The sequence below is a fragment of the Cibotium barometz genome, chromosome 9, assembly GCF_041138505.1.
Source record: "Cibotium barometz isolate CiBa-2024 chromosome 9, ASM4113850v1, whole genome shotgun sequence".
In the NCBI taxonomy this organism is placed as follows: Eukaryota; Viridiplantae; Streptophyta; class Polypodiopsida; order Cyatheales; family Cibotiaceae; genus Cibotium; species Cibotium barometz.
In genome coordinates this window covers 18,047,599-18,119,687 of record NC_141054.1, presented here as the reverse complement: position 1 = coordinate 18,119,687, position 72,089 = coordinate 18,047,599, and positions in this window count along the sequence as shown.

Here is a 72,089-nt window from a genome sequence, read left to right as displayed (position 1 = left end):
ATTCTAGCTCCTTGGTTCTTGTCACGTGCGATGAGCTAGAACCCATTGAAGTCAAGCTCTACCATGTGGTAGACCTAGAACCTATGGAAGTCTACTGGCTCCACCCATAAAGAAGCTATCTTGATCCCCAACTCAACCACATGGTAAAGCAAGACTTATAAATTATAGCTCTACCATATGGAAAGTCTAAAATTTTAGCTTTGCCATATAGTTGAGTGGTTCTGTGTTTCTCACCTCCACCTACTCTTGGAGCTCAAGGGTGGATCTAAAGGCCTACTTCCAACAAGAGCTCCCTTGCAAACTGGCTCTACCAAATGGTAGAGCTAGAATAATGGGTGTATTTGGAAATCCATTTTAAACCCTCCAATTCTAGAGTGAGCAAGTAGAATTGATAATTGGTATCCAAACATGATTTCCTTTTAGATTACACCAATAAACATGTGTTAAGAGTGAGTGTTACAATTGTAAATTCTTGTAGTTTGAAAGATTGTTGAGTCAATGTTACTTTTTTTTCTTTTAGATCCCGAAATTGAGATAGTAGCACCAAGTGAAGTAGCTACGGAATGCCACAATCAAACTGTGGAGATGAGAGCTTCTCCCACACATTCAGTGATGTCCATCCAGAAGGTTTAAAGACAAATGCTGACAATGAAATTGGGGTACCTAAATATCCAACAAATGAAGCAATGGGTGAGAGTTTCCAGGCCAAAGAAGAAGTACCAAGAAGTACCGACAATGCTATCTCCAAGAAATCAGTGTTGACAATTGTGTTGGACCTGAATGGTCTACTACTGAAACGTTGTCAACAACAACCATCTTCAATATATGAATCTATTCAAATGGATTCAAAATGATATATTGTACTAAGGCCAGGATGTATCCAATTCTTGAAGATTTTATTAAAAAATATTAATGTTGAGATCTGGTCAACAGCGACAGAGAGTAATGTTCTTCAAATATTGAGAATATTACAAGGACAGAGCAGGAGAGATATTGCCTTTTTTTGTAGTTTGGGCTCAAGAGGCTTGCGAGAAGGATAAAAGTGGTAAAATAGCTAGACCTCATAATCCAACAGTTCAGGCAATGTTCAAGCCATTGTCAAAAATCTCTTCATGTTTTGATTGTGATGCTCGTAGAATCTTTCTTATTGATGAATCCATACAAGGGATGTGCTTCTGATACTAATTGTATATATCCTGCAAAGTTTGATGAAGAAAAGATGGTCGACAATATTCTCATTGATGAGCTGCTCCCTTACTTATTGCAGCTGGATGAGAGTGAAGATGTGCATGAGATCATTGGCTCTAATCGCTATGGACAACCTCCAGTATCCAATGAAAATGAATACAGAGGCGTGGTAGATTTTTGGAAAAAGCGTAATTTAAATTGGTCATAGAAGACAATCTACAAAGATAGGCTACCACTATCAGAGATTATACAAAAGTTTGTCGATGATCAAGAGGTATTAGCAAGACAATATGAAAACAAAAGAGAAGAGATAAAGAAAATTATGGCAAAAGAAGGAGTCAGTATTGCTAGCATGAGGGGACCACAAATGATTTCTCTAGCTAGAAAATTGGGTTCTACCACAACGCAGTTGAAGGCGGCCAATGCAAGGGCTTTCATAAATAAGGTGTTAAATGAGTACAATCTTCTCCAATGGGATAGAAATAACTAAGGTACTACCCACCATAAATGATAATTATAACCAAATACATGATTTTATACAACAATTTTGTATTCACAATGAAGAAACTTAATTTACAATGGTTTCTTGCAGATTTATTTCAAGGATATTGTTCCAAGGAGTATTCACTTAAAGAAGCCATTTGTCACAAGGATTTTTTTAAAAAAAAGGAATTTTATCTTTTTGTAATCATGAATTGACAAGAAATTTTGTCCTGTTTTTAAAGTAGTGGCAAATGTATTACTCTTCAGATAATTTTATAAATGTTGGAGTGCACTCTACTATAAGGGGGCTCCTAATTTGAAAATGTATGGAAGCTTGATCTTTGTCTTATGATTTTAATTCCTACATATTTGGACTATGGTAGAGCTAGATCAATGCCTTCTAGCTCCACCACATGGTAGAGCTAGACTTCAAAGCATTCTAGCTCCACAACATGGTAGAGCTAGACTTGAAAGCGTTCTAGCTCTACCATATGGTAGAGCTAGATCAATGCATTCTAGCTCTTCCATGTCACCACATGGTTGAGTTGGACTTCAAACCATTCTAGTTCTACCATGGGGTTTAGCTAAAATATTTTGATACAGCTCTACCACCTGCTAGAGCTGGACTTTGAATATTTCTAATTTTGCCATGGGATCGAGCTAGAATACTTTGATATAGCTCTATCACATGGTAGAACTAGATTTAAAAATATTCTAACCCTACCAGATGGTAGAGCTAGAACAGTGTATTCTAGCTCTACCACGTGGTTGATCTAGATCAATGAATTCTAATTTCACCACATTCTGATACCTGCTAGCACATTTTGTCACGTCTTTTTAGAATCAAATGGAAAGAGTCTTTGCATCTTGGGTCATTTTGTAATGCAACTAAAGTCAACATTTTGGAACAGTATATAGTTTAATGTTAGCGTGCATAGTCACATTTGTTTTGTAATTGTTTAAAACCCATCTTTGCATAAGAGTAGTTGTAACATGCCTTCCTCCCACATGCCCACCTTTATCATTAAGCATGCTCATTTTTTTCCAGGTCATGTGATTGATTCTAATTGGCAGAAGCGACTTCTTCGTCTCACAAAGCATTAGTATGTCACATGTCCAAGAAAATCCAGAGTGTACGAAGACAGTTGGTTCAGCGCCGTCTTGACCGTCTACGGGAAATTGATGCAAGGTTGCGCTTTGTGCATCCCTCCGAGGGGGTTATCATACTGACATGGTATTTGTCAGACCCAATATGTGTACCCCTATGCAAAGAGGATGATAGGAGGGCTATTATTCTAAACCTCAATGGTTTGTTGTGCCATGTTGTCGAAACCCAATATGATGAGAAGGATCCTCCTTATAGCAACGAGTTGGTAAAATACCCAATTAACCAACATCATTGTGTCCTATGTCACAAGTCCTATGTCACAAGGATGCACATGAGTTCTTAGATTGGTGTATTCAATTCTTTTATGTTTTTATTTGGAGCGCATGTGGGAGAACTAAGCTCTCTCGAATAATTGACATAGTATTTCCACAACAAAAGCCCAAATTTGCAGGTGTTCTCTCACAAGAGCATTGTTCAACAGGGCCACATGGGTTGTGTAGAATAGACAAGTTTTCTTTAAAGAACTTGAGACCTTTTGGGGTCTCCATCCTTTGTACAACAAGAAAAATACATTGATAATTGATGATAGCTACTATAAGGTGTTTAAGAATGAGCGAGGAACCTGGTTAATAGTCCCAGAATTGTACCATCAACCTTCCAAGGAAAGGTAATATAGTTTTTTGACAGAAGATTTAAGAAATTGGTTGTTTTTATGGCTACAGAATGAAGATCGACAAGAGTATACATGGGATAATGCCTTTGAAGAGAAACCTAACCAATTCTCAGATGATGTGATGAAGAAATGGCTTGAAGAAGAGAAATTGGAAGTAGAGAATAGGAAAAAGGCAGAGGTGTGGAAGCGACATAGTAGGAGGCTGATGCTGAGGCACAGAGGCACGAACAACTTGAAATTCAAAGAAAGCAATGAGAGGAGGCTGAAGCTAAGGCTAAGAGGCAAGCAGAGAGTGAAAATCAAGCAAAGCAACAAGAGGAGGCATCATGAAAGTAATACACCACCATGAAGCTCATTTTGTTTGTCCCTATTATAATCAAATGTAGAGGATGCAAGTAATTTGGCCTTTTTTTAATGTAATAAAAGTCCATATATTGAAATATGATATTGTAATTAGGCCTCTTATGGAGCATATTGTTCAAATGTTTGCCTTTGCAAAGCATTGAACAAATTCTAGCACAAGTAATAAACTCATGTTCATTTACAATGTCTTATTATAATTGAGTCATAAATGGAGTGCATCCTTCTCTAAGGGGACTCCTTTTATCCTTTTATCTTTTGGTCAAACTTTGCAAATTAATTTTTTTTTAGTAGAGTAGGTGAAGGCTTTTAACTATCATTTCGACAAAGGGCATCCTACTGCAAGGAGACTCTTTCTATCTTTAATAATGTTAATTTGTAGTAGTTGTGTATATAAGGATACTTTCACCATGTCAAATTATAAATTCTTGTTTATTTAGTCTTTGTTCATCATTACAATGCAGTCTTAAAATTGGAGAGTGCATCCTACTCTAAGGGGACTCTCAATATACAATCTCTTAAATCAATGTTTTTACTTGGGGGTCTAGATTGAACAAATGGTAGATCTTGGTTCTTTCAATGCGTTCTTGCTCCACGTGGTAGAGCTAGCTTAGAATTCTAGCTCTACCATGTGGTAGAGCTAGAATCCCTTAAAATCAAGCTCCACCATATGGGATGGTAGAGCTAGAATTCTATGTCTATATCTACCATGTGGTGGAGCTACCATCCATTGAAGTCTAGCTGTATAATTTCATGGAGCTAGCTAGCTCCACCATGTGGTATCTTATTGAGCTCTAGTTCCACCATGTGGTGGAGGTAGCAGCCATGGTCTCTTCATGGAATTTTGGCCTTACCACATGGTGGCACTAGTATCCATGTGTGGTAGACCTAAACCTATGGAAGGCATACAATACGACTAGAATTTTGAGTCTAGATCTCTTCTGATAGCCTGGAAGAATTTTAGAAAAGAGATCATTAAAAATCAAACCATTGGACTTGCAATTTTGACTAACCACCACATTCTACCAATGTCTCACTATCTACCACTCTTTTGATCTACAAGATTATGCATTTTTAAGTGGTAGTTATTGTGGGTGCAAAAAGTGGCATATATTATAACACTTTAAGGACTTTGAAATATTTAAAGAAAATAGACAAATAGCTTAAAATTTTCTCAAAAAATCAAGTTAAGCTCTCCCAAATTTGGGACATGGTGTATACATTGAGCTTGTACCTAAGGAAATGAGGACTTTTAACTATCTAGTGCTTAATTAGATTATGCAACTATATTCCCAACTTTGCATGTGACGTTCCAACAAAAGAACTTGAAAGGAAATTCCTTCATTAGCTAGGAGAGATTGGCCACCAAATGTAAATAAATGCCTGTTTTTTTACTATTTACAGGGTGCCTGAGTGGACAAAACTGGGCACCCTGATCCTGCAACCACCCTTTAGTCCATGCCAATTGAGTGTGCCATTGATTTTTCTCGACTACGGTCCACTGGCATCTCATTATCTTATGGCAATATTTGATGTTTCAATAAGCTTTTACATAAAATAGTGAGGCTAAGAAAATGCATATAAAGCTACATAACTCACTAATTGCATATGATATCATCACTTATGCAAAAAGTTTTGATACGCTCGTATTAGACCATCCAAAAATCGATTGCAAGTTCAATATGGATAGGCAAGCGCATAAAACAGACACATGTGCTCCATGATATAGTGGAAGATAAAAAAGCCTGCGTAGCTATTTCTCTTCTTGGGAAGCATATTCCACACATCATGTGTTTTCTTCTATCCCTTCGTGTTCTGATCTTTAGTTCCATCGTGTAAGGAATTTATCATGTCATCCATGTCATGTTCTAGTATTTTCTCCGAATCTGCCTCAAGTTTCTCCTCGGGTTGTTGGATCACCTCATTTGTGGCTACTCTTGTTGTTGGTCTCCATCGTTCAGGCCAGATATCCACTGATTCATCATTGTTGAAGCGAGCATTGCCACTAATTAGATATTCCAATTGCTCCACCAAAAATATTCCCCATTTTTCTGTATGATTGTTGCAAATTCGTTGACGTTTAGCCAATACATGGGCAAAGTGTCTTCTCCTCTAAATTAACAAAATTTGAGGGTGTGGCGTCGTCCATGGTTTCCATATTGATTTGTAATGGGAACGAATGGGGAATCCTCCCTTAAGTATTTGTGGAGGGTGGTAGTCAGTGATAGTAGGTAATTTGAAATGTTGGGGATGCGCAAGATCTGGAAAGATTTTGAATTTTAATGAAAAGTAGCGATCGTTGAAATAAGCGTCGAAAAGGTCGACGAAAGAGCGTCGAAATATCCGTCTCAAAAAGAGCATGGGAAATTTATTTTTTTGATGCCATTTTCCACTGGCTTTTTGATGCTTTTTTTCACCTTGATTTCGATGCTTTTTTCCACGGTTATTTTGATGTATATATCGATGGCGTAGGTTTTAATAGTAAAATAGAATCTCACTTTTTTCTGCGTTTTTGTTTACGCGCGTGTATTTTCTTCCTCACTAGGTATGCCTCCTTTGCCCTCACTCTCCTCTCATCTTGGTTACATGTACATGTGTTGTAAAATGTGTGTGTGTGTAATTAGGGGTAATTTTCTTATTTTTTTGCTTTCTTCTTTATTTTGCAGGTTCTTTCTCTCTCCCAAGCTCTTCTCCACCTCCTTACCTTTCCAGCAAATTTTCCTCCTTCTTTGACTTCCCTCCCCTCCCCTCCCCTCTCCTTCCCTCCCCTCTCCTGTTGGTTGTGAGATGTGTGTGTTGAAGGATAATGAATGTTTTTGTTTTTTTTTAAATTCTTTGTTTTGCAGGTTCTCTCTCTCTCCCAAGTTCTTCTCCACCTCCTTCCCTTCCAAGAAGGTATGCCTCCTTCTTTGCCCTCCCTCCCCTCTCCTCTTGGTTGTGAGATGTGTGTGTATGCTGAGGGGGGATAATGAATGTTTTTTTTTTGTTCTTTGTTTTGCAGGTTCTCTCTCTCTCCTAAGCTCTTCTCCACCTCCTTACAAATCAAGAGCAGGTTCGCCTCCTTCTTTACCCTCCCTCCCCTCTCCTCTTGGTTGCATATGCATGTGTTCTATGTTGTGAGATGTGTGCTCTTATTCATATGTATGCTTTTATTAAAGTGTCCATGTGGGCTTTGTTATGTGTGTGTAGAAACATGTCTCGCACTCGAGATGAGACACCGGCTTACTCTCCATCCTTCTCTCCATATGCCATGTTGCCTGACCAGTTTATGGGTTTTTTAGCACAAGCCATGCCCAAGCAAAGAGCGATGGCACAATAATAATTTTGGAGAGGGACGAGTACTTCGGCCGCTTCGGCCGCACCATCGGGCACCACCACACCGCTAACCTTAGTTCACCTGAAACCCCACAAAGAGCCGCTAGAACCCCTCCCTCAGGTCGCTCATCCACTCGCAGAGCACAATGCTCGAGTAGTGGAGGTGGAGGTGGAGGTGGAGGTGGTTGTTGTCCAAGTGGGGCCACGGATGGGTCTACGCCCCCATGTGAGCATCCTTCCCCATCTAGCGCCAGAAGCACTCCACGCTCGCAATCATCGCATGAGGTTTCGACACACAGTCCAAACCCGTCACCCCGATGGAAAAAAATATTACACGATTGTCAATGGTGATGTGGTTTTGGATAATGTCGGGCAAGAGAGATGAAGAGCCGCATCCACGAGCTTTGCCACATTGTCTTTGCAAATGACTTTATGACTTTAAGGAAAAATTAGTTGGATAAAGATAAGAAGATAGAGTCATAAATCAAATCAAGGATGAGTATAAGCCGGTCGTCATCGCGGTAGTGATGTCGTCTCCATAAGGTGGATAAAGGACCACATGGTGGACATCATGAAACATTGGCGGGGATATGTGACTAGGAGAGTGAAGGCAAGGGGTGAGAAGCCTTGGTACATTAGCATCGAGGATAAGAATGAGGAGAAGCAAAAGCATGCACAAAATCCCCAACGCTACAAGCAATAGAGGATGCGGCGAAAGCACGAATGGAGAGCGTAGGAAGCTCTCACCTTGGAAGTGACGGTTGGGATGCATTCCATGTCTACTTTGTAGGTATCAATGCTAATCTTGTATGTTTCATTTGATGTTATGTCTACTTTGTAAGTATCAACGCTTATCTTGTTGTTTTGGTACTTTTAGAATCAAGTGGTTGGTCCGTCGGCAATGGGAGAAGAGGAGGACATTGCCTGCCGCCCCATAACACGTACTTTCTTTTGGAGAAGCTTGAGCAAGAAGGTGCCAACCTCAATTGGCAACGCATTGCAGATATGGTAAGTGTGGCAAGCCTTAACCTTATGATTTGTATACTTGCTTTGCCATGTCATGTTAGATCGTTGTTTTGTATACAAAAAAAAAACATCTTGTATGGTTTTCGCAGGGACCAATGCCTGACCCTGAGTGAGGCCTCTGCATAGATTGGCCTTGCCCATGTCTTTCCTCTTATACATACATATTATGGTCAGCTCACATCTTTGTTTGAGCTTGTATAGCTTGTATGCAACTACTGTATGCAATTTTAGTCATCAAGTATAGCTTGTATACAATTTTATACAACTACTTTATGCAATTTTGGCTTATCTCGTCAGAGCTTGATATGTAAATTTCACATCTTGCAATATAATTTGGCCATTGTTTGCACTTATGTGAATTGTGTACCTACTTTGTAATGTCGAAAACGTTATGGCACTCCAGTGTTTTCAACAAATTTGCTTCGTTCTTCACATTAGAGTACAGTTGCCTTTGGTACTCTATAAGTTTGATATAATGGTGCATCCAGCTACAAGCTGCAGCTCAATGCACTATTATGCCAAAAAAAAATTAATATCTGCACGCGTCGAAATAACTGTCGAAAAAAGCGTCAAAAGTTTCTTGCATCTGTCTTAAAAATAGCGTCAAAAAGTTTAACATAATGGTGCATCCAGCTACTACAAGACTTCAACTAGATGCACTATTATGCCAAAAAAAATTTGATTACCTGCACGCATTGAAATAACTGTCAAAAAAAGCATCGAAAGTTTCCTGCATCTGTCTCGAAAAGCGTTGAAAGTTTCTTGCATTCATCGAAAAAAGCGTCAGAAGTTTCCTGCATCTGTCGAAATAGTAGTCAAAATGTCAGTCAAAATAAGCGTAAAAAAGGACATTGAAAAAAGCGTAGAAAATATATTTATTTTGACGCATATATCGGTGCGTATTTCAAAGTTTCCATTTCAACGCGTATTTCGACGTTTTGGGGATTTTAAGCTTGGTTCTAAAGCGTTGAAAATAGCATGGATAATGTCCCCACCTCTTGTAGTGTACATCACTCACATCATATTGTTATGATTTTTTATTTTTTTTTAAAATAGTGGATTTTGCATGATTGGAATGATAAGCAATGTATGAAAATCTTGGAGAATTGTTACAAAGTACTTCCAAGCTAAGGGAAAGTTATAATGGTGGATATTGTCCTACCAACTACATTAGAAATTGTGCTAAGGGCTTGTGTTGGGTACCAATTTGACCTCGTGATGTTTGCTTATAGTCACTACAATAGAATAAGGTTCTAGCAGGGAAAATAGCAGTGTTTTTTATAACTAGAATGGTAGCTAGGTGTCAGGCCATTTTTGCTGCTAGAAACACTGCTATTTTCTCTGCACAACGGGTTCGCTGCTCAGCAGCGAAAATAGCAAGAAAATTATCATTGCTCACCAATGACATTTTGTTGTTGCGAAACAATGAAATATCGTTGCTGATCAGCGATATTTCGCTGCTAAGCAGCGACTTATATTTTTCCTCTACTGAGCAGCGAACACTTTGCACAGCAAAAAAAGAGATGGGGTAGATTGGGGAGTCTAAAGAGGACTCCCCAGTCTGCCCTAGTTTTTTTTTAATTAAAATAGAGTCAATTTCAGATTCGTAAAACAAACACAAATATAAGAAACACAATGTAATTGAGCGAGAATTGAGCCCAAAAAGTTATTATATTTTAGAAATTGTTGGGCCTTTGGCCAAATATACATAAAGTTTTTACAATAAAGAGGCATGAAGAGGTGTCTAACTAGCTTGGACATGGATAGCGTTAATGCATTTGGCTTTAAGTCCACATCATGGTCTACTTGGCCTATTGTATATTAGTGGATTACAACCTCCCTCCATGGGTGGCAATCAAGAAAGGTCATATCATGCTTGCTCTCCTTGTACCAAGGCAAGTATAAGGTGGCAAACATGGATGTGTACCTCAAGGCTTTGATTGAGGATGTTGAGACACTATGGCAAGGTATCAAAAGTACATGATGTTTCAAGGCCAATAAATAGGCGTGAGGCGGAGGTGAAAGGAGTTTTTCTTTGGATGATACATGACTATCCCGGGTTCTCGGAGTGCTCAGTACCTACTTGAACCTTATATGCATAAGAGTTTAGCCTTTAAACTTTAAGTTTATATCTCTATCTCAATCATCTCAATTTTAAAATAGGTTTGGCAACCTCCGCACATCATGCATGTTTGATTTGTGGACCATCACTTATTTTAGAAAGACCCTCTACACTTAAGAAGATGGTGTACGACAAACATCATCAATTTCTCTCTCCTTCACATCCCAAGTATGTGCCACATGATGTCTCACCACTTGTGATGAGAGGTAGAGATTGGTTGGAGACATGGAGAAGCACTCCCAATCCACCACCAAATGGGATTTCTAGACACTCAATCTTCTTTCGACTTCCATATTGGTGTGACTTGAAGATCAATCATCTCTTAGATCTCATGCGTATCTTCAAGAATGTGGCAACAAATATTTAGGACCATTTAATTGGTAAAAGATATATAAAGGGTGTAAGGGATGACTTACAAAACATTGGACGCCTTCAAAGTGCATGGCCAATTGAAAGTGAGAGTGGCGAGATAGTCCTACCAAGGCACCATGGGTATTAACCAAGAGGGATCACAATAAGGTGAAACATGTGATTGCCTCTTTTCGTACACCAATGGGAGTAATGCATTCATTGAAGGGTGCCTTCACAAAGACCAAAAAGAAAGGAGAGGAAAAATTATATGGCCTCAAGACACATGATTGGTACCAGATATTATAGGTATATAAATATTTGCTTTTCCATTTTCTCTGTGGTACATAATTTGTAAGCTCATATACTAACTTCAATTTTTTTTGTATGCATAGTTTATTCTTCCAATTGCTATAGTTGGTTATGGAGACAAGAAGGTGACAGAGGCTATTTATAAAATGGGAAGCTTGGTGAGGTATGAATCTTTTCTTCAATTCACAAAGTTATATTTCTTAATTGGAAATCTCATGCACTCACAAGTTATGTATTGGTAAATAGTATACATAATTTCTATGTATGTAGGTACATATCCTTAAAGGAGATAGATCCTACATCCATTGAGATGGCTCATCTCAATGCTATTGAGGTAGTGTATATGATCATTAGGACGTCAATGGAAGGCTTCTTGGGCCCTTTTATTTGGCAGTTTAAGGAGTCAAACCTTTTCTCTTAAGAAGAAACGTTTTCTAACTAGAAGCTTCAAAACGGCTACTTTATTTGAATTTGAATTTTGGAGGGAAAATGGAATTTAAAATCTAGCGGACAAAACCATATCATGTAACATATCTATGGAAAGCTCTTGATGCGTAGATCACGGATCTATAATCTCCGCTCAAATCGGAGCTTGTATGTAGAAGTTATGGAGGTCCGAAAATTGTAAAATTGCCTCCCCCCCTTTTTGGGGGAAAAAGTGCACCCTTTGACCACTCTTACACCTCTCTTACAAACCCAACATTTCAGTCCACATGGCAACCCCCCATTTGGCTATTCCTTAATCACCTTCATTAGGCTTAGGCAAATTAAAGGGCCCAAGAAGACCCCATTCACTTCCTAATGTTGAGGACAACTTTCCTAGAACAATTCTCACTAGCCAATTGCATCTTGTGGTGCATTTGGTTGATAAAGTGGCATTGTGTGGCGTTGTTCATGTTGGATGGATGTTTTTTTCTTGAAAGGTTCATGAAAACCTTAAAGGACTTTGTGAGACAAAGAGCAAGGTGAGAAGCAAGCATGGAAGAGGGATGGTGGATGCAAGAGTCTCTTGTGTATATCTCAAATCATCTATCTCGCATAGATCCTTACATAACATGATTGTGCAGAAATGAGGAGGATGATCGACTAATCACTAATGTGCCTCAGGAAAAAGGAAGACAACAAAGACTGGATGAAGCATTACGCCACACAAGGTGAATACATTCTGCATTCTAAATAGTCTCATCATGGAGAGGTGGATTGGGATATAAAGGATGCAATCAATAGATGAAAGGATGAGAGAAGAGCTTTTCAAATCTTGAGCAAATAGATGCTTGCCATTCCTGCCTAGCTTGGAACCTCTACTAAATTTGATCAATATAGAATGGCTTCGTATGACAATATCGATGGCATCACAAAATGGAGAGATGATCAAAAGAGAAGAGCATGAGTATGCAAGAGGATGTGACCCTCAATTAAGTACATTCTTCCTCTCGATCTCACGTATATACCTTGTTTAATGCATTGTACTAAACGTCATGATTTTATTTAATGTTAGTTCAAACTCTTTAATGCAATATGGTCAGAGGGAAGGTACTTTCGCATGGAGCATGTGGATTCTAAAAGAAACACATTTGATTGTGGTGTGATGGCAACTTTTGAGCAAGAAAGTCAAGCCAGTAAACATGATACCAATTTCATAGAGGACAATCTTGAGTATTGTGGAACTATTCAAGATATTCTTGAGGTTGGATTTAGAGTATTTAGTCTTTTTATCTTTGATGTCAAATGGTTTAAGGTGATATATAGAGGTGCTCAAACAACCATGAAGAAAAATTGAAAATGGGTTCTTCCAAATTGATTCCACCAAGTTTTGGAATGATGAGAAAGATACCTCCGTAGTACTTCAACACTATCAACAAGTTAGTAACCCAACCTAAATTAAATCTTGATGTAGTATAATTAAAGTGTAACCCCTTTGCTTTGTGATATTAGGTTATGTTTCATGCCAATCTGTGGTACCCTTTCCCCCTCTGCGCATCAAACTGTGGAGTGCTGGCAGGGGAAGTCTCAACCTTGCGCACAGAGCAAAGCTTCCCACTCGAGGCCTCGCCCACAACGAATGTCCAGAAAAGAGACTAATTCGACGGTTCTTCCAAAACCAAACCTCGAAAAAAAAACTTCCCTTGCCCAGAAAGTATAGGTGATTCCTCCAGGAAAATCTTCTAGCATAGTCAAGGGCCTTATCTATCCTTTGGATTCTGACCGAACCCATGGGTCACATGGCCGAGTCAAGGAGGAACTTGCACTTGGTTCATAAAAATCATCGCTTTTTTCCCCTTAAGCGAGGCACAACCATTGATTCTTTCCCATAGAACAAGAATCTTCCTAGGACTTACTCTAACTACTGTAACTTAATCTTAACTGAACTTAGTTGTAGGAATCCACCAATGCAGCGGCCCATGGGTTAGCCAACCACTGTATTGGTGGGAATTTTTTTTATAAAAAATAGGTTGTGTTTTGTCCCGAGTACCAGGGAAATGAGTTCCCAGGCCCCCTAGCCGGCACTCATGCAAAATACAAAATAGACACACCACTTATGCACTCAATATGAAATTGCTTTTTCTCATATTCAACTATATTCAAATAGAATTGGAATGAAACCACAGTGTTTCCATCATAATCCTCAAATTTCTAGTTCCATTATTTTACAATCAAATTGTCATTCGGACCCTCCGTTGAAGACCAGCTAGTCAACCAACGAGATCCAATTTCAAGTTTCCAATTCACTTAGATAATTTCTCACCAATCCATGAATATATTTCTCGACATACACATGGGTGTCCTAGCAGCACGAGCCCGTGCTTTGCCTGGTTAGATCCCTCTAGGATCCTCCTTAGGTATCCTAGTACTTCACTCAGGGACTGCTTCGTCGGCCCTCGCCCATCATACCATTTTCAACCATACCAAGGTTGGTCAAGACCTTGACAGGCTTTGCCAGGGCGGGATACGTCCTTTGATGACTCCCCGCCAGCTGTTGCAACATAACTCTCCTTAGATTAAACCATAAGCCAAATGCTTCCTCCATCATTTTTGCATAAGATAGTCCTAAAAAAAAAAGTTTCTATGCAAGTAAGAATTTCCCATTGAGTTTGGTTTCACGAGATGAGACTCCCTTATTTTCAACCTAGGCTTTCTCAATGAAAATCACGAATCACGTATCTCGGTGATGCATCCATCAATTACACAACGAATTTCTAACTTGTTTCTAGACGATTTCAGGTCTTCGGGAAAACTTATCTAGATCAGGTGGTTATCCATTGTTCGTACTAAAAAATTGGGGTTGGTCATAAGTCTTGAGTCAGGCAACTGACCCAGCTTTCTGTCGTGGACATGGTCTAGCACACCGAATTACTCGAATTTATTCCTAAAGATATTTTCTAAAGATAATTCTTCATTTTTCTGATAAATTAATTGTGATTTCTAATAGTAAGGGTAAATATCCAAAATTATGAAAATTCATTCTTCCTTAGACATAATAGAACTATAAATAATTCTATTCGTAAATAATGGAATTTAACAAGGACATTTCTTTTTCACACGATCCTTTTTGCGAATATGCATACATCATTTATTTAAAATATTCACATAGAATTATACTAAAATATTTTTTTCTCCATTTGGACCTAGGCATCAACATGCCCTAAGTTATCTACGTAGAATTATGATGAAACTTTCTCTTTTGATAATGAAATCAATTTATGCATTTTCCTAATTAAAGGTAATATGAAAATTCTACTTTTTGATCTATAAAAATACCCATGTATATACCATGAATATACCTATTTTGAAATATGACAAAAATTCCTCTTTTAATATTTAAAATGTTTGTTCATAGAATATCGTGAAAATTCCTCTTTTTGCATCTAGATTTTTATGCATGCACATATATAAAAAATATAACAAAAAATCCTCTTTTCTCCATTTAAATATTTATTAATTAATACAATAAAAAATTTTCAAAAGATGTAACAAAAATCCTTCTTTTGGCAATAAAATTTTTATGCATAGAATATGATGAGAATTCCTCTTTTTGTATTATCAATTTTATGCATAGAATTAAATTCATTTTGTTATTTTTAAAAATATCCCATTATCATTCCCATATGAAAATAGTTAGCATAAACTCTCTTTCAACTTAAGATGAATAATTATGAATTTTCGAATCATAAAACAAGCTTGAATGAAATAATTCTCATTTTAATTAGAATCATAAAAATGATTAATCTCTATCTCTAGCTTGTTAAGCCTAGAGTTTTGGTTAAGAAAATGAGATTAATACTAAGATCCATTCCTCCAAAAAGGATTCAACCATAAAGATGAGTAATCTTTTCAAAGAGATATTTACTAATCAAAAATATTATATTTAAGCATAAAAGATTAGCATTAAGCCATTTAAACAATATGAATAACTAGAAGCTTGTTTTTAAGAAAAAAACCATTGATTAAAATGCTTCCCAAGCATTGGAGAGGTTGGGAAGAAGATTACCATTGAAAAGATAGAAAAACACCATTGATTTAGGCTTACCTTTGGTTTTTTGGCTTGATTATGTAGAAAGAAGTGAAGCCCATAAGAGAAATCTTGTCCACCAAGATGAAGAGGGTAATCTCCAAGAGAGGATGAAGATTAGTGAAGCTCCAAAGCTTCCCAAGAAGAGGCAAAATAGAGAGATAATAAAATTACACTAATTTGAAGATTATAATGGCATGTAAATACACAAAGATGAAAATACAAAGGAATGAGGGTCTAATTATAGGTGAGGGAGGCCACCAACCAAGCCCCATTGGGATCTAGAGGCTTCCAACTTCAGTTTGATCAATTTTGGACAAGTTTTGGACCAGTTTGGTTCATTTTTTGATCTAGTTTGAAAGAGGAGAGATGAAAATATCTCATTTTTTTTAATAAAAAATGTGAAGTAATGATGTGAATTAGGCGCTTCCTCCCATGAGCCCCCTCCCTGCTTTACTGAGGTGTCAAAATTTTGTTTTTTTATAATAAACCTCATTTTTTAACTAATAAACCTAGTACTTAGTCAACTCTTCATCTTATGTGAGAATTTACTCATTTTTGGAGGATTTTATTTTATTCTTTGCATATTTATTATTGAAACACTTGGATTAATAAACCTCATTTTTTAACTAATAAATCTAGTACTTAGTCAACTCTTCATCTTATGTGAGAATTTACTCATTTTTGGAGGATTTTATTTTATTCTTTGCATATTTATTATTGAAACACTTGGATTAATCCTATTGGCCCTTTAGAACACTCTTTGGACCTTAATCAAAAATTTTTGAAAATGTGGACCCTTAGACTAAGGTCTCTAATACACATATTCAATTAATTTCTAATGTACATTGTAAAATTCTTTTTGAACTTCCATTTTAGGGGAATTCATATTAAATATAACGAGAAACTTTGTATCTAAAAATATCTCAATTTTGAATTATCTCTCTCTATAATATTTTCTCTCTCTATGCCAAAAATAAGAAAAAACAATGTTTTCTTGCATTCTGAAATAGGGGATGATTAGAGGGGACTGAGAGGAGCGCTTATAAATCTTTTAGGGCTGAGGAGGTAGCTTACATCCTCTCCCACTTGAAAAATGGGAGATGTCCTAATCTCAGGGATAGTCCTTTACCAGTTCTTCTTCTTTCTCCCAAGTGGCGTCCTCTAAAGGATAGAACTTACACTTGACCAAAAACTCTCTAAGGACTGAGAGCCTTCTCCTGAACATCAGGGATTTCTTTTGGTTGGAGTTCCTTCTAGCCTTGAGTCTTAGAAGTCAACTGTTCATCCAACACATGACTCTAGCTGGGTACATACTTTTTAAGTAAGCTGACATGGAATAAATTATGCACCTTGAGATGGGGAGGTAAAAGAATCTTATAAGCTAGATCTCCTACTTTCTTAGTAATGGCATACGGCCTGCAGTATCTTGGAGATAACTTTTTGTACTTCCCTATAGATAAAGAACTTTTGTTGGGTCGTACATGAATAAAGACCATATCTAATTCTTCAAACACTCTCTCCGTTCTTTTCTTGTCTGCATATTACTTTTGTCTATCCTAGCCAGCCTTAATATATTTGCAAATTGGCTGCATTTACTGCTCCATATCATCAAGCATCTGTTTGGATATCTAACAATCGGGCTATCATGGCCTTCTCTCAGAATTTGTCTCTTTATTTCATGATCATTAGGAATGCATAGCTGATTATTATAATACATGCGTCCTTCATCCAATTTGTATCCAAAAGCTCGACTCATTTCCTGAGGAGTCTTGCTTTCTTGCATCAGTAGGGTAGCAATAGGGGCAAAAATCTGTCGTGCATGATCTTCTCTCTTGCTTCACTGATTGATGGATTTTACACTAATGTTATTGTAAGCAAGAAGACTTTCCTACTGAGCACACCGGCTATCACATTTTCTTTTCTTGGTTGCTACTTTATCTCAAAGTCAAATTCCTGCAAGGTCTGCATCCACCTTCTTTGACATATGTTGAGATCCCTTTGGGTGAAAATCCACTTCAGACCTTGATGATCTATCATCAAGGTGAATCTATATCCCAGGAGATAACGTCTCCACAACTTTAGAGCATAAACTATTGAGAGTAACTCCAAATCATGGACATCATAATTTCTCTCATACGTTTTGAGCTTTCTGGATTCATAGGCTACTGCATGACCTTCCTGCATAAGTGCACCTCCTAAGACAAAACCACTGGCATCTATCACTACCTCAAAGGGTAAGGAAAAACATGGCAATATTAGGGCAGGGTTGGTTACTAAAGCTGTCTTTAGCTTATCAAAAGCACTCTGACACATAGCGGTCCAATGAAATAGGGTGCTCTTCTTGAGAAGGTTAGTCAAAGGGGATACTATTTGAGCATACTTGGGTATAAAGATTCTATACCACCCGGCTAATCCTAGGAATCCTCTGACTTCTTTCACTGTCTGCAGGCTGAGCTATCACTCTTCTAGGGTGGCCCTATTTTTGGCGAGACGGACCCTGACTAGGTTGATACGAAGGAGTTGGTCTCAGCATTCTAGGACCTTGGCCTTCCTGTCCCATTGTCATAGAAGGAGTTGGGTAATCCTTGAGCTGGTGTCCAAAACCTTGACATCCAAAACACCTGTTCTCACTTTGAAGCTCAGCCTTCTGCATCCTAGAAAGAGCCGGAGTTCCAGAAAATGTGCTCTGCAAGAGGAAAAGGCCTTCCTTCCATTCTGGAACTTCTCATCTTCTGGTTCTAATTGGGACCTTGATGTCCCTTAGGAGATGGAAAGTTGGAAGTGCTCCCTGGAGTTTGGAATCTTTTGAAGGGCGACCTTGACAACAAAGGCCTCCTTCGCCATCTGCACTACCTCGGCCATTGAAACTGGTTTAATAGCATTCTTTACCAAGGTATCCAAAGGTTCATTCATTCCCTGAATGAACCTAGCCATCAACTGTTCTTCATCCAGCGGATGGCGAGTATTGAAAAGATGTAAGGGGGAAGAGAGCTTGAGCTCTTGCAAGCACACACACACTCACAAAACCCTAATAGAGAACACACAAGGTGAGAGGCAAAAAATCTTCTTCATCTTCACTCAACACTCAACACACCATATACAAGATAAGAGTACTCATAATATGAAAGGTACTATACCAATACATACACGGGTTCTCTATAGTGTGAACCCAACTAAATGAGCTGGCGCTATAACTATCTCAGTCTCTAGAATGGCTGTCACACAACCTGTCATCCCACTGGCCGCATATCACCCAAGATCTCACCAACCTTGCCAGTGGTGTAAGTGTGGGGCCTATCCCCCAGGCGGGTCATCAGTGTCCACCGCCTCACTAGACGAGCTCGATATCTCAACACTCCCCCTCGAGCTCAACTCCATCTCATGTACACCAAGTGAAGCTCTGAATTTGCGGAGCTTCTCTGTACCCAATGCTTTGGTGAAGATGTCAGCTACCTGATCCTCTGTGCTGACATAAACAAGGTTAAGGTCTCCTGCCAAGACCTTCTCTCTGACGAAGTGGTAGTGGACCTCTATATGCTTCGTGTGAGCATGAAATACTGGGTTCCTGGCCAACTGTATACTGCTAATGTTGTCACAGAAAATGACAACTTGTCTATTCACTGATAGACCCAAATCTGCAAGTAGCTTTCTCAACCAAGCTACCTCACATGCTGCCATAGCAGCTCCTCTGTACTCGGCTTCTGTATTGGATAGAGCAACCGTAGACTACTTCTTGCTGCTCCAAGTCACAGCAGCACTCCCCAAAGAAAACATGAATCCACTGGTAGATCTTCTATCTGAGATACTACCAGCCCAATCAGCATCTGTGTACCCATGTACACATATCTCTGTCCCAGTCTCATAGAATAGTCCACAATGCAAAGTAGACCTCACATACCTCAGTATGCGTCTCAATGCATCCAAATGCGGTTTCTGTGAAACCTGCATAAACTGACTCACCAACCCAACAGCATAGCTCAAATCTGGCCTGGTGATCTCGTCATGTATATCAAGCTTCCTACTATGCGCCTATACATAGTAGGATCCTCCAAAATCTCTCCTGAATCTGCACTCAACTTGCCATTCTGATCCAATGGCACGGAAATAGGCTTACAGCCTGTCATACCATACTTGGATAACATGTCCAAGCCATACTGTCTCTGCAGTAATCCAATACCATGTGGTGACCTAATCACCTCAATGCCCAAGAAATATCTGAGCTCCCCCAGATGCTTCATCTCAAACTTCTGTCTAAGCAAGATCTTTACATCAAAGATTTTTGCATCATGGTCCCCCGTAATGATCAAGTCATCTACATAGATGACAACAAGCACAACCCCTCTATCACCATGTCTCACATACAGCGAGAAATCTGCATTGGCTACATGAAAGCCAATAGTGACAAGATATTCAGAAATCTTGTCAGACCATGCTCTTGGTGCTTGTTTTAAGCCATACAAGGCTTTCTTCAACCTGCAAACATGCTCGGGGTGACCAACATCCTCATAACCAGGTGGCTGCAACATATACACCTCTTCTTGCAAATCCCCATGCAAGAATGCATTCTTTACATCCATATGATGTAAAGACCACTGCTTTGATGCAGCCACTGCTATCACAACTCTCACTGTTGCCATCTTGGCAACTGGGCTGAAAGTTTCCTCATAATCAATGCCATATGTCTGCGCATATCCTTTGGCTACCAACCTAGCCTTATACCTGTTTATGCTTCCATCACTGTTATGTTTTACTTTGTACACCCACTTGCATCCAATGGCTTTCTTGCCTTCAAGCAATTGCACTAAGTCCCAAGTTTCATTTCCATATAGTGCATTCATCTCCTCATCCATAGCTTTCTCCCAACACACATTTCCAACAGCCTGATCAATGCATGTGGGCTCAACAACCTGCACAACCTTTGCCATATATGGATAGTGATGTGCCACATAACCATCATAGGTAAACCTCTACACAGGGTTTTTCACTCTCCCAGATCTTCGCAACTTTTCATTCATGGCTTCCATAGCCTTCTTTACACCAGGTGTTCTCATAGTTGGGATCCCAAGCTCCTCATCAAGGCTCATATCTGAGCCACTAGACTCTCCATCAACATGAGAATGCCCTGCAGAAATGTCAGGCATACCAATGGGCTCAACCAATTTCTCTTTTCCTTTACGTGATGTACTAATCACATTTGAAGGACTGGTATTATGACGCAGCCTGCCACTCCATGGTCTATCAGCAGACCCACTAGATGAGGACTCTCTTGGTCCACTCAAAGACTGTGATTGCTGACCTGCATTCTGTGCAACCACACTTCCACTAACATCAGCCCCAACAGCTTCTTTTTCAGTAGCATACCAGCTGCTCATCTCATCAAAGACAACATCCCTGCTTACCCTCAACTCCTCACGTGTAGCACGGTTATAACACCTGTATCCCTTTTGCTCAAGGGAATATCCAATAAACACACATTTTTCAGCTTTCGGATCCAGCTTAGTTCTCAGCTCATCTGGCACATGCACATATGCAATGCATCCAAAGACTTTTAGATGAGACAAATCTAGTTTTCTGCCAGTAAACCTCTCCTCTAGAGTTACATCATGTATGGCTGCAGTTGGAGTCCTGTTCATGATGTATATTGCTGTAGCAACAGCCTCAGCCCAATAGCTGTGCGGCATATTTTTCTCTTCCATCAATGCTCGCGCAATCTCAGCAATGTGCCTCTTTTTCCGCTCAGCAACTCCATTTTGCTGCGGAGTGTATCTGCATGTAAACTGTCTTCGAATACCATTCTTCTTTAAAAATTCAGAGAACTCATTGGAGAAGTTCTCTCCCCCTCCATCTGACCTTAGGCACTTTACATATTTCCCTGTTTGCTTTTCAACCAAAAGTCTGAAATTCTGAAAGTGAGTGAACACCTCACTCTTCTCCTTCATGAAATATACCCACACTTTCCTTGTGTGGTCATCAATGAAAGTCACATAATACTTGCAGCCTCCCATAGACGGTCTTCGTAGGACCCCATACATCTGAATGCACAACATCTAGTGCATTTCTTCTCACATATCTCTTACGTGGAAATACATGCTTTGTTTGCTTTCCAAATTGGCATGCTTCACATATTCTCTGTATACCTTCCACTTTAAACTTTGGCAGCCCTATCACAATTCCTTTAGTCTACATAGACTTCATTCTCTGCACATTCACATGTCCAATTCTTTTATGCCAAATATTTGTGTCTGCAACAATTCCTAAACCATTTGCAAACATCGCAGCACTCATTTCAGGCATGTCTACATTCAACATAAACATTCTGCCCACTCTGTTGCCTTTTGCAACCAACCTACACTTGTCTTTAAAGTCTTCAACATAACAACCATCAGGGTTAAACCGAACCTGCAAACCCTGCTCAATCATCTGGCCAACTGAAACCAGATTCTTTGTTATGTTTGGAACGTGAAGTACATCTACAAGGTACTTCACTTTGCCATCCTGCATAGATAATGGCACATCTCCAACATGAGCAATTGGATGAGCAGTGTCATCCACTGTTTCCATAAAACTTGGTCTTTCCGGGTTTTTCATCTCATTGAATCACTCCCCATGACATGTCATGTGGTTCGAAGCACCTGAATCCATGTACCACACATCGTCTTTTTGTGCTGCTTCAACATTTTCAGACATGGCATTCACGACATGCTGCATAACAAACAACCTTTCATTGTCCTCATTATTTCTACTTAAGGATGCATAGTTGTTTTGCTGCACTTTCCTATCTTGCATGTCAGCCTGCTTCTTATAACATTCTGCCTGCACATGTCCAGGCTTACCATAATAATAGCATTCACGTGCATCATTATACTGCCTTTGCCAATTTCCACGGCCTCTTTGACTCCCCCTGCCTCTGAATTTGCCTCTTCCACCTGCATGTTGTTGTTGTTGTTGTTGTGTATTTTGGGACTGTTGTTGTTGTTGCTGCAGGTGGCCATAATTCTGATTACCTGTTCGGCCACCTCCTTGACTGCGTCCACGACCTCCTCTTCCTCGTCCTCTTTCCTCTTCCTGAACTTGTGTAGAAGGCCTATTGCTCTGAACTGTTTTTGTTTTGTGAAGACTGTTGGTCTTCACCCAAGCTCTTCTCTTCTATAATCAGCATAGACACCAAATCTATAAAGTTAGGAATGTTTTCCCGAGTCTGAATAGACATCTTGAATGCCTTGTATTGTGGCCCGAGACCATGTAGACAGACTTCCACCTTATCATCATCATCTACTACTACTGACACACCAATAGATGCAAGGGATTCCACAATACCCTTTATCTTCAATGCATAGTCATTCATTGACATGCTCTTTTTCTCCACAGTATGAAGTTTGTTCTTCAACTGTATCTTGTGTGCCTTGGTATTTGTTTCATAGAGTTTAACCAAGGTGTCCTACGTCTCCTTGGGGGACTTGGCATCCTGAATGTGCCCAATCATGGTGTCGTGTATACTAATGGAGAGCCAATACATAACTTTCCTGGCTCCTTGGTTCCAGTCTTTAAACTCTTTCACATCTGCAGCAATCGGATTTATGTCCGGTATCTCCTGTGCCTCTTCATGCTCACCTTCTATGTAGTCCCAATAGCCCTTTCCCATCAGGAAATTTGTCAACCTGAACCTCCAAGCATGGAAGTTATTCTTATCACGCTTCTCAGCCACAATCTGGGTTATCCCATCATTTGACATCTTGCCAAACACACAATTTTAGCAGAAACAGCACTCTGGTTTGTCCTGCAGAAACTGCTGTATTTTCTGCAGCGGTACCGTAGTACTCTCAAATGTCACAACCAGTGACTTCAATGTGCATACATACACCCAATGGCAACTGTTGACCTCTTTGCAGCACCCATAGTGTCTGCACAGTCAATCTGTCTTCCTGCAGTTCTTAAAACAGAGTTCTGCAGAGAATCGATGACTTACCCGCAGTGCTCGAAATCGCTTGCTTTCTGAAAAACGAAGGTCCAGACCCGCCCGAAACTCGTTTTCGGCACGAAAATTCTGTCCGATCTGTCCGATAGGACAGTATAGTTGCCCTTGTTGAAAATACAAGTGAATAGGGTGTGTGCGGGAACAAGCCCTTGGTTAGAGGCTGTAAAAGAGGATGTGTAAATGTGAAAGAACCTGTGAAAGGTGAGAAGAATCTACTGGGAGAGAATAAAGGGTAGCATGAGAAGATTTAGAAAGTGTGGAGATATTCTGGGAAGTGTGGAGATATTCTGGGAGATATTCTGGGAAAAGTGAAGAGGTGGAGAGAATCAGGGAAAAGAGGTGGAGTGAATCAACGAGAAATCAGTGGGATTTGATGCTTGATGTACACTCTATAAATTGAGGCATTGCCCTTATGAGAATTTGCTGGTTTTTTATTATCCATGCCTACATTAATCTATTTGTTAATTACCCACACTAATTACATCTTAATTATTTACTAATCACTTTGTTAATGATGTTGATTCTAGTGTTTGATCCACCATAGCTCATCACAATGCTCTAATTTAAACATGGTATCAGAGCCATGCTAATTTGTGAGCCCATTATCTTGCTAATTATTTTGCTAAAGGATTAGTAGAAAATTATAATTTTTCCTCTTTTTTCAACTCACCTTTGTACCCCCAGCCAGTGGAGGAGCTCCCTCTCCTTGCACACATAAAATTAGGCCAAACCCTTCTAGCACATGATAGGTATCTCATAGCTCTTCAAGCTCATCCAAACAACGTAGCAAACTGCGGCCAGATGAAGGAGAAATCGCTGTTTTAGCAGGCTACGTTTTTCAGCAGAAGATCTCAGATCTACGCTCACTCACGGTGAATCACTCTAACTCCTCTTAGCCCAAGGTGTTTTCAAGAATGCTCTACAAGCTGGTGAAGACAGAATTCAATTTCATCAAGTCTACAATGAGATCCAAGCTCTTCATCAAATCTGCAGGTGACTTTGGTAAAACAGAGATTAAGCTTTCAATATTTGGTCAAATCTTGTGTTTCTTGGCTTAATCCTCTACTAGACTCATTGCTATTGATGGTTTTGAAAGCATTTGAGCTCATTTGAAGTCTAAGGCACCAGATCTGGACTCCCCGCATACTCTATTTTTTGTACACAAAATAGTGGATTAATTTGTTAATCAGTGACTAATCAGTGCTAATCACTGTATTTTGGTGCAATTGAGGGTTCAAATTAACCATTAGGTATCTGATACAGATCCCTATAACTTCAGATTGCAATTCAGAGTTGGTTTGATACTCCAACCATTCTGTACAAATTGGTTACCCTTGATTTAATGTGATTTTTGGTAAAATTATGCTGATAAATTTGTGATAATCATCATTTTGCATTTAACCCTTGCTTAATGCCTGTAACACTCAAAATCAAGATTATTCATAGCCAGAGTTGCATTTGGGAATGTGCATAAGAATGAGTGCTATACGCATTATGTATTGGGCACATTGCATCAGTGTAAAAATGGGATCAGACACTGCCCTTGTCCAGAATAAGGCAAGAGGTAAGACCTCCCGCATAAATTTGGGTTTGCATTGCATAATGATACAAGATAAACATCAAAAAACCCAAAGGAACTATCAGCAAATCATTTGAACATGTTGCTCACATGGAGCAAAAAGACTTGACGGACAAGCTCATGGCCGCAGCCATGAAAGAAGAAGAATATCTCTTTCCGAGAAGAAGATCCACACCAAGAAGATCTAGAGGAAGCATTAAATGAAGACATGGAAACGAGAAGAGAAGCTGCCACAAGAAGAGAAGCTGCCACAAGAAGACTGAAAGAAGAGACGAACGCGTGGAGAGATGCTGCCACGACAAGAAGACTGAAGAAAAGAGAAGATGTGAGGCTCCAAAGAGTGAGGAGCCATGTGAAAATCTCAGAGAGAGAGAGAGAGAGAGAGAGAGAGAGAGAGAGACCCCACAACCCAATGTAACTTGCCCCAACAAAGTAAAACCACCACTACGCCACCGATGATATAGGCCACGTGGGGGTGGTTGCAAGATCAGGGTGCCTAGTTTTGTCCACTCAGGCACCCTATAAACAGTAAAAAAACAGGCATTTGTTTACCTTTAGTGGCTAATCTCTCCTAGTAAATGAAGGAATTTTGTTTCAAGTTCTTTTGTTGAAACATCATATTCAAAGTTGAAAATATAGTTGCATAATTTGATTAAGCATTAGATAGTCATAAGTCCTCATTTTCTTAGGTACAAAGTCAATGTATACACCCTGTCCCAAATTTGAACTGATTCCATAAAATGCTAATATCTTTTACATATAAACTCATATGAGATTCCCACTTTGTACCTTAGATCTTCACATAATATGGAGCTTAACTTGATTTTTTGAGAAAATTTTAAGATATTTGTCTATTTTCTTTAAATATTTCAAGGTCTTTAAAGTGTTATAATATACGCCACTTTTTGTACCCACAATAGCTACCACTTAAAATCCTCAATCTTGTAGATCCAAAGAGTGGGTAGATACTGAGACATTAGTAGAATGTGGTGGTTAGTAAAAATTACAAATCCAATGGTTGGATTTTTAATGATATCTTTTTCAAAATTCTTCCAGGCTATCAGAAGGCCTGCAAATATTAATAATCTAATTAGTAAAATTACATTTTTTATGTGAATCATCTAAAACCTATAGGGACTAGTGTACTTGAAATGGTGCATCTATGGAAAAATAAATTGGAGTGACTCTAAGTATGGAAAGATCATTTGTTTATCATTTCATCATATTTTTGATTAATTTTGATTAATTAGACTAATTTATACTAATTTTAAGTTATATTGGGTTAATTTAAGGGTAAGCGTATTTTCTATTATTTGCTTGATCTCATTTTAAGTACCTTGCCCCCCAAAATTTGCTCTCCAAGCATTGTCCTAGTCCAGCATAAACTGGATAAAACTGGACACCCTGATCTTGCAACAACCCGTGGTAGATGTATGTGTGAGCACTTTAGTCAAGGTCGCAGGCACTTATAGTAGCCTTGGACACATAGAGAGAGAGTGTGTCAAGGACTATGGAGTTTAGGGACTTGAGGCAGTGGTCGGCGGACTGTCAAGTAAGAGAGAAACTTGATATAGGGTCTAGGTGTGCTAAGATAACTTGAGGGGAGGTGTAGGCACTAGTCGCGGACTACCAAGTAAGGGGAGGCAAACTTGGTATAGGGTCTAGGTGTACTAGGAGTATTCACTTGAGGGGAGGTGTTGAAAATACAAGTGAATAGGGTGTGTGCAGGAACAAGCCCTTGGTTAGAGGCTGTAAAAGAGGATGTGTAAATGTGAAAGAACCTGTGAAAAGGTGAGAAGAATCTACTGGGAGAGAATAAAGGGTAGCATGAGAAGATTTAGGAAGTGTGGAGATATTCTGGGAGATATTGTGGGAAAAGTGAAAAGGTGGAGAAAATCAGGGAAAGGAGGTGGAGTGAATCATGGAGAAATCAGTGGGATTTGATGCTTGATGTAAACTCTATAAATTGAGGCATTGCCCTAATGAGAATTTACTGGTTTTTGATTATCCATGCCTACATTAATCTATTTGTTAATTATCCACTAATTACGTCTAATTATTTACTAATCACTTTGTTAATGATGTTGATTCTAGTGTTTGATCCACCATAGCTCATTACAATGCTCTAATTTCAACAGCCCTATAGCTTCACTCTCGTGAAGAAAGCTCCTCAATCAGAGATCGTTTGCCGGTGTCTCCCGTAGAGCTCCCGACAAGGGTGTAGTCTCACCAACACAAATAGGGAAGAGTAGTTGAAGCTCTTACCCTCGTACCGCTTCCTGTGATTCTCTTGCTTGCAGCTCCGCCCTTAGCACAAACCAGGCTCTGATACCATGAAAAGATGCAAGGGGGAAGAGAGCTTGAGCTCTTGCAAAGCACACACACACTCACAAAACCCTAATAGAGAACACACAAGGTGAGAGGCAGAAAATCTTCTTCATCTTCAAGATAAGAGTACTCATAATATGAAAGGTACTCAACCAATACATACACGGGTTCTCTATAGTGTGAACCCAACTAAATGAGCTGGCGCTATAACTATGCCAGTCTCTAGAATGGCTGTCACACAGCCTGTCATCCCACTGGCCACATATCACCCAAGATCTCACCAACCATGCCAGTTGTAATAAGATTCCTCCCCAGCCTCTCAAGATGTCCAACATCTTTCCTTGTAATTAAATCCCTCTTCAGAAATATAAAAGATCTTGTTTCTAACTATTTTAACCTAGAGAGAGAAAATATTCTAGAGAGAGAATATTCAAATTTTTAATATTTTTGGATAGAAAAATATCTCATCTTATTAAAATGAATTCCCCTGAAACAGAAATTCAAAAAGAACTTTCCAATGTGCAATTGAAATTAATTAGAAATGGGTATAAAGGACCTTAGCCTAAGGGTCTAGATTTTTAAAAAATTTTGGATTATGGTCCAATTAAGGTTCCTATGGGCCAATAGCATCAATCCATGTGTAGGGAGGAGATAAATCCAATTTGTAAAAGAAGATACCCAAAAATGAGTAAATGCTCACATAAGATGAAGAGTTGACTATGTACAAAGTTTATTAGTAAGAAACTATGAGTAATTTTAATAGTATGAGATATTTTGGGTATAATGATTCCATTTTGACACATATGTAAGGAAGGGGAGTCCCTTAAAGGAGGTGCATAATTCACATGCTTGAATGAGTTTTAAACTCAAAAATAATGTGATATTTGTCTCTCTCCTCTCTCTTGAATCGAACCAAATCAAAATGGAACCAAACCGAATCAAAAAGGAACCAAACTAGATCCAAATCTAGTCCAAATTTAACCAAACTGAATCTGAAAATTCTAGAATTCAGTTAGCTTTGGTTAGAGCTTCCCTCTCCTATAAATAGAACATGAGTCCTTTGAAAAAAATAGGAGAATTTTACTATACTAAAGTTATGCTGAAATAATGCTAATTTCTACTATTCTCTAAAATTCTCTCCAAATTGGAGAAATTGGAGCTTCCCTCTTTCTTCAATCCCCATTGGTGGCTCCATCAACATACTAAACCAATTGATTGGTTGGGGGCCTCTACCGTGAACAAAGAATCAAGCAATTTGTAAAGTAAGTGGTGAATTTTGATCTTTTCTATAATTTCTCAATGTTTTCTCTCTTCTCAACCCCTCTCAAGCTTGAGAAGCTTAATTGGAATGGTTTTTGAATGCTATTGAAGTTAATTGATGAATGGTAGTAAAGAATTACATAAATTGATGAATGCTATTGAAGTTAATTGATGAGTGATAATGCTATTGAAGTAATTAATGAATGTTAGTAAAGAATTACATAAATTTTCATTTATGCTTAATTCTAATGGTTTTTATGTAATTTCTCTCTCTCACTCAAGAAATGGTCATACTCATGACCAATTCTCAATCCAAATGAAGCTTTTCATAAAGCTTTTCCTTAATCGAAGATTAATCTATGCTTAAGACCAAATTAATGGCTTTCCCTATGTTTTTGGTTTATGAATATTGATGATTCAATCCATTATGGGTTAATGATCCAATTAATGATTCAATCTATGCTTAAGACCAAATTAATGGCTTTTCCTATGTTTTTAGTTTATGAATATTGATTTCAATCCATTATGGGTTAATGATCCAATTAGGGATCATTCTAATCATTCCCTTAATGATAAGCTTTGTCTTTTAAAATAATTGAGATTTATCAGTCATAGTAACGGAGCTATGGCAAAATTTTTATAAAAATTACTCATAAAATAATTTCATTCAAAGCATGAAAAGAGAATTTCCTACCATAATATTCTAGGAATTATCATCCTAGATTAATTAAAAGAATTTTATTGTAATCATGGAGAAATTGATTTTTATGTTATGCATAATTAAGATGCATAAGAGAAATTCTTTTATTAAAAGAATGATTTTTCATCATAAATGAATTGTATGCATAAACGTACGCATAAAGGATAAAGTTTTTATATTAAAAGAATGATTTTCATCATAAAAGAATTGTATGCATAAACATATGCTTAAAGGATATATTTTTTATATTAAGAGTGTGATTTTCATCATAAATGGATTTTTTGCATAAATAAGATGCATAAGAGAAATTCTTTTATTCTAAAAGTGTAATTCCCACTAAATTGGATTTATGCATGGATAGATGCATAAAGAATTTGATTTTAATTCAAAAGTGTCATTCTCATTTAAAATAAATTTATGCATAGGAAGATGCATAAAAGATTGATTTTAATTCAAAAGTGTCATTCTCATTTAAAATGAATTTATGCATAGGAAGATGCATAAAAGATTGATTTTATTTCAGAAGTGTTATTCTCCTAAAAATAGAATTTATGCATGCGTAAAGAAATCTTATATCAAATATAAGAATTCTCTTGTATTCTATAGATAGATATTGAGATGTGATAGGATGAGTTAAGAGTTATATGAGATGTGATAAGATTGAGTATGGGATGAGTGGATGTGGATGTATGGATGTATGGATGTGAATGTGGATGTGTATATATATATGAGATGTGATAAGATTGAGTATGGGATGTATGGATGTGGATGTGGATGTGTATGTATAGATGTATGCATGTAGATGTGGATGTATGAATGTGCATGTAGATGTGGATGTATGAATGAGGATGTGGAGGTATGCATGTAGATGTGGATGTATGAATGAGGATGTATGGATGTGAATGTGAATGTGGATGTGGATGTATGCATGGAGATGTAGATGTATGGATGTGAATGTGAATGTGGATGTGGATGTATGCATGGAGATGTGGATGTATGCATGTAGATGTAGATGTATAGATGTGGATGTGAATGTGGAGATGGATGTATGCATGTAGATGTAGATGTATAGATGTGGATGTGAATGTGGAGGTGGATGTATGCATGTAGATGTAGATGTATGGATGTGAATGTGAATGTGGATGTGGATGTATGCATGGAGATGTAGATGTATGGATGTGAATGTGAATGTGGATGTGGATGTATGCATGGAGATGTGGATGTATGCATGTAGATGTAGATGTATAGATGTGGATGTGAATGTGGAGGTGGATGTATGCATGTAGATGTAGATGTATGGATGTGAATGTGAATGTGGATGTGGATGTATGCATGGAGATGTGGATGTATGCATATAGATGTAGATGTATAGATGTGAATGTGAATGAGGATGTTGATGTATGCATAGAGATGTGGATGTATGCATGTAGATGTAGATATATGGATGTGAATGTCAATGTGGATGTAGATGTATGCCATGGAGATGTGGATGTATACATGTAGATGTAGATGTATGGATGTGAATGTGAATGTGGATGTGGATGTATGCATGGAGATGTGGATGTATGCATGTAGATGTAGATGTATGAATGTGGATGTGGATGTTTGCATGTAGATGTGAATGTACGCATATAGATGTGGATGTATGGATGTGAATGTGCATGTAGATGTGGATGTATGGATGAGGATGCATGAATGTGCATGTAGATGTGGATGTGAAAATAGATGTATGGATGTAGATGTGGATGTATGGATGTGAATGTGGATGTGGATGTGGATATATGTATGGATGTGAATATATGATATGTGATGTGAAGGAATCTGAAGTGATGAGATGGAAAATGATGTGATGGGATGAATACACATATAAATGGAATATGGAATAAGTAATGTGGATTGATGAGGGATAATGTGGAAAAATGAGAGTTAATATAGAAACTGTATTTATAAACTGTTTGTAAATGCTGTTTGTAAATGGCTGTTTTATGTCAAGAATGCTGGGGAAGCATTTTGACCGTCTTGTGATTAAGTCGTGGAGACCTAACTGATAAAGTTGCAACTGCTGACGGAGAGTCAATGGAGGACGTCTCGCGTAGCAAACTCGGCCGAGGTCTTGACCAGTCTCGGTTCGATTAAAATGGTGAGCTTTCGGTATGGTGGATGAGGGACCAAGGAAGCGGCCTATGAGTGAAGCGCTAGGTCACCTGCGAAGGATCCTAGAGGGTGCTGACCATACGGTGCTCGGGCTCTGGGTCGCCTAGGATACCCACACGTGCATCGAGGAAGATATTGGAACAAGGAGTAAGAGTTGTTTTCTGAAACCGGGCATGGATCTGATTGATTGACCTTGCTGGTCTTCAATGGATTAGTCCATGGCTCTTTATATGGATCTGTTGGTTGATCTTGCTGATCTTCAACGAGAGTCCATCTTGATTTTTATAAGTGATTATATTGTCGAGTAATATGGGCTAGCAACTATTGAAAAGGCCCCTGAGTGGACAGGTGGTGAGCGTTCTGGTTGCCAATGATGCCATAGATACTCTGATGAAGGAATGATGGGAAATTAAGAATCAACCGGATAATTTGGAAGATTGTGATCAGTGATACTATGGTTTCATTAAAGGATTGTTTTAAAATTGGTTGAATCTGTGAAAAAGGCAATTTCATATTGGGTGTGTAAGTGGTGTGACTAGTTTTATATTTGCATGAACTTCCGGCTACGGGGCCTGGGAACTCTTTTCCCTGGTGCCTGGAACAAAACCTAATCAAATTCCTAATTGGATCCCATCACTATAGTGGTTGGGTGGCTGGCTAACCCATGGGACTGGATGGGGTTAGGCTGGACTGATATATCCGTAAATCGAGACTCAATTTTTGTTATTACGATAGATAAAGTAAATCCCGTAGAGTAATTGCTCTATGGATAGGAATCAACGGCTCTGCCTCTTGATGGGAAAAAAAGCATTGATCCCAATGATCCAAGTGCAAGTTTCTTCCTTGATCAGACCGAGTATCTTATAGGTGTAGTCGGATCAGCTTGATGAGTAATGGTCTTGACTACGTTAGAGTAAAAAGTTATCTTGGTGGAATCGCCCATGCTTTCCGGATAAGGGAAGTTTTTCCGGGTTCGGTTTTGGAAAAACCAACGGATTAGTCTTTTGTCCGGATATCCGTGGACGAGGCCGCGAGTGTGGGACCTTGCCTCACGCAAGAAGTGCTACTTCCGCTGCTAGTACCCCGAATCCATTGCGCGGTGGGAACAGGGATCTCACAGTTGGTATCAGAGAGTTCTTTGAACTGGGGGCAGGGTGTGGTTCATAGCTAATACTTGCGGAGATTTAGGGACAAATTTGGAGTCATTCAGCTTTGCATTTGAGCCACGTACGTAATCTACCTCATTCTGCTTTATGAATGGTTTGATGGAGCCAAGAGTCCTGCTTAGGGGCTTGTATTGGTTCTTGATACTTGATATAGTTTAGAGTTTTCAAGGGTCTATTGTCCTATACTAGAGTATTGGGCAAGCATAGATCTTTGATTTTTTTTGTGAATGTTAGAGAAGGTCTATTGTCCTATACTAGAGTATTGGGCAAGCATAGATCTTTGATTGTGTAAAGTATCCTTAATTGGGTACAAAAGGCATCCTTCATTGGGGGTGCAATGTGCATGATAGTTTCGAAGTAGTTTTGTAGTAAGACCTTGCAAGATAGTTTGAAGTAGTTTTGTGTTATGTGATGATCTTTTGTATTTGTCAAGATAGTTTTGAAGTACTTTGTCTGCAGATGTATGTTTTGTTATACGTGAGTGATTTGTTGTTTTTTCATTTGTGTATTCATTGTTATATGCTTGGTTGAATAGGTTATTTGTTGAGATAGAGGACAATGTTGGATCCAGTGATACCTCCAATAGAGTCCAAATTTCAAATAGCAGGAAAAAAAAGGCACCTGGGATAGAGTGGCAATATGCAATTAACGTTGGTGATCGATTCATAGATTGGGAGTGTAAGCTATGCCATGCAGTAAAATCAGGTGGGGCGCCTCGACTAAGAGAACACTTTTTAGGCGGACCGAAGAAAAAGTCATGTACCCACCCCTCTGCACCTATAGTGGCCAAACGCATAAGAGAAGAAATTCAAAAGAAAGATTCAAGAAAACATGACACTCCTACCGTTAATGTATCAAGGTAGCAAGAACACTGTTGTTCTAATCATCAAACTCCCGCTACATCGCCTACTTGTACCCCGTTTGGTAATGTGCAACCAGAAAGTAATCTACCCAGTGCATCTTCTTGCAAGCGAAACTTTGACGTAGGAAATATACCCATGCGTCAAACTTCATTGCAAGAAAGCCTACGTCAAGGTCGACTCAATGATGCACAACTCGTCCTTGCTGAAGCGATCTACTTTTCTGGGAGTGCTATGATGATGGTGGACAGTGAGCATTGGAAGAGAGCATGGAAGAAAATTGGTGAGTTTGGACCAGGGTTTTCACCGCCTACGTACCATGCTATGCGAAATGATCTATTAGAGAAATGTTATGCGCAGGTAAAAGAACGTGTACAAAGAATAATTTTTAGCAATATAGAGCTTTCTGGATGTAGTATAGTAAGTGATGGATGGTCTAATGTGCAAAGAAAACCATTAATTAATGTAATGGTTATTTCACCTAGAGGTGAGACTTTCATCCGTGCCGTGGATTTAGCTGGTTCAATCAAAACTGGGGCTTACATTGCTCAAGTCATTAGCTCTGTGATAGAGGAAGTGGGTGCCAAAAATGTAGTCCAAGTCGTCATGGACAATGCAAAAAATTGTAAAAATGCATCCAGAATCCTACAGCGACAATATCCACATATTTTTCCGGTAGGCTGTAATACTCATAGTTTGAATCTTGTATTAAAAGATTGATACCAAATGGTTTGCCTCAATCGTCGACACTGCTCGCCAGCTTGTGAAATTCATGCTCAAGAGACAGAGAGTTTTAGATATGTTTCGACCTCGCATGTCAGTTATGTTAAAGCTTCCAGCGGAGACTAGGTTTTGCACTCACTTTTACACTTTTGAGTCTCTTCTTAGAAATAAAGATGCAGTTTGTGAAACATTTACATGCATGGCATTTCATGACTGGGAGAACACTCAACTTGAAAAAGTGAAAGAGAAAATCAAAGTCTTGAAGGGAGCGCTTACGAGAAGAAGTTGGTGGAACAGTGTGATGGATGCATACCATGTAATGATGCCTGTTATGTATGCTGTACGAAGTCTTGATCAAAGAGCGCCTAATCTCGGAAAAGCATGGATGCAATGGTGGACTGTCCAGCGGAGTTTGGAGTGTCCTGAGAAATTAGAGCATTCAGTGGTGGAAAAGCAATGGCGTGTACCATTCTCCAGTAGACAAAGAAAAGTTCTGTTGAAGTACTTTCATGCTAGATGGATTGGAGCGCATTCACCACTGCACAGTGCTGCTTACATGTTAGATCCTGAATATTGGAATATGGATTTGATGTCCAACGTTGAGGTGGTGCAAGATTTTTATAAAGTGGTAAACACTTTCTATAATAATGATGATGATCGTGTACAGTGCATAAAGGAGATGACCTCATTTTGGTTGAAAGAGGGTTTATTTTCCAACTCCCTTGTTGAACAAATGGCTAAAGAGCAACCTGCATGGAAGTGGTGGATGATGAATGGTGGTGAGCATTATGCTTTATTGCGCAACCTTGCGATGAAGGTTCTAAGTCATCAGTGCTCTTCAAACTCAGGCTCAGAAAGAAACTGGAGCATGTATAAATATATTCATAGTACTATTCGCAATCGACTTCTTGCAGATCGAGCAGATAAACTTGTTTACATGTACTGCAATGAAAAGATCTTGCGAGACATTGAAAGCGAAGAGTATGAAGAAGATATGCCCAGATGGATGTACAATTGTGATGATGTAGTAGACGAGAACTTTGATGTTGGACATACGTTGTGCACCACCCTTGAGATAGAAGACAATTTAGACATTGACTTAGATGAGCTTAATTTAGCAGACGAGAGAGTAAACGGTGAAAGAATTTTGGAGCAAGATACTGACATAGAGGAAGAAGTCACTTCATTAATTTAATAAAAATTACTTGTACAAATGATCATATTTGGAGAAATTATCAATACAAAAGTAGAATTTGTTTTTCTTAGCTCTCATCTTGAAATAAATTGCGAATTGCACTAGGAGTTGCATCTAAAGGTCCTGGTGGTTTATATTCGGCCGTTTATTTCACTCTCTGTCTGCGTAGGAGACTACCTGTGCCACCTTCTCAGGGTTCTTGTCTGCTTCAAATACAAAATTGAGAGACACCCGTTTTTTGGGCGCTCTCAGCAGCAACCCCCAATCGATAATACCTATGCGTGGCTTTAGCTCTTTTGTATAATCCAACACTACATTGAAAGGATGTAGGTCGGTATGTACAATACCTGCCATATGTGCTGCCGCTAGGCCTTCCACCAGGGCATGCATAATATGTGGCATGCTTATTACTATTTGTTTTATTTTTGAAAGTTCTAGATGACTTAAAGGGATATTATCAGGCGGGGGTTGTCTCCATCCTCGATCCAAACGAAAAATTGCTCTGGTGAACTCACTGAATCTGAAGGGAACCTTCAGAAGAGTATCACCAAGAGCGCCGCCATTATAGTACGGGAAAATTATGATCCAAGGAGCCTCTTTTGTAAAGGCAATGCATCGGACAATCGATGGATGTAGCACTTGCATACCCTGCTCTGCCTGGAAGCTCTCGAACTTCGCGCTGCCTTCTCCTTTGTAGTGCTTTCCACAAAAAGTGATGTGCTCCGGTAAAAATGATATACCTTTAATTGCATACTCTTTTACTGTTCCAAAAACACCGGAGCCTATTGTTCGCCCTTCGAACAGAGCCTCGTGCGGGATGCCAATAAGATGTGTGCACATAGAATTGTAGATGGTACGATTAATGACACCTGTACCACTTGCATCTGCCTGACTGGACGTTGCAGCGACGTCCTGGGCAATGCGCACTCTTTCGGGGAGGGACTCTGCATCCAACGCCTTCATGCGCTTGCTCTTGGCTCTTTGCTCGCTCCATACAACGTCCCATAACTGTAGACGTTGCATATTGGCTTCAGGCGGGGCAGCATCTCTAAGATCACTGCATGCTACACGCATGCTCCCCAAAATGGCTCGTGTTATGTGCTGATGGTTGAAATCTGCTATCTTCTGTCTATCTAGCAACTCAGCGTTGCCTCTGCTTTGAAGTAGACGCTGTGCATTTTCCCATATTTGGTCTATTAGATCTCGCATGAGTATCTCAGACTCATTGATCTTTTTGACGACATCATCAGTACATTGTGACACTGTGATGACCGCTTCAATGCGAATTGCTCGCAGAACGATTTTGCGCTCTTCGGGGGAAAGCATGTTGATCGTCTTCGTAAATCTAGCAAATATCACTAAACACAAAAAAATAGAATATCAAACATTACTGAAATAAACATCAAGCAAACGTGAGAGAACAGCAACAAGTATATCAATATCGTCAATGTTCATACAAAAAGGAAATATCAAATAATTTTAATGAACTCAACATCATCCAATACATCATCAAACGTGAGAAAACAGCAACAAGTGTATCATTACTTATCAATGATCAAACAAAAACAGAATATATCAAACAATATTACTGAACTCAACATCATGCAATACATTATCGAACGTGAGACAACCGCAACAAGCGCATTATTACTTACGAATTGTATACATTATCGAATGAGAGAGAGAGAGAGGGGGAGGAAGAGAGAGAGGTGTGACAGATAGAGAGAGGAAAAATTAAATGACATTTTTTATAGTTTTGTGAGTTCCTAAAGAGAGAAAAAAATGTTTTGTAATCCTAAAGCACTCCTCATCTACATACCTATCGTGATAGAGAGAGAGATGTGAAGTGTATCATGAGAGAGAGAGAGAAAGAGTTGTGAAGTGTATCATTGCAAGAGAGAGAGAGAGAATTGTGAAGTGTATCATGAGAGAGAGAGAGAGAGAGGAGAGGAAGAGAGAGTTGTGACAGATAGAGAGAAGAAACATTAGATGACATTTTTAATGTTTTTGTGAGTTCCTAAAGAGAAAAATAATGTATTGTTTTAATTTTTAAGTAAATAGAGGGAGAAAAAAAAATTATTAAGAATTATGTATATTTTAAGAGAAATAAAAAAAAATCATTATCTACACATCTATCGTGTTGTGAAGTGAATCATGAGAGAGATAGAGAAAGAGTTGTGAAGTGTATCATGAGAGAGAGAGGGGGGTAAGAAGAGAGAGATTCATATTTTTCGAGTTACGAATCACGATATTATAAAATAAAACGTTTAGACAATATGATGTAAACTTTGATCCATGAAATACTAATGCCGCGTTAGCAACCAAGTATCGCATGGATCAAACACAATAAAAATAATACAAGCCAAATCAAACAAATTTACGACATTTATTCGACCGCGTTAACGATCATATGCCGAAATACATAAGCAAATTTACGACACTTTTTTGACCGCGTTAACGATCAAATGCCGCAATATGCAAAAAACATTTTATGCACTAGCGGATGACACCAACTTGCCGTGTTAACGACAAAATGCCACCCGATTCTATGGGAATAACAATAGGATACGAACATACACTGACCGCGTTACCGACCATATGTTCGCATTTGACAAAGGGAAGGGAAGGGAAGGTGACATCGCCATAACGATACTATGCTTGCCGCGTTATCGACTAGTACCGCTACGGCGTGCCATACTTACCATAGGACACAGACAAGCCGCGTTACCGGCTAAGTGCCCCAGGGTAAGCACCATTCCGAAGAATGGCCTTACACACACACCAGTCGTGTGGCGGGCCACCCAAATCCTGCCGCGCATTGCGACAATGGGCGGCTGCCCGCACGAACTCACCCACACACACATCCCTCGTGTGGTGGCGGACCACCCACATCCTGCCGCGCATTGCGACAATGGGCGGCTGCCCGCACGAACACACCCACACACACACACACACACACAAGTTTTCATTACCTGTGTATGCTGTCAGCAATGAAATCCCAAAGGGCCCCCCGGGCCCATATATATAGAAAATTGTACCCCGTCGGGCTATATGACGACCCCGCAGGGACCCGCCGGGCTTTGCTTTATCCCGGCGGGCCCGCCGGGTATAGCAAAAGCCCGACGGGATTTTTCCCGGTTACCAGGTCGCTTGCCACCGGCTTTTTTGAGAACATGTTAACATGTGAACATGTTAATAACATGTTAACACATGTTATTAACAAAAAAAATTTTGTGATCACGTGAATATAAAATCAGAACTTCTAGGTTACGCTAGCTCCTTCCTTTATATAAGTCGTAATGCTTACTTGTCACTCACAGTAATCTTACTTCCATCGATCTCCTTTCTTTCTTAATCTCCTTCATGGCTTGGCAGTAGGAATTGGTTTTATCCATGATGATTTCTCACCTTCAAGATGCAAGTGAGTCTGTGATTTCTCACCTTCAAGACGCAAGCGAGTCTGTGAAGAAGGATTTTATAGAACTGTATGAGCGCTCACTTTTCCCTCACTTGGGAACTTCTGTAGCTCAGACCAAATGATGGATCTGTCGAGATATAACTAGGGTAACACCATGGGGGCGACAGAACTTCCGTAACAATGTCCACTTGGCTATGATTATTGAAGCTTTGGGTTTGGGTCCCCAATACTATTGCGTGATAAGATCAAGGCATATTGGGTTTTTTGAGTGGGTCTTCTTACTGGCGTGTTTTCTTCCTCATCAGAAGATATGCCTTTATCCCGTTTTTGGCTTACCTCTCAGAGATCCTTTTAATAGGTCACCTCATACCAATGAGATAGGTGCTGCAATAACCAGCCGAATTATCCCCATAGATGAGTTACCTTATACATGTGTAACTTGTGAGTGCTACTTTTGTGACCATATGATGGACGGGCTTATGGAAGTGTAAAGAGTTCTTCTATCTTTACTGTATATATTCCAAGAGTGAATAAAGTTGAAATCTTTGTTCTTGCCTTGAGTCTTACTCTCTTTGAGACTTTTCTTGGTGGTTAATCTTAATTAAATTTTCTCTCAGTCTCATATTTGTGCATCTTGCGAAATTACCCCCAGTTTGCGAGATGAGGACATCTCGCGTTTTTCAAGTGGGAGAGAATGTAAGATTCCTCCCCAGCCTCTCAAGATGTCCAGCATCTTTCCGTGTAATTAAATCCCTCTTCAGAAATATAAAAGATCTTGTTTCTAACTGTTTTAACCTAGAGAGAGAAAATATTCTAGAGAGAGAATATTCAGATTCTTAATATTTTTGGATAGAAAAATATCTCATCTTATTAAAATGAATTCCCCTGAAACAGAAATTCAAAAAGAACTTTCCAATGTGCAATTGGAATTAATTAGAAATGGGTATAAAGGACCTTATAATTAGCCTAAGGGTCTAGATTTTCAGAAATTTTTGGATTATGGTTCAATTAAGGTTCCTATGGGCCAATAGCATCAATCCATGTGTAGGGAGGAGATAAATCCAATTTGTAAAAGAAGATACCCAAAAATGAGTAAATGCTCACAAAAGATGAAGAGTTGACTATGTTCAAAGTTTATTAGTAAGAAACTATGAGTAATTTTAATAGTATGAGATATTTTGGATATAATGATTCCATTTTGACACATATGTAAGGAAGGGGAGTCCCTTAAAGGAGGTCCATACTTCACATGCTTGAATGAGTTTTAAACTAAAAAATAATGTGATATTTTTATCTCTCCTCTCTCTTGAATCGAACCAAATCAAAATGGAACCAAACCGAATAAAAAAGGAACCAAACTAGATCCAAATCTAGTCCAAATTTAACCAAACTGAGTCTGGAAAATTCTAGAATTTAGTTAGCTTTGGTTAGAGCTTCCCTCTCCTATAAATAGAACATGAGTCCTTTGAAAAAAATAAGAGAATTTTACTATACTAAAGTTATGCTGAAATAATGCTAATTTCTACTATTCTCTAAAATTCTCTCCAAATTGGAGAAATTGGAGCTTTCCTCTTTCTTTAATCCCCATTGGTAGCTCCATCAACATACTAAACCAATTGATTGGTTGGGGGCCTCTACCGTGAACAAAGAATCAAGCAATTTGTAAAGTAAGTGGTGAATTTTGATCTTTTCTATAATTTCTCAATGTTTTCTCTCTTCTCAACCCCTCTCAAGCTTGAGAAGCTTAATTGGAATGATTTTTGAATGCTATTGAAGTAAATTGATGAATGGTAGTAAAGAATTACATAAATTGATGAATGCTATTGAAGTTAATTGATGAGTGATAATGCTATTGAAGTAATTAATGAATGTTAGTAAAGAATTACATAAATTTTTATTTATGCTTAATTCTAATGGTTTTTATGTAATTTCTCTCTCTCACTCAAGAAATGGTCATACTCATGACCAATTCTCAATCCAAATGAAGCTTTTCATAAAGCTTTTTCTTAATCCAAGATTAATCTATGCTTAAGATAAATTAATGGCTTTCCCTATGTTTTTAGTTTATGAATATTGATGATTCAATCCATTATGGGTTAATGATCCAATTAGGGATCATTCTAGTCATTCTCTTAATGATAAGCTTTATCTTTTAAAATAATTGAGATTTATCAGTCATAGTAGCGGAGCTATGGTAAAATTTTTATAAAAATTACTCATAAAATAATTTCATTCAAAGCATGAAAAGAGGATTTCCTACCATATTCTAGGAATTATCATCCTAGATTAATTAAAAGAATTTTATTGTAATCATGGAGAAATTGATTTTTAGTTTATGCATAATTAAGATGCATAAGAGAAATTCTTTTATTAAAAGAATGATTTTTCATCATAAATAAAGTGTATGCATAAACATATGCATAAAGGATAAAATTTTTATATTAAAAGAATGATTTTCATCATGAAAGAATTGTATGCATAAACATATGCTTAAAGGATATAATTTTTATATTAAGAGTGTGATTTTCATCATAAATGGATTTTTTACATAAATAAGATGCATAAGAGAAATTCTTTTATTCTAAAAGTGTAATTCCTACTAAATTGGATTTATGCATGGATAGATGCATAAAGAATTTGATTTTAATTCAAAAGTCTCATTCTCATTTAAAATGAATTTATGCATACGAAGATGCATAAAAGATTGATTTTAATTCAAAAGTGTCATTCTCATTTAAAATGAATTTATGCATAGGAAGATGCATAAAAGATTGATTTTATTTCGAAAGTGTTATTCTCCTAAAAATAGAATTTATGCATGCGTAAAGAAATCTTATATCAAATATAAGAATTCTCTTGTATTCTATAAATAGATATTGAGATGTGATAGGATGAGTTAAGAGTTATATGAGATGTGATAAGATTGAGTATGGGATGAGTAGATGTGGATGTATGGATGTGAATGTGGATGTGTATGTATAGATGTATGCATGTAGATGTGGATGTATGAATGTGCATGTAGATGTGGATGTTTGAATGTGGATGTGGAGGTATGCATGTAGATGTGGATGTATGAATGAGGATGTATGGATGTGGATGTGAATGTGAATGTGGATGTGGATGTATGCATGGAGATGTAGATGTATGGATGTGAATGTGAATGTAGATGTGGATGTATGCATGGAGATGTGGATGTATGCATGTAGATGTAGATGTATAGATGTGGATGTGAATGTGGAGGTGGATGTATGCATGTAGATGTAGATGTATAGATGTGGATGTGAATGTGGAGGTGGATGTATGCATGTAGATGTAGATGTCTGGATGTGAACGTGAATGTGGATGTGGATGTATGCATGGAGATGTAGATGTATGAATGTGAATGTGAATATGGATGTGGATGTATGCATGGAGATGTGGATGTATGCATGTAGATGTAGATGTATAGATGTGGATGTGAATCTGGAGGTGGATGTATGCATGTAGATGTAGATGTATAGATGTGGATGTGAATGTGGAGGTGGATGTATGCATGTAGATGTAGATGTATGGATGTGAATGTGAATGTGGATGTGGATGTATGCATGGAGATGTGGATGTGAATGTGAATGTGGATGTGGATGTATGCATATAGATGTAGATGTATAGATGTAGATGTGAATGTGGAGGTGGATGTATGTATGTAGATGTAGATGTATGGATGTGAATGTGAATGAGGATGTGGATGTATACATGTAGATGTAGATATATGGATGTGAATGTGAATGTGGATGTAGATGTATGCATGGAGATGTGGATGTATACATGTAGATGTAGATGTATGGATGTGAATGTGAATGTGGATGTGGATGTATGCATGGAGATGTAGATGTATGAATGTGGATGTGGATGTATGCATGTAGATGTGAATGTAAGCATATAGATGTGGATGTATGGATGTGAATGTGCATGTAGATGTGGATGTATGGATGAGGATGCATGAATGTGTATGTAGATGTGGATGTGAAAATAGATGTATAGATGTAGATGTGGATGTATGGATGTGAATGTGGATGTGGATGTGGATATATGTATGGATGTGAATATATGATATGTGATGTGAAGGAATCTGAAGTGATGAGATGGAAAATGATGTGATGGGATGAGTACACATATAAATGGAATATGGAATAAGTAATGTGGATTGATAAGGGATAATGTGGAAAAATGAGAGTTAATATAGAAACTGTATTTATAAACTGTTTGTAAATGCTGTTTGTAAATGGCTGTTTTATGTCAAGAATGCTGGGGAAGCATTTTGACCGTCTTGTGATTAAGTCGTGGAGACCTAACTGATAAAGTTGCAACTACTGAGGAGAGTCAATGGAGGACGTCTCACGTAGCAAAGTCGGCCGAGGTCTTGTGATTAAGTCGTGGAGACCTAATTGATAAAGTTGCAACTGCTGATGGGAGTCAATGGAGGACGTCTCGCGTAGCAAAGTCGGCCGAGGTCTTGACCAGCCTCGGTTCGATTAAAATGGTGAGCTTCCGGTATGGTGGATGAGGGACCAAGGAAGCGACCTATGAGTGAAGTGCTAGGTCACCTGTGCGAAGGATCCTATGGTGCTCAGGCTCTGGGTCGCCTAGGATACCCACACGTGCGTCGAGGAAGATATTGGAACAAGGAGTAAGAGTTGTTTTCTGAAACCAAGCATGGATCTGGTTAATTGACCTTGCTGGTCTTCAATGGATGAGTCCATGGCTCTTTACATGGATCTGTTGGTTGATCTTGCTGATCTTCAACGAGAGTCCATCTTGATTTTTATAAGTGATTATATTGCCGAGTATTATAGGCTAGGAACTATTGAAAAGGCCCCTGAGTGGACAGGTGGTGAGCGTTTTGGTTGCCAATGATGCCACAGATACTCTGATGAAGGAATGATGGGAAATTAAGAATCAACCGGATAATTTGGAAGATTGTGATCAGTGATACTATGGTTTCATTAAAGGATTGTTTTAAAATTGGTTGAATCTGTGAAAAAGGCAATTTCATATTGGGTGTGTAAGTGGTGTTACTACTTTTATGTTTGCATGAACTTCCGGCTAGGGGGCCTGGGAACTCTTTTCCCTGGTACCCGGGACAAAACCTAACCAAATTCCTAATTGGATCCCATCACTACAGTGGTTGGGTGACTGGCTAACCCATGGGACTGGATGGGGTTATGCTAGACTGATGGATCCGTAAATCGAGACTCAATTTTTGTTATTACGATAGATAAAGTAAATCCCGGAGAGTTATTGTTCTATGGATAGGAATCAAAGGCTGTGCCTCTTGATAGGGAAAAAAGCGTTGATCCCAATGATCCAAGTGCAAGTTTCTTCCTTGATCAGACCGAGTATCTTATAGGTGCAGTCAGATCAGCTTGATCAGTAATGGTCTTGACTACGTTAGAGTAAAAAGCTATCTTGGTGGAATCGCCCGTGCTTTCCGGATAAGGGAAGTTTTTCCAGGTTCGGTTTTGGAAAAACCGACGGATTAGTCTTTTGTTCGGATATCCGTGGACGAGGCCCCGAGTGTGGGACCTTGCCTCGCGCAAGAAGTGCTACTTCCGCTGCTAGTACCCCGAATCCGTTGCGCGGTGGGAACAGGGATCTCACACCAGTGGTGTAAGTGTGGGGCCTATCCCCCAGGCGGGTCAATAGTGTCCACCGCCTCACTAGACGAGCTCGATATCCCAACAAGTATTTGAGGAGAACAACGAATTCCTGGTGATATTCCTCAGTGGTACGGCTTCCCTATGTTAGTTCCAGGAACTCATTGATCTTTGTTTCCAGGAAGCCTGGAGGATAGAATCTCTTCCTCAGGTATGCTTTGAGATCATCCCACTTTTGGATGTTCTAATCTAAATGGTTTGTCTCACAGTGGTTTCTCCATGCTACTATGGCTGTTTCTACAATCTTCATCCTGGCAAGAGCCACTTTACTTTTTTCATTGTATCCAATGACATCGAAGTATTCTTCCATGGCTTCGATCCAGTTTTCCACAGCCTCGCCTAAGTGTTCCCCTTAGAGGGACCTAGTTCAGATCTGTGAAGAGCTTTGGACTTCGTCTTGAGATCCTAAGACTTAAGAAGTTCAGAAATAATTACTTTAAACAAGGTAATCGTTCTTACTAAAGATCTATGACAAACGTCCGAGAAAAGAGATCTTATTTCTTTAAACTCGATATCTCATAGTCAAAATCACTTAGACAACTGGAGATTTTTCACAAAAAATCTTTATTTACATAAGGTTTGTAATATATACATAGAGCAACATGGCTCCATAAAATTTTGGATAAATAAAAATACCTATGTATATACCATGAATATACCTATTTTGAAATATGACAAAAATTCCTCTTTTAATATTTAAAATGTTTGTTCATAGAATATCGTGAAAATTTCTCTTTTTGCATCTAGATTTTTATGCATGCACATATAAAAATAAGTATAACAAAAATTCCTCTTTTCTCCATTTAAACATTTATGCATAAATACTATAAAAGTATTTTCAAAAATGTAACAAAAATCCTTCTTTTAGCATTAAAATCCTTATTTTAGCAATAAAATGCTTATACATAGAATATGATGAGAATTTCTCTTTTTGCATTATCAATTTTATGCATATAATTAAGTACATTTTTTTAAAGCTAAAAATTTTACCATAGCTTGGTTGCATTTTCTAAGAATACTCAAAAAATTTACTTTTAATATTTACTCCTAATTATCTAAAATATTTACTCCTAATTACTTTTAATATTTACTCCTATAATTATCTAAAATATGGTGGGACTTCCTCTTTTAAACTAAACATTCATTATGCATACACAAGCATATTTATAAGCATAATTACATTTAAACCTCTTGTTGATTTGTAAAAAAATTTCCATTATCATTCCCATATGAAAATAGTTAGCATAAACTCTCTTTCAACTTTAAATGAATAATTATGGATTTCTTAATCATTAAACAAGCTTGAATGAATTAATCCTCATTTTAATTAGAATCATAAAAATGATTACTCTCTATCTCTCGCTTGTTAAGCCTAGAGTTCGCCTTGATTAAAGATCAAAATTCTCCAGAAGTGTTGCTTCGAATTCTATCTTTTTTTTTGGTAGGAGAGGCTCGTTCCTGGTTGCAAACTTTTAGAGCTGAGTTTCATGATGACCAGGGTGTTCAGAGGAACCCCACGTATGGTGAAGTGAAAGCTGCATTGGTTGCTCATTTTGTTTGCACTAGAGATGCTGATGGAATATGGAGAGAGTTGTGTGCCTTGCAACAGAATTCTGGCCAATCAGTTGATGACTACTTAGGTTGTTTCACGGTAATGTGGAACAAGTGGCAAGCTGCACTGATACGAGAAATCCCTCCCCGTGTGATTAAGAAGGACCGGTTTATTGCTGGTCTAAGATTTGACATTCGGGTAAAGGTGGAATGCAAGGAACTTCCCACATATTAAGATGTTCTCCGAGTTGCCAAAGAAAAAGAAAGAAAGATGAAGCTGACTCAGATGGGTATAGAGGTGTCAAAAATACCAACTGTTCCAGAGCTTATTCCACATATGGTAGCTGAGCCACCGAAGACAGTACCAAAAAAAGAAGAAACGCTGAAAGAGGAAATTCATGAGATGTCTGAACTCATGAAGAATCTCAGCTTAAACTCGATGGCAGGAAGAGGTCGGGGATGAGCTCCAAATGGCAAAGGACCAGGTAGTATGCCTCCTACTGGTGGAGCTCCATCAACATGGTTTCCAGGACGAGGCCGAGGTATGAATGCTCCTTATGTGCAATGCTTTAACTGCGGAGATTGGGGGCATTATAGCACTAATTGCGATAAGCCTCCAAAGATGGGTGGTTAAATCTATCCTTTGCCCTCTAGATTAAGTAATAGAGTGAATGATCATAGTGTGGAAATCAAAGATGCAGGTCAACCAGGATCAAGTAGCAGTTCCAAAACTACTGTGGAAGAAAAAGGTAAAGGAAAACTAGTGAGTCTGCTTGGTTTGGAAGATGATGAGGTGACTGTTTTGCCTTTGGGCAAGCGAGATAGAAATGAAGAAGCTGAACCCAGTGCTAAGAAAGGCAAGCAAACGGAAGAGGTGATCACTCGTCAGAGGAAGAAAACTAGGAAGCCGAGGAAAAAGTACAAGACATATGACTATCCGATGGGGAAAGATCAGGGTGAATACGATCTTGTGGAAGACCTTTCTAAGAGGAAGCCAGATATCACTTTTGCGCAAATGATTGGACTATGTCCCAGATTGAAGAAGGATTGGCGACGTTGTGTGATGTTTTGTGGAAACCTCAAAATCAACTTGTACATGTGTACATGAGTGCTGTTGGTGTTGTGGTGAAGTCATGGAGCACCCATTGACACCGTGTGGGCGTCGTGGATGCGGCAGTCAGGCATAGGGTTTTGATGGAAGCGTATGTGCAGGGACAATGTTGAGATTCTGGAAGCAGGCTCGTCCGGAGCGTAATTTGCTGAAGGCGGTATCAGCTACTTGGCATCGAAAGTGTGGGCGCGTCAAAGAATGAATGGGCATCGAAGCTGTGTTTGAAGGTGTATGGAAGCTTAGGCCATAAATATTGGTGTGGATAGTATGCTTGAGCTTCAATGTGAAAGCAATATGGGTGGCCAATTTTCAAAATTAAATAAAATAGAAAATGGACGTGGCCTTATTTTTGGAAACTGGCGTGGAGGTATGAAGGGGCCGCCAGCCTGGTGTTTCTGGAACCTGCAGGCGCAGCTGGTTGAAGAAGAGGAGGCGCCCGTGTGTTCTGTGAGGAGGAGCCGCGAGAGGAGAGCAGCAGTGGGAGCTCTCTAGCCCAGGGGGGTGCTGCGCGGCAGCTGCAGGTATGAAGGGGGGAAGCGCCGCCTGAGTGAAGACAGGCTGGCGTGTGGAGCCAGGCCCAGGAAGGCCGCGTGTGGGAGCCGCCGCTGAGGTGTTGGTGAGCGTGGCTGGAGCAGCCGTGAGGCGCTGCAGAAAGAGCAGCGGGGGGGAGAGGAGTGGACACAGAGACGGGGGGCAGGAGGCCACCGCTGTGTGTGTGCGGGGACTGCGAGCCGACGAGACGGGAGGAGCCCGGAGTGTTTTGTGGGTTAGCTGGAGCTGCAGGCGCAGCTTGGGCGTGTGGAGATGGCAAGGAGCCGGCAGAAAGGAGGCCACCGCTGTGTGTTCGTGGGTAGTTGCTGAGCAGGCGCAGCTTGGGCTCTGAGACGGGAGGAGCTGACGGGGAAGAAGCGAGTTGCTGTGAAGACTGGTGTGGCTGGTGCCAGAGTGGAGTGAAGTTGACAAGCAAGAGGGGCGCAGGCTTGGTGGGCCTTTGGTATTGTGTGGTTTGGGCTGGTTATTGGGATGGTGACCAGATGAGATGATGACTGGTTTTATCCTTTGAGGACCGGCAGGGTGCTGGAGGTGTAGCAGAGAGTGGACCTCAGCTGAGGTGCAGAGCAGAGACTGCAGAGGTCGAGAGCAGAGAAGCGAGGAGGGAACGGATTGGGAGCGACCAAGAGCTGGAGCAGGCTGATTTCGAGCGGTGCTTGGTGTAGCTGGTGTCTGGGATATCTTGGGATATCCGATTCTGTAAAGGTCAAGGTCTTTTCTGAAATATGAGTCTTGTTCATGCTCTCTGGTCTGGTGTTCTGGTGTGTTTGCATGTGTGTGTGGAAGTGTGGCATGCTATAAGGGCGTAGACAGCTCTACCGCTTCCGTGCCATCACTTTTTGGTGCCTCCACAGAGGAGCAGATTTCCTCTGGTTTGTGGAAAAAGAAAAAGGGCTGTGTGAAGAAAGATTTTGGAAATGGCTCAGGATTTTCCGGAGTATTGGGGATTGCCGCAGGAGAATGCAACCAGGTTTCTGGAGAAGATGGAGTTTACAGCTTTGATGAAAGACAGGGCAACCCCGGAGATCCTTTCTCGGATTTTGGCTTATTGCTTGCAGGGTGATGCAAAAGTATGGCTGCAGATGTTTGTGACTGCACACAGGAATGTTCATCGACAGGATCCTGAATACCGTGCAGTTAGAGCTGCCTTTTTAGCACGGTTTGTTCATGTGAAGAGTCCGAATGAAGTGTGGAAGGAGTTGTGTAACATTCAGCAGAAGGATGGTCAGGATGTGGATCAGTATCTGTTTGAGTTTGGTAGACTGTGGAGTCTATGGTGTGAGGCTCTGACTCCTGAAGTACCCCCGGAGATGATAAAGAGGGAGCGATTTGTAGCAGGTCTGGAGCCAACGATCCGTCTGAAGGTGGAGCTGAAGAACCTGGATAGCTTTGAGGAGGCTGTCAGAGTAGCTCGAGAGAAGGAGTGGAAGGTGAAGCGTCTCAGGCAGATGGGAATGCGGGAAGAGCCGAAAAGGTTTGTGAAGGTGCCAGGGATCGAGAGTATGCATCCTGGAAGGAAAGCTGCTGTTGTTCCTAGGCAGGAGGACTCATTGAAGAGGGAGGTTCATGATGCAGTGGAGCTCATGAAGTCTTTAAGTGTGAATTGGATAGAGTCTGCAGGAAGAGGAAGAGGCATAGGTGACATGGGAAGGAAGACTGATGCATCATCTGGTTCTGGAGGAAATTCAGTAGATATTGGGAGAGGGAGAGGATATCTGTGTGATGTGCAATGCCGGAATCGTGGTGAGTGGGGTCATATGAGTCCGCAATGTGAGAGATCAGCCAAAGCTAATAGTGGAATATATCAATTGCCTATGGGAATGAGTGATAGGGTGAGTGGCCCTAATATGCAGGTGAAGGAGGCAATTCAGCCCAGTGTTTGTGAGGTCCATGAGGTCACAGTTGCAGAGCAGGATATGGGACAGGTTAGCCTGTTGGGAATGGAGAAGGATGAGGTTTCTGGAATCAGCCCTGAAGAGCTTTCAGAAGGTGAGGAGGAGAAGGATGGGAGTATAGATGATGCTGTGGATTGTGAGCAGGTGCCAGTACTTCAGCCAGTCAAGGTGGAGAGTGATGATCAGGGTGTCACAAATGAAGGTGCTGTGGATGGAGTGCATGTGGATGATCCGGGTGATGAGTTGGATATTGCAGCCTGTGGTGAGAGTGTGGATGATGAGCTGGACAGTGTACTTGATAGTGCACTGGATGATCTGTTGGAGATGGCTTCCTTGGAGAAGAGTGCTTGCATGCCAGTTGTGCAAGAAGGGAGTGATGGTGTGACTGATGGTGAGCTGGATGCTCCTTTGGTTGATGGTGCGATAGATTTCGCAGGTGTGGATGCTGATCAAAAGGTGTGTGTTCCTTGTCATGCCCAAGAGGATGAGGTGGTTGTGAGTGGTGAGGATGCATGTGAGGCTATTGTTGTTGGTCAGGGGGACCAAGATGCTTTGCCTGGGGGTTTGGGGAGCTTAGACCTGGTAGGGATGCCTGTGCAAGATGTGGAGAATCTTGCAGGATCACCAATGGTCTTGAAGCTGGAGAAACTGCAGGAAAGCGACAATGATGAGTCTACAGTGCACGAGGTTGCTGTGTGTGATGTTGATGGGCTGAAGGAAAGTGAGTGTATGGTCACACCGCATGTGGATGCTCAGCATATGGATGAGTGGTTTGGTTATAGTTCGAGTCTGGGAGATTGCCCAGAGGGAGGGTTGGAAGCCAGTGATGTGGGCTGCAAGTTGGATTGCGACCATGAGATGGGAGTTGATGATGAGATATCTGTTATTTCGGTATTTGACTACGGGTGGGAGTCAGATGTGTCCGAAGGGAATAAAGGTGAGGAATGGATGTTACCATCACAAGGTTATGTGAGCTGGTCTGGAGGAGGAAGTACAGTGGATGGTGAGGAGGCCATGTATGAAGAAAGGGGGTTGCTGGAAGTGGAAGGCTATGACAGGGTGTACCAATGGTTGTCTGATGGAGGGGAATGCCTGAAGGATTGGAAGGAAGATGCACCGAGGTTTCTGTTTGATCCAGGGGGATAAGTGGTTTCTGATTGTGCAGCTGCTGGACATAAATGTCTCAGCAGAAGAAAGGGGGTTGCTAAATATGTGTGATGTTTTGTGGAAACCTCAAAATCAACTTGTACATGTGTACATGAGTGCTGTTGGTGTTGTGGTGAAGTCATGGAGCACCCATTGACACCGTGTGGGCGTCGTGGATGCGGCAGTCAGGCATAGGGTTTTGATGGAAGCGTATGTGCAGGGACAATGTTGAGATTCTGGAAGCAGGCTCGTCCGGAGCGTAATTTGCTGAAGGCGGTATCAGCTACTTGGCATCGAAAGTGTGGGCGCGTCAAAGAATGAATGGGCATCGAAGCTGTGTTTGAAGGTGTATGGAAGCTTAGGCCATAAATATTGGTGTGGATAGTATGCTTGAGCTTCAATGTGAAAGCAATATGGGTGGCCAATTTTCAAAATTAAATAAAATAGAAAATGGACGTGGCCTTATTTTTGGAAACTGGCGTGGAGGTATGAAGGGGCCGCCAGCCTGGTGTTTCTGGAACCTGCAGGCGCAGCTGGTTGAAGAAGAGGAGGCGCCCGTGTGTTCTGTGAGGAGGAGCCGCGAGAGGAGAGCAGCAGTGGGAGCTCTCTAGCCCAGGGGGGTGCTGCGCGGCAGCTGCAGGTATGAAGGGGGGAAGCGCCGCCTGAGTGAAGACGGGCTGGCGTGTGGAGCCAGGCCCAGGAAGGCCGCGTGTGGGAGCCGCCGCTGAGGTGTTGGTGAGCGTGGCTGGAGCAGCCGTGAGGCGCTGCAGAAAGAGCAGCGGGGGGGAGAGGAGTGGACACAGAGACGGGGGGCAGGAGGCCACCGCTGTGTGTGTGCGGGGACTGCGAGCCGACGAGACGGGAGGAGCCCGGAGTGTTTTGTGGGTTAGCTGGAGCTGCAGGCGCAGCTTGGGCGTGTGGAGATGGCAAGGAGCCGGCAGAAAGGAGGCCACCGCTGTGTGTTCGTGGGTAGTTGCTGAGCAGGCGCAGCTTGGGCTCTGAGACGGGAGGAGCTGACGGGGAAGAAGCGAGTTGCTGTGAAGACTGGTGTGGCTGGTGCCAGAGTGGAGTGAAGTTGACAAGCAAGAGGGGCGCAGGCTTGGTGGGCCTTTGGTATTGTGTGGTTTGGGCTGGTTATTGGGATGGTGACCAGATGAGATGATGACTGGTTTTATCCTTTGAGGACCGGCAGGGTGCTGGAGGTGTAGCAGAGAGTGGACCTCAGCTGAGGTGCAGAGCAGAGACTGCAGAGGTCGAGAGCAGAGAAGCGAGGAGGGAACGGATTGGGAGCGACCAAGAGCTGGAGCAGGCTGATTTCGAGCGGTGCTTGGTGTAGCTGGTGTCTAGGATATCTTGGGATATCCGATTCTGTAAAGGTCAAGGTCTTTTCTGAAATATGAGTCTTGTTCATGCTCTCTGGTCTGGTGTTCTGGTGTGTTTGCATGCGTGTGTGGAAGTGTGGCATGCTATAAGGGCGTAGACAGCTCTACCGCTTCCGTGCCATCAACGTGCTGTGAATCCAAAGAAAAAGATGGGAAAGACCACTGGTAATGTATTGACTATTTCTGATCTTCCAGATATTTGTCCTTCTGTTGAGGCATGGCATAATGGTTTAGACCTTGGTGAAGCTTATATTGATGGTGGTGCTCAGATCTGTGTTATCACTCAATCTTGTACGGAGAAACTAAATCTAAAGGTAACTTCCCCTTCAACTTTTCGAATACAGATGGCTAATCATGCAAAGGTAAAATGCTTGGGAATGGTGGCTGATTTGAATGTTGAAGTATTCAGTACTCTATGTAAAGTGGATTGTCATGTCATGCCTACGGGATTAGGGGCCTATCCTTTGATTTTAGGGAGACCCTAGTTAAGGAAGGTTGGGGCTATTCAGAATTGGAAAGATGGAGTGATTACTGTACATGCTTCTTCAGGGAAAAAAATGAGTTTTGATATGGTGAGTCGGACTGAAATCTCTGAAGTTGAAAAGAGAGAGGTAAAAGATGAGTCATCTAGCAGTAGTGAGGAAGATAGTAGTGCAACTTCTGAGAGTGATATAGCTGATGTAGCCTTCGTAGGAGGGGTTGAAGATTTGCATTTGGGTAGTACAACCATCAATGATAGTGAGGAAGAGGATAGATTTGAAGAGATAGAAAGATTTTTGCAACCAAAAAACTATGCAGAGTCATCTTTAACTCTAATGGAAGAGTCATTATCTTCTGGTCTATCTCCTGAAGAAAAAGAGGAATATTGCAGAGTGCTGAGAAAATATCCCAACTTATTCATCACTTCTTGTGAGGAAATAAGAGGATTCAAAGAGAAGCCACTTAGAATTGAATTAAAAGAGCATGCAAAGCTAGTATTTAAAAGGATGAGGAGGTTGAATCCCAAACAGATTTCAGTTTTGAAAGAGGAAGTAATAAAGTTAAGGCTGATATTATCTTTCCTGTTGGTCTTTCTGATTGGGCCAGCCCAATGGTTATTGTGCCAAAGAAAGATGGCAAATGGAGAATCTGTGTGGACCACAAACCTTTAAATGCAGCAACAAGGGCCAATCATTATCCTCTTCCACATACTGATGACATTTTGGATCGGATAGCAGGCCATCAGATGTATAGTCTGTGTGATGGATATTTTGGTTACTTCCAGATTGCCATAGCTCCAGAAGATCGAGTGAAGACTACCTTCCTTACACCGTGGGGTTGCTTCGGCTACAAAAAAATGCCCTTTGGGCTCAAAAATGCACCGTCTCATTATCAGGAAAACTCCGACCAGGTATTGGCCCCATTCTTGGATAAGTTCTGTAAAGTTTTCATTGATGATATATGTGTTTATAGTGATCGTGCTGTACATAGTCAGAAGCTTGATGAAGTCTTTCAAAAATTGGATGAAAGTGGTGGACAGCTGAACCCAAGAAAGTGTCATCTAGCACAAGGACGAATTAAGGTTCTTGGACACATTGTGTCTGAGAATGGAATAGAGCTAGATCCGGACAAGATTAAGGCATTGATGATGCTGCCCTCTCCTTCGACCACAAAGCAATTGCATACTTTTTTACAGAAAGTAAAATATTTGTCACGGTTCATTCACATGTTGTCACATGCATTATATCCTCTACAGCAAGTAGTAAAGTATGATCCCTTAAAATGGACTGATGAAAGTGAAGAAGTGTTTGAGGCAGCAAAAGAAATGTTAGGACAGATTTCTAGTGTGAAGGCTCCTGACTTTTCCAAGCCATTTTATGTGAGTCCCTCAGTTGGGGTGGATGCAATAGGGGCTATATTATTATAGCAGGGAGAAAATTCTCGGTATATGCGACCTATGTATTATGCTAGCAGGGTCAAAATTGTAGCTGAAAGGAGGTACACAGTAGCTGAATTAATAATGGCCAGTTTACTTTTTGCTTATAGAAGATTCGGATCTTATTTACTTCCTCAATCATTTGTTGTCTTGATTAGCTGCACCCTGCTACCTCAATTGCTGAATAACACTGATCTTTCCAAGTGTATGGTTAAGCGGATAACTGAACTTCAAGAGTATTCTTTTACTTTCCTTGTTGAAAAGTCCACTAGAGCTTCACTGGTAGATTTACTTACATATAAAGAAGGTCCTATATTGGTGAAGGAGGTTGATGATCATACAGCTCCATTGGAAGAAAAGATGCTGGACAATGCTTTTGTTCTTCATTTTGATGGTTCTTTCAGGAAAAGTCTAAATTTAGCAAAGGGTGGCATGGCATTATATGATCCTGGGGGAAGTCTAGTTCAAAAGAAAGGTTTTCTGCTCAATGTTAGTAGCAACAATGAAGCTGAATGTTCAGCTTTACATGAAGGCTTAAAGGCATGTCTTGAGAAAGGTATAAGAAGATTAGCTATTAAGGGTGATGCTTTGTTAATTGTTAAGTAGATACTTGGTGTTTGGAAGACAAAGCATGCTCATCTCAAGCATTGGTTGTTGGCTATTAAGAAAATGTTGAGGCAGTTTGATGCATCAACATTACAACATGTGGAGAGGAGGCAAAATGTTGTAGCTCATGAAGCAGCTCAGGGTGAAATTGAGGTATGTCTAAATGTGGTAAGGATACAAGAACCACTGTTTAGAGGTAGAGAATTTTAGGCTAAGGTTAAAAACTTTTTGTTGACTGGGAAAGTTTCTAATGATTTTCCCAAACAGAAGAGATATAGATTTGTGAAATCCTGTGCACCTTATTTTATGATAGATGATGTCTTATACATGAAGGGAACAGATCTGATTCTCAGAAGGATACCCTGGCAAGAGGAAATCATGCATATTTTGGAGACTAACCATGAAGGCATATGTGGTGGCCATTTTGCTTTCAAAATTATGATGAGGAAGATTTTAACTGAAGGTTATATTTGGCCTTCACTTCAAAGAGATATCCGGCATTGGTGTAGGTCATACCTACAATGTCAACAAATGGGTAAGAGGATTCTTCATCCGAAACTTAGAAATGTCATGATTGCTTATGACATTTTTGAGAAATGGGGAATTGATGCAATTGGTCCCCAACAAGACCACCTCGCTGCATGGCCTACCTTGTTTGGGCTGAAGCAAGACCGGTGAAGGCAATCAATGCCAAAACAGTGTGTAAGTTTGTATATAAAGATATTTGCTGCCGCTTTGGGGTTCTTTTGGAGCTTGTTTCTGATCGTGGGCCTGGTTTTCGAAGTGAGCTAATGGATCTGCTTTGTGAAATATTGAAAATCAAGCATAGATATTCTTCTCCGCATTATCCCCAATGTAATGGTATGAATGAATACTTCAATGGGAAGTTAACTAGTATAATGGGAAAGATGATCAGAACTCATGAAAAAAGTTGGGATCTAGTTGTACCTTGGGCATTATGGGCATACAAAATAGCAGAGAAAGAAGGCATTAAATTCTCTCCTTATCACTTAGTCTATGGAAAGGAAGCACTTCTACCATTGGATGTAGAAATACCTGCCTTGCAATTATTGATGAAATTAGATGAGAACCCAGACTTAACCTATACCAATAGGTTATTGGATATGCAAGAAGCACAACTAGACAGAATGAAAGTAGTGGAGCACTACACACAGGTTCAAGAAAAAAATCAATGGAAAGCTAATCAGAAACTCAAAGACAAAGAAATCAATAAGGGAGACTCATTAATCGTACAACATCCGCTCGTATCCCATCACTCCGGATCTATGATTGTCATCTTGATTTACCATTTCAGGCGAGGAGATGGATATCATTTGCTGAGTTCATACATACATTTGGCAGCTGCTGTGCAGCTTGTCGTGCCGAGATTGTGAAGGAGAAGGAGACGAAGTCGCACACTCCCTCACACGCGCGAAAGAGAGAGCTTTTCTGTCGTCTTTGGACCTCTCCATTTGCATTAAGGTGTCTGATATAGGGTTGGAGGCCATTGTTGAGGCGAGCTGCTTATAGGCCCTCCTTCTGAAAAGTCCTCTACCTACCTGAATGCGGCCCGAGAATCACTGACAAGGGTGGCATTGTGCTTGCCACCATCACATCTCTATAGAAACTCAACCTAGCTTGGTTGATTTAAGCTTTTCTTTATAAAAAGTATCGTTAAACAGGAGGTTGTTCCCGCTTTCACTTGACCAAAAGAAAAAAGAAATAAAAGCATGATAACATTGTCTCTTTTCCTCTTATGGATTGAAGATCCTAGGATTGAAGATGGCCCAAGTGAGCAAACTACGGTCGAAGAATACTTGGTGCTTGATACAAGTAGCCAAGAATCTAAAGAGAGTCAAGAAGAGGATGGTTTCTTTGCACAAAGAGTTGAAAGCAAAGAAATTGAAGAAAGTGCCAAAGAGTCACTTAATCCACTGCTTTATCTATCGCCTATATATTTCTCCTTTGATAAGAGAAGTTATGATGTGATGGTCAGTGTTATTCAAGGGGATTTGTCGAGATGACCATTGAGAGTCTTAAGACTTTCAATTCTAGAAGAATCCTTGATCTGAAGAAATGGAGGCGAATGAAGGAAAACCTTTGCTTGGATCAAAATATTTGCTTGGATCAAAATCAAGATGGCTCCCTTGTGCTTTGCTTAAAGTCATTTCCAAATTTAAGGATATCATGCATAGAGGAATGGGAAAATATTGTCATAACATGTCATAATATATTGGAGTGTGGAGATCATAAAGGAATAAAGGAAAACCTTGAAACCATTAAAGAAACATGGTGTGTTGACATTCGTCAACATGGAATCCCTATTTCTTATGTAAAGGACTTCATTAATTCTTGTGCTTTGCAAAAACATCCAAAAAGAGAACCCACGACCATTTTGAATATTGATGCATTTGATAGAGATAATGATAAAGCAGAAAGTGAGGCTTGTGAAAGTTTGCTCAACAAAAAACCAAGGGCCATCATCAAAGAGGGTTGTTGATTACTTTTGCCATAGAGGTGGAGAACCTAGTCAAAAGGGGACACTAAGGAGATTGAGGACCTCAAAGAAGTGTCATTGTCCATTTAAGGTACCAGTGGAGTATTTGAATACAAAAGACAAAGCAATTATTTCATTATATGCTTCTCATAAGGGACATGTTCCTGGCACTCGAAATGATCTATATCATTTGCCAGTCCATCCTATTGTCATTGAGCATTGTAGAGGATTTGTTTGACATTGGTAGCTCTCGCCATGTAGCAAGGATGTCACTCTCAAAAGAGAGATTGTATATGGAGAAATCTTCAGACCTAGATCACACAATCTTTAGGTTTTTCATGATTCCAAAAGAGGTCTCCATGTTGTCATACCAAGTACGCAATCAAGGTAGCATTCTAATACTCATTGACATTCTTGGTTTCTTTTCTATGTGAATAGATATTCTTGACATTCATGTTATTGTAGACAAAGCTACAGAAGATGATTGGGCATTGATGTACATGGAATGCTTGAAACTAAAGACACAAAACAAGGTAAGTTTGGTGGTTTTGCTTGACATCATTGGAGTTCCTTTATTTCTTGCCATACATTCTTAATTGCATGTTTTGTGGATATAGGTGCTATATTGTCAGCCCTACAATCCTCAAGCAAAGGAAGACAAAGACAAACCATTCATTCTTATTATAGGTGTTTTGTGGATATAGGTGATATATTGTTAGCCCTACAATCCTCAAGCAAAGGAAGACAAAGACAAACCATTCATTCTTATTATTCAAGATACGTGGATGTTACAAATGACACTTTGATTCTCCTTACATAACTCATGGGCTATTGATAGTACTTTCAAGACAAATAAATTTGGCCTACCATTATATGATGCTGTACTACCAAACCAACTTGGAGTTCACATTCCAGTGTGGTGTATGATGTTCACTAATGACCCAGGCTCTCATCAAGAGAGTTGCCTTGGAGATTACTATGAAAATGTTTTTTTCAAGAATGGGAGATATTCATCTCACAGCTCTAGTCATTGACAAGTTTCCACAAGAACTAGAGCCATTGCTTAAGGTGGTTGACAAAGATCCCCATTGTTGGGTTGAACAAGAGCAAGAAACTTGCCAACAAGTTGCATGCCATGTCATCCTATGTTGGTTCCATGCTAAGAAAGCTTGGGTTGAGAATTTGTTACCACAAGTAAGAGATTGCAATATTTCAAGGCTATGGACTGTGGGTATACAGTAAACTAGGACTGGATAGTAAACTAGGACTGTGCATGAAAACCAGGACTGTGCAGTAAACTAGGACTATGCAGTAACCTAGGACTGCGTAATTGAGAGTAGCTTAGGATATTTGATTTAATATGAGTTTTTGTTTATAATTTGACCTGTAACAAAAATGTGAAAAATGTAGGTTCCCAAAGAAATACAAGATGAGATCTACACATTAATGTCAAATCTCATGCACTCGGTTACAGAAATGGAATTGTTGCACAAAAACATTGATTTGGTAGACCCCCTTTATACCCTCTCTTGTCACAGTTGCCACATTGGTTTATTGCCTTTAACGGAAAGACATACTCCCATCAGTGTTGAAGGCATCCTCATAAACAAGGATGTGCTATTATGCGATGGATTACAAAGCTAGCAATGTAAGATCATGTCCTGTTTGTATGGTGATTGTAAGGATGAGGAGAGACACTTTTCTTTGACTCTTCCAAGTGGACAAGTCCTGGAAAAGATATACGCATCGCCTGTTAGACTTATGCTATTGTACACTTGATATATATCATGTGGAATGGAATGGTTGAAATGTTTTGGTGAAAGCTATATGAGGAAACTAATGTTGTGCAATGGTGGCAAGTACTGTCTTGTTTTTTAGTATTTGTGTAGCATTGGATGTATGTATGATCTCTCTCATTGGTAACCCTTTCCACATAAACTAGGAGATTGCAGTAAACTAGGACTATGTAAAAACTAGGACAAGCGGAAGTACAAATGGAAATACAAGCTTGCAATGTAAGATCATGTCTTTTTTATATGGTGATTGTAAGGATGAGGAGAGACGCTTTTCTTAAGATATTGTACACTTGATATCAATCATGTGGAATATAGTGGTTGAAATGCTTTGGTGTGATATATATGAGGAAACTAATGTTGTGAAATGGTGGCAAGTACTGTCCTGGTTTTCAGTATTTGTGTAGCATTGGATGTATGTATGATCTCTCTCATTGGTAAGTGTTTCCACATAAACTAGGAGATTGCAGTAAACTAGGACTGTGCAAAAACTAGGGCAAGCAAAAGTACAAATGGAAGTACAAGATTGCAATCTAAGATCATGTCTTGTTTATATGGTGATTGTAAGGATGAGGAGAGATGCTTTTCTTTGACTCAAAAAGATATACGCATCGCGCGTTAGACTTAAGATATTGTACACGATATCAATCATGTGGAATAGAGTGGTTGAAATGCTTTGCTGTGATATATATGAGGAAACTAATGTTATGAAATGGTGGCAAGTACTGTCCTGTTTTTCAGTATTTGTGTAGCATTGGATGTGTGTATGATCTCTCATTGGTAAGCGTTTTCACATAAACTAGGACTGTGCAGTAAACTAGGACTGTGCAAAAACTAGGACAAGCGGAAGTACAAATGGAAGTCTCACATAATATTTATAGCATAAGCGACAATGGACTTTGCCTTTGAATTTGCCAATGGATGATGTTGAAGACTCATAAAGCCAATGAGGTTTGCAAGTAGCCTCACATCGATAAAAAGCATAGTTTTGCATAAAGTAATAACCAAGGAGTAAACCAAAAATAACTACTGCATTGACACATGTATTGAACTCATCTAATACAAAATCTTTACAACCAAAATATTTAGCATTCCATGGAAGTGTAGCCTTTCAAGAAGTGGACAACTTATCTCGAAATGTAATTTTGTACCAACTATAAGATCCCAAAATAAGACTTATCTTCACTATTGTGGTGGAAACATACAACGTAACTATTGTGGTGGAAACATACAATGTCATATATCATAAAATGGCATAACTATTGATGCTAAAGGCAGATGCTCGTCCAATACATGGCTGAGCCAAGAACTAAACTCATCCTTCAACTTTATGACATATCCATGGTCAAAACCACTTCTTTGATAGCTACATAAGAAAAAAAGAAATGTTAGAGTTTAGAACATCAAAATCACATTAAGCACATACATAGCAAGAGATTTCGTATGGAAACTTTTTAATAAACATGTGCATACCTAATGCTTTGGAGGTGTATCTATAAGGCTCCCATCAATTAGTTTCTTGATAAATGCCATTACATAAAATCCGCAATGAATTGTGTTTGGTTGTTTTGGCACCTACAATGTTTATCGACATATGTCTCAATTGATCCAATCCAAAAAATGTCATATATCATGCTATATAAATGACACAATATTGAAAGCCAAAATTAATTTTCACATACCTCTATACACTTCAACTCAAACCCAGTGGTGGATGGGCATGCAAGAGACTCTTGTAATGATCAATGTGTGCAACTTGAAGAAATTGACTCAAGAACTCTAATAATATATAGATGTAAAATTTTAGTTAGCATTTACCCAAGCATATCAATTCATGAACTTCAAAGTAAACCTCTCATCTTACTGTTGCACAATGGAAACATACTCGCCTGAATTCCCTACATGCAATGAGTCTAGTGCAGGAGAATATTTTTTGTCGATGAAAAGCCTCTCACCTTCATGATGTGGTAATTATAGACCACAAAAAGATTCCAATGGTGCCTGAAAAATATGAAGTTGTAAGTGCTTTGTCTACTAATGACAAAAACAGGAACACATGCATAAATATGAGTAAACTATTAACTTTACCTATGTACTAGAGGTAGAAACAAGAACACATGCTTGCTCATATCAATATGTCCAAAGAAATTTTGCAATGAATTATTGCTCTTTGGATGCCATGAAGCTATTGAAATGTAGAGAGAAAGAGACGAGACAAGAGACACATCATGTACGCTCCCAAAGACTGATTCATATTGAGGACAAGATACATATATATAGGTGAGACCGAGTTAGGTAGAGTGAGCCATATATGGAGCTCCAAAACCCCCACTCAAACAAGGGTCTCTAGCTATGGATGAAAAAACCCTTGGGGAGTACAAGGGAAAAACCCAAGCCCCTATACAAATGTGAAAATATGAACCAGAAGTAATGATGTGAAAGTGCATTGTGCATCTATGTACAAATATACAAAAGGACCAAGAGGTCATAGTGTGCAATTGTAAAATGTGCAAAGTGCATGGTATCTAGAAGATTACAACGATATATGTACAAAGCTACCATAAGAGTAAAGAGCCTAATCTAGAAAGAGTGAGCCCGAGGCAACTCCAAGCTCTGAGTGTAAGAGAATGAAGCGTGACTCATTGAGACCTTTGGTAAGAATATCTGCAATCATCTGGTCACTTGGACAATGTTCAATCATGATAGTGCCTTTGCGTACTTCGTATCGAACATAATGGTAATGCACAACAATATGTTTTGACTTGTTATGTTGGACATAGTCTTTTGCAAGACTAATAGCACTCTGATTATCACACCGCAAGGGTGTACTAGAAAGAGGAGAATGGCCAATATCTGTCAACACTTGTCAAAGCCAAATGAGTTCACGAGCTGCAAGCGATGCCGCAACATATTCAGATTCGGTTGTAGAAACTGCAACACAACATTGTTTCTTGTTGGTCCAAGAAATAAGACAACCATTAATGAAGAAACAATTGCCACTAGTAGATCGCATAGATAAATGTGAGCTGGCCCAATCTGCATCTGTGTAACCCAAAAGAGAAAGAGATGGAATGGAGTCGGACGTGAATTGTCGTTGATAAACCAAACCATAATCTGCAATGCCTTTCAAGTATTTCAACACGCGCTTTGCTGAAGACCAATGCTTAAGAGAAGGACATGCAAGATGTTGCCCGAGATAGTTAGCAATAGACAAAATGTCAGGACGAGTGTTCAAACCAACAACTTGAAGACATCCAACCAAATTAGCATATGGTTGATTTGTAACAAGCTGGCCACCACCATTAGAAGTGTTTTTCATGGAACTCGCAAGACAAGGAATAGTTGCTGAATGTGCAGATTCCAAACCAAACTTCTTAATAGTATCTTCAATAAACTTTGACTGTCGAAGTAATAAAATACCTTTGTTGCGATCCCTTTGAATCTGAATGCCAAGACAGGAGTGAAGCTCTCCAAGATCCACCATATCAAATGCCGAAGATAACAACTGCTTATTTTGGTGTAAAAATCCCAAATCATTGGAAACAAGGATTGTATCATCCACATAAAGGGCAAGGATTACAAAACTACCATTTTGGTGTTTAGTAAATAAGTTGGGATTAGAAGAGCAAGAGAGAAAGCCATGGGAGGTAAGAAAAATATCAAACTTGATGTACCAAGCCCGTGAAGCTTGTTTAAGACCAGATAAGGCCCTATGAAGACGAGCAACAAGATCTTCCTTACCTGCAATAACAAATCCTTCTGGCTGCTCCATGTAAATTTCTTCATTCAAATCTCCATTCAAGAAAGCTGTGCGCACGTCCATCTGATGAATTTCTAAGTCGAATTGAACAGCAAATGCCAATAAAACCCGAATACTAGTAATGCGAGCAACTGGTGAAAAGATTTCATGATAATCAACGCCCGCAACTTGAGAATAACCTTTGGCAACTAAACGTGCCTTGAATTTGTCAAAGGATCCATCTGATTTAAATTTTGTCTTATATACCCATTTACACTTAATGGCAGTACGGCCAGGAGGCAGCTCAGTGAGTATCCATGTACCTTTAGAGATAAGAGAATCGTACTCTGCTTCCATAGCCTCTTGCCATTGATCCTTTTGTGGAGAACATATAGCATCACTGTACGTGGTAGGATCTTCAGAAGTAGAGAAAACATCAGCATCAAAATCTTCATCATAAACATGACAAGAACCATGCTCAAAATCAATAGGCAGATCAATAAAAATGTCAACATCATCAATGACAGCATTCGGAATCAATGGTTGTGAAGAGGAAAGTTGCTCTTTAGATGGTTGTGAAGAGGAAAGTTGCTCTATAGAAGAAGATTCATCATCACACAAGAATGGAAAAGCTTGAAGCAAAGATTTAGTATCATCAGAATCATCCATGGACCATGTACCGCCCATAAGCTGGTCATTGAAAATAGCATCACGATTCACAAGCACTTTCTTGGAGGACGGGTCATAGAATTTGTAGCCTTTGGAAGTGTCAGAATACCCAATAAAAATAACTTTAATCCCAGGAGCATCAAGCTTTGCTCGTGTTTCTTTAGGAACATGAATATAAGCAATACATCCAAAGGTTCGAAAATGAGATACAGAAGGAATTTCACCTGTCCATGCTGTGATGGGTATCTTACCAGAAGGAGCAGTAGTAGGAAGATGATTCTGAACAAAGACTACTGTCAAGAGAGCTTCACTCCAGAAAACACGAGATAACCCAGAATGAATCAGCATACATCGTATAGCATTGATAATAGTGCGATTCTTATGTTCAGCAACACTGTTCTGTTGAGGTGAATATGGAATAGTATGTTCATAATGAATACCATGGTCCGTACAATAACTCTCAAACTCACGAGACAGATATTCTCCACCATTATCGCTACGAAGTTTCTTGAGGCAACGACCAGTTTGAAGTTCGACAGCCTTGTGAAATTGCTTAAAAACAGATAACGCCTCATATTTTTGTCGAAGCAATAAAACAACTGTATACCGTGAGTAATCATCAATAAATGTAATGAAATAACGATGTTGTGTTCTCAATGGAGGCAAAGGTCCACAAATGTCGGTATGAACAAGATCCAATAAATCATGAGAATGAACTGAATTTGAGAGAGGAAAGGGTTTACGATTGTGTTTGCCAAGAGCACAAAACTCACAGATTCCCATATGAGGATGAGCTTTAAGATCCATGCCACGTACAAGACCTTGACGATGAAGATCAAGAAGCTTTGAGAAATCAACATGAACAAAGCGATGATGCCATATCTTGCAATCATGATCACCTGGAGCAGTGACAACATTTGCTACAGCATCATTGAGAGAGAGCTCAAACAAATTACCATTACGAGAAGCAGTTGCAATAATCTGTCCATCTTTCTCAATGCGGCATTTGGTGTGGTCGAATCCAACAAACAAACCAAGATCAACAAGTCTTGCAACTGAAAGAAGATTACGTTGAAGTTCTGGGACATGTAAAACCCCTCGTAAAACTCGAGTTGAAGAAGATAAGGTGCCAAGATATAAATCTCCAATGCCCTTGACTTGACAAGTTGTATCATCAGCAACATAAACAACACACTTAACAGGTAAAGAATGATAGTTATGTAGCCACTTAGATTCATATGTCATATTTCTTGTAGCACCAGAATCAATAATGAAAAGTGAACCATCACGTACATGAAGTATTCTATCTGGGGGAACTGAACATAAAACACAACTTGTTTCAGGCACATCATTATCATGATGCTCAGCTGCATATGCTCGATTTGGATCTACATCAAATCGACGCTTAAAGCACATGGAAGAGGGATGATCAGATTTTCCACTGTAATCACAAGAAGAAGAATCTCTAGATAAACGTGGTTGTTTTGTGGTAATGTTGTGTTCTTCATCATATTGACGTGCCCAACAGTCATCTTCAGTATGACCATTTCTATTGCAGTAAGAACAATGCTTGTTAGGAAATTTGAGACGAGAGAAACTACCACCACGACGACCACCTCTGCGGTTTCCTCGTTGAAAAGGACGCTTTCGCACATACAAGGCCCGTTCCAACTATTGGGACTCAGGCTCCCCTTGTTGTGAAAACATAGCTGCATCATGACCAATGCTACGTCGTTGTTGACGTTGAGAATACTCAATCAAAGATATGCAAGTTTAGTCAAAATCAAGACCGTCCTTGTTAGATAGAATGGTAACAATGTTGTCATAAGACGGATCCTTTATCGTATCAAGAAGAATTGTAATAAGTTGCTTTCGTGGAACAGGATCACCCGCAGTAGCAAGTTGATTAATAATAGATTTGAAAGAATCAATGTGCCCTGTCATAGCAGTACCAACTTCATACTGTAACTTTGAAAGCAAACCTCTCAAATAAAGTGTTTCTGTAACAGACTTTTTTTGAAAATTTGCTATAAGATACTCCCACACGTCATGGGAAGTAGGAAAGTCATACACATCAAGCATGAGAGAATCACTAAGAGCAGAAAGAATGTACCGACGAGCTACTTTATCACGCCTCTGCCAATCCATATAAGCAAGATGCCATGCATCAAAAACAGGGCCTTCTGTGATAAGAACGTTGTCAGAATCCGGAATAGTAGGCTGAGACGGACATAGAGAATCGCCAATAACAACATTTGAAAGCTCATCGCCTTCAAGAATTAACAACATCTTTGCTTTCCAACCGGGAAACCCTTGGCCTTGAAAAGAAGGAATAGAACGTTGGCCAGAAGGAAAACCATTGACGAGAACAGTCATAGCCATATCTATCTGCGAGAAGACGTATATGATAAAATCACAAAATCTGCACACCATAGACAAGGATGACCGCAAGAGATAAGAGACGTCAATAAGAAAAGAGTCCTCAAAATAGCGAGACGTGGGACACAAGATTCATTGATAGACGCCTGATGAAAAAGCTAGATTGGTCGTTTTGCTAAAAATAGCAAAATAATAAGAGACGCTTGACGAAAAAGCTAGATTTGGCAGTTTGCTAAAGACGCTTGACGAAGAAGCTAGATTTGGCGGTTTCCTAAAGATGCTTGACAAAGACGAAACCTGTGTTCTCACACAAAGAACCTGTTTGCTTATTCAAAACCTGTTTTGCTGTTTTACAGATGCAGTTTGCCTGAACTGTCATAACTTTTGACTCACAACTCCGTTTGACAAACTTTTTTGATAGGTTTTGGTTTTAAGGACGCGATTAAGAAACAACTCTAATTACAACAAGTTAAGCTATAAAATCATGTAGACAACACATAATCAAAGAATAATCTTGTAAGACATGAAATTATAATCATGAATCTAACAAGAAGACATAGATGCTTCCCTTATAGATAGGGTTTTTTCCATCCAGCTACAAAATCAACATGCTTTAAGCATCTTTGAGGTGCAAATTCAAAAGCTATATTTAAAAATTAAAAAAATTACCGACATGGCAAATAGATTATGCACGCGAGTAGACGCTTCCACATGCATGATTGACTTGGCTAGTTGCACATCCATCTCGGCAATGAATCCCCAACGTGGAGTGTAAGTGAATAGTTTATCCATGTTGAAGTCTACATAACCGAAAATCAAACATGTTAAGATTGAAACCATGCATATGTTATGATAATTCAATATTCAAGCCATTAGTGGATATTGTTATTATTACATTTGAAGGCTTACTCTCACTCGGAGAGCTAATATCAACATGAGATGCATTTCCATTGCAAGCCATCCCCTTCAAGTTCAAACAAACAAGACTTGACATAAGGAGCCAAGGTATGTAAAATAAAGCCTACTCTTAAATTGTGTGCAAAGAGACATCTTCCACCCCTTACCTTCTTCTGTTTCTTACTTTTTTTAGAGAGCACCACATGAGCCTCCTTGTTGACAATTTTCTCCTAAAGTGAGGAAACAAGAAACAATGTATATTTATGTATATTAGTGTAAGGAAAACAAGAAATAAAGTAGTACAAAGGTTGAAGAGTAGTATTTTCATACCATTGTAAGGGAGGCTTTTCCCTTGAATTCCACATTTCTCATCAACACTTCCTCATCGATATTTTTGTTTCCATGTGAGGAGCCTTCACTATCATGGATTTGAACATTTTTCTTTGATCCTATCTTTTGAATTGAAAGATTACAAAGTTTCATGGCAAATACAATTTAAGGTTAGTACTATGTTTACAAAGAAGCCCTCTCACCAACTAGTACATCCATCTCTTACCTTCAAAGAAGGAGAAAAAACAACACACTTTTGCCTCTTCTTCACTTGAGATGAAGCCACATGCTCATGGTTCGCCTCATTAATGATTTCATTTTAGAGAGAGGAAAATGGATTGAGTGGCATGTTATGAAAGTAAAGAAAATAAACAACAAACAAGCTAAAAATATCAAAAATTCATTTCTTGCATACCGAAGGAAGAGACTCTTTTCGATTTTCATCCTTGTCGCTTGTCAATATGCGTTGAGAAGCCACTTCACCATCATCATTGTCACAATCATCACTTTCTTTTTTGCATCGCTCTACAAGATGCAAAATGAGAGCTTAAGAATATTCATCATATATATATATATATTTCACAATTAAGGTTAATAGGACAAGAGAAAATCTCACATGTTTGGAATATCCCTCTTTAATGCACCGTTCAATCCCTTGAATGCGTTTCTCCTTGTTTGCCATGTATTGTTCCATGCCCTTGGCAATAAACCCCTCGATAAATGCTTCGTTTTGGATGTTATAGGCTCTCTTGGACAAGTTGGATGGAGCTTTGTTTTCCCAAGCATCTTCGGCCAAAAGTCTTTGTTTCCTTTCATTGTTTTTCATGTTGATTTGAAATTTATGTTGTGCATCTAGAAACCTTGTCTGTGATTGCTTTGCAACACTCTTTGAAGCTCCTTGCATTCCACGACCCAAGGGGTGTCCTATCTTTTGAAGTGGGATATCCACCTCTAAGCCATGGTCGGCTTTCAAGTGACGAATCATGTCAACTCTCTTACAATAGTTTGTGTTCCATCTAGGACACGTATTTGAGATTCGACATTGCCGAGCAAGTTTCCCAGAAGGAAGAATAATCTCCTCACATAAGGAGGGTTTACAAGTGCCATCTAATAGCAAATGAGTACCAAAGAACCATCAATATAAAGAAGTGACATACACAAATTGGTGCCACATACTTTTAGCAAAAAGAAAGACTACAAGAACTACTATATCGTGACTTACTTTCATTGAAGTTAAATGAACCAAAGATATGTTAGTAAACAATGTATAAGCTAGGGTTTTGATAAACTATGCATATCTAGGGTTAAACTAGGACCTAGCTAGGAAAATGTAGTAAACTAGGGATAAACTAGGTTTGTGTAATAAACTAGGCTGAAGCTTTAAGTGTGTCATGTATGCATGATTACATATTACTAGAATACATGCATGGCAACAAGACATTAATCATGGCAATAAGTTAACCTAAGCATGGCTACTATAAAGCATGCATGCAATAAGCACCATCGATAAACTAAGGCTGATTTTCAAACCTGGTCTATGTAGTAAACTAGGGATAAACTAGGTCTGTGTAGTAAACTAGGCAAAAGCTTTAAGTGTGTCATGCATGCATGAACACATATTACTAAAATACTTGCATGGAAATGAGGCATTAAGCATAGCAATAAGTGAACCCTAGCATGATAATTAGCAACAACATGAACAATCAACATTAGCATGGCAATAAGTGAACCATGGCAATAAGCAACATTATTTTGGCTTGGATTGAGAACCATGGCATGTAGCAACATTAGCATGGCAATGAGTGAACCATGGCGCATGAATCAACATTTCTTGGCAATAAGTGAACCATGGCAAGAATCGACATTTCTTGGTAATAAGTGAAGCATTAGCATGGCAATAAGTGAACCATGCAATAAGTCGTGCATGCAATAAGCAACAACATGCATGCAATAAGCAACAACTTAGACAATCGATCTCATGGCTTTTAAATAGAATGTAATTAGAGGCATCCCAATCCAGCCGGCATAATATGGCAATTTATGCTGCAAATCACACCAAAAGCAGTCACTGGCACTCCTGCATATATACCCAGACACTTCAATTTTGCATGATTTGCCATTCGGAGTCTAAAATCTGAACTAGCATTCAGCTTTAACCCCAATCTCTCCATGCAGGACTGAGTCATTACACTGATTTGTGCACCGCCATCTACATATGCCTCTCCAACACTCACACCTCCACACCAAGCATCAACCGACGGACAGATATCAGGAAGGTCTTCCCCATAGACATCAGCTCCATTTAACCTTGCGTGGGCTCCTGCTCATTTGCTTTCCTCGGATTTTCCAACCTCTTCCCTTCTCTCTTGAGCTTCGTACACAATCCAAGCAATTGGGCGAAAGTTATATTGGCTGTCCTTCCCTTTAAATCTCCCATCAGGGTATATTCTTCCTGACCTTGACCAATACGTAAATCTAAAGTTTTATAGCATCTTCTTGGCTTCCTTTTCTTCTTCTCTGGTTGAGGGCTTATGTCAAATTGGACATGTTTTCCTTTCTTAGAAGACGGTTCAGCTTCCGCCATTGTACTTCTTGTCCTCTTGGCCACGGGCATGATCTCTGGGATGGTCTCCACTCCTATCAAGCTAAGAGACGGTCCCTTTCCTTTATCTTTCCATTTAACTCCACTCATTTAACTCCACTGGTAGAGGGCTGATTTGGATCTTTCACCTCAATACTGTGATCTCCTAATCTATCATTAGTCCTTTGCATCATGGGATACATTCCACCACCTGCCCTGGGCGGTTTATCACATTGAGGGCTGATATGTCCCCGCTCCCCATAGTTCCAGCATTGGACATTGCTTAAATAATAGCCCCTTCCTCTCCGTGATCCTCTCATATTTCCTTCACCTGTTGGCATAATATCCCTTCTATTATTTGGAGCACCTCGGCTTCTTCCCTTTCCACCTGCTTCCATCCAAACTTAAAGACTTCATGAGTTCCACTGCATCATGAATGTCTCTCTTCAAAGTATCCTCCTATTCAGGAACAACAGCAGCTTCTCTTTTAGGATGCACAATCTCAATCTCTGGCATCTTCACAAACTTCTTCGGCTCTTCTTGTATTCCCATCTGCCTCAGACGCTTCACCTTCCACTCCTTCTCTCGAGCAACTCTGACAGCTTCCTCAAAGCTGTCCAGATTCTTCAGCTCCACCTTTAGACGGAGGGTTGGCTCCAGACTATAGCCACAAACCGGTCTCTCTTAATCATCTGCGGGGGTACTTCAGGAATCAAAGCCTCACACCATAGACTCCACAGTCTACCAAACTCAATCAAATACTGATCCACATCCTATTCATCCTTCTGCTGAATTTTACACAACTCTTTCCACACATCATTCGGACTTCTTACACGGGAAAACTGTGCCAAAAATTCAGCTCTAGCTACACGGTACTCGGGATCCTGTTGATGAGTATTCCTGTGTGGTCACAAACATCTGTACCCATGCTTTTGCATCACCCTGTAAGCAATAAGTCAAAATCTGAGAGAGGATCTCCGAGGGTTTCCCTATCTTTCATCAAAGCTGTAAATTCCATCTTTTCCAAAAACCTAAATGCACTTTCATGCGATAATCTCCAATACTCTGGAAAATCTTGAGCCATCTCTTCAATATTTCTTCACACAAACCCTTCTCTTCTTTCACAAACCGAAGGAAATTTCTTTCTCTATGGAGGCACCAAAAAGTGATGACACGAAAGCGGTATAGCTGTATATGCCTTTATAGGGTGTCACACTTCCACACACTGATACAAACACACCCAGAACACCAGACCCAAGAGTATCAACAAAACTTTCTTTCAATACAAGTCTTCATCTTTACAGAGTTGAACATCCATTACATCCTCAGAACCATCTTCATCTAAAACCCATTCATAATCAGCCCACTCCCCTTCATCGATATGAACTATGACTGATGAGTACCCTGCATCACTATCAGAGTAAACAACCTCAAACATGGAAGCATCTTCAAAGTATAGTTCTTCGATATTCAAACCAAGCTCCAGGACAAGGTACATATCTGAGGTGGGCTACCCTCAAAGCTTTACTTCAGGTTTACAAGACTGTATTTTCAGGACAAAAACTTTTACAAGTATGCATACAATAACTCAGTTCCAGCTTTGACTCTTTACACAAAACTTCCCAGAAAACTCCAAGCCTAGAAAAAAACATCAACACCTTATACAGCCGACCCTTCCACCATTTTAGTGCAGCAATGAGCAGGTCCCAAATCTCTTCAGCTCTGACTTTAAGAAGGGTGTCTCCCAGCCAACTCAGCAGTAGACGACCACCTCACTAAAAGGCATCTTTTTGGTCTTCAATTCCCTTTGCTTCCATACACATCGCCTCATAGTCACATAGCTCCAAGAGAACCAGTTTGTCGTTCTCTCGAACAAGGCACCCCTCTTGTCTTCTATTCTTCTTTAGCAGAAGCTGTCTCATAGTATCTGTAGCCGATGCTGCCTTTGTGCAAGAGCAAGACAAGCCCCATCACACTCAAAACCTTGAAAGAGAACTCGGTGAAGCCAAACACATAGCCCAAGCCCTCTTTGCATCACCTCTCAGGATTCAGCTTGCCCGACACACAGGCCCACAGCACCAACCACTCCCCTGTCTCCACAATGCTCCCCTTCATCACCTTCCTTTTTCCTTTCTTGCATGCCAGCCCATCGATGTCCTCCTCTGTCTTTTTACCTGCAGTCACTGCCACCTTTTCTCCACTGTTTTCCTGCAGTCGACGCTACCTTTCTCTCCTTCCCTGCAGACGATGTCATCTTCTTTCCTTCCTTGGTTTGCTGCAGTTGACGCCACCCTCTTCTTCCTCGACTTTGCTGTAGTTGACGCCCTCTCCCCTCCTGTACTGTCAACGCTCTCTATCTCTTCTTCACTGTTCCCCTGTAGTCGACGCTACCTTTCTTTCCTACTCTGGTTCTCTGCAGTTCTCGCTACCTCTTCTCCTCTCTGCTTCTCTGCAGTGGATGCCTCCCCCCCCCCCTCTGCTTCTGTCGATGTGCTCTCTCTTGGTGACTCTCTTTTTGGCTCCTCTTAGGGATTCCCCACCCCCATA